We start from the raw sequence: 71,838 nt of genomic DNA on the forward strand, positions 1-71,838 counted from the left end.
TTTTTTTTCAGCCAAGCTGGGGAGTTATGGTCGAGTATACACCTGTCATGCCTGTAACCAAAAGCTCTATCTAAATGAGATTTTACAATACCATGAACCTAAACCTGGCTAGTTTATTCTTCTATGTGAAAGTATACTTTTTATAAAGTCTTAGAAAACGAGTTCAAGAATTCAACTACAGCTTTATGTCATGAAACGTCTACTAAATCTCCATTATTGTCCTCTTGTTACATTCAGACCTCACAATATTGTTCACTTCACAGTAGACAATAAGCTCTTGAGGGACAGAAGAGTATTTGTTCATCATTAGATAACACATTAGTATAGTATAGTATAGTACTGTACAGTACAGTTACCATGCTCAGTAGATACATGTTTCATTCAGGAATGAATAAACAGATATCAAGAATAGGTGATGGCTATATGAGCCCCTGCCCCAAATCAGATTTTTCTTTTCCTTGTAGGTGTACATTCTAGTAGAATTTGTGTGGTGAATGCTCTGATAAAGTACGTGTTAAAAGTCATCCTAGACGGGGGCATAGAGCTCAGCGGTAGAGAGCTGGCCTAGTACACATGACAAGAGCCTGAGTTCCATTCTTACAACTACAAAAGGAAGAAAAAGACATACACGCAACCAAGTTTCTGAAATAAAGCCTCAGCTGATTGGTGTGTGTGTGTGGGTGTGGGTAGTGGTGGTGGTGGTGGTGGTGGTGGTGGTGGTGGTGGTGGTGGTGGTGGTGGTGGTGTTTTTAATGAGTAGGAATTAGAAAAGGAAAGCTGCAGAATATGGAAAGGTCAAAGTTGGCTGAAACCAGGCTGTGAACATGGAGATGACTGAGGAAACTATGGCTCAGACACTGGGATCCTACCCCACACAACTTGCAAGCCTGTAGTGAACTTAACAAAATAAACAGTGTAATCAGGTCTGGACAGGGCTCTTGTCAGCTTTTGTATCCAGAGTGCGTTGGTGAAAGGTTGGGTATTATGAGGTACTGTTTGGAAGCGGGAAAGGTTCAGAACTGATAAGTCGGCACTGTCAATAAGCTACAGCTTACCTAGAAGCATCTGTAGTGCTGGGAGAGATGGTGCTGATCACTGGGAAAGGCAAAGTGTGGTTAGGCAAGAAAGCACACTGCAAGTATTTGCTTTAATCATTTCTACTCCCTGGATTCTGGCTTTGGATACTATGGTTGTACTTGGTTACCTAATACAACATGTTTAAATGACAAATACTGTCTCATAGTCACAATGAGCTGGAGTCCAGGTGCAGCCCAGCTTACCTGCCCCAAGCTCAAGGACTGTAATTGCAGTCATGCCGTTGAATGGAGACATCCACTTCCTCCAAGCCAAGGGTCACACAGATGTATGTAGCTGGAAGGCATACATACACACACGTATGTACATCTGTTGCTGGCAGTAAGCCATGGGCCCTTTTTGCCTGGACTGCTGTGTAGCATTGCCTAAATGTCTTCATGACACAGAAGCCTGCATACCCTAGCATTAGCAGCCCTAGAAAGGAGCAACAGGAAGTGATAGTGTCTCAGAAATTAAGCACTGACTTCTGCCATATTCTTCTGGTTAGAAACAAGTCACTAAGCCCAGTCTTGAAGAGAGGAGAGCAATATGCAAAGGCTACATAACTATTTACATAATGTTTATTAAGAAATTTCACACAGTGTGTTTTGATCATATTCATTCCCCCTTCCCCAGCTCTTTCTGGATCTACTCCATGTCCCTTCCTACTCAACTTTGGATTGTTTCTTGTTTGTTTTTGTTTATAAACACACTGACTCAAATTTGGCTGTCCAGATACTCTTAGTTACAAGCCCTACTCTGGAGCATGGTCAACTTACCAGGAGTCACACCTTAAAGAAAACTGACTCCCTCTCCCAGCGGCTATCAGTTGTCAATAGCATTATAATCGTTTTAGGGAGAGGACTCCATTCTCACCTTCCCTCTTCTCTGCTGAGATCTGTCTGACTTGAGCTTCAGACTATGACAATCACTGAAAGTCACGTGTGCATCTATCATTGTGTCTCAAAAGTGCTGTTTCCTTTCGGTTATCCACCGTTCTGGCTCTTAAAATCCTCTACCCCTTCTCCCATGAAGATCCTTGAGCCGTGTGGGGATGGGTGTGATTTAGGCATCCCGTTTAGGAACAAGCAATCCCCATTCTCTTCTTCTCTGTTTATGGCCATCTGCTACAGGAAGTGGCTTCTCTGATGAGGATCTAAAGGTGCACTGATCTATGGCTAGAGCAGAAAGCCATTATGAATCTTTTTAATACTGTGTTCCTTTAGCAGACTAATGGAGGATTCTCCTCTGGGGTCTATGACCTAGCTAGTCACAGGTTCTTGGCCCTATTAACAGTGGCAGATATGGGTTCTGTCTCACAGAGTGGGACTTAAAGCCAATGATTATTTCTATACCATTTATGCCACTATTGCACCGGTGGCCATAATGAAGCTCACAGGTCTATCTTTAAGCGGCCATACATGCCATGTTCACATTTAGGGGTGTAAAGGAGACAGTACATGGGGAAAAAAGAAACTTTTTAAAAGGAACTGTCTCAGCCCCTGGAAGGCTAAGGTTAACCTGGGCTACACGACAAGACCCTGGTTCAAAAGATGTCAGTTACTATCAACACATTAAACTGAGGTAGAAATGACTTGTACCTTAAAGACTTGAATGTAAGCTAGAAGGCATCAATACAGATTTCAGAGTCACTGGTGTATCCGTGGTGATTGAAATCAGAGCAAATGGCAAGATGGATCAGCAGAAATGAATAAGAAAAAGGCTATCAGGGGAAACTGGACATTTTGATTTGATGGCCAGAAAATGCCCAGAGAGTGGTGGGGGCAAAAAAGGACACAGGGCTAGCTAAAAAGGAGTCCCAGGTCCAAGAAAATTTAAACTTTAAAAGACTATAGTAATCATCTGCAATCCTCTGAGTAAACTAGTAATTCAAGAGTCCAGACTGATCATAAATGAGTAAACAAACAGGAGGGAGCTGTTCAGTTCTATAGAAGGCCAAACAGCAGATGGAATGATGGAGTTAGAAGAATCACCCAGTTATAACTGCTAAAGTAACAACTATTTAGCAGTCACCAGATGTTAAAGTTAAGAGTGTTTTGATGCTAAATAGGAACAATTACATAGTCTTATTTAAAGAATCACCCTGAAAATTGTTATTATTTGGTGAATATGATGTTTATTAATTTACTTAGAATTGAAGAAACATGTCAGAAACTGTCCTAAGACAAAAGGTAGCCACTAATAAGATTCAGGAATACAACAGTTAACACCAGGAGGAAGAACAGTGTCAGTAATGTGGGATCTTCACGTTCATCGTGGAGAGACACCCAGAGAACCCAAACCAGAGACAGTCTACAAAGCAAGTGGTTGGAGATTTCCAAGAATACCATCTTTTCTACGAAAGACAGAGGAAGGCTACCGAGTTGTTCCTGATTGTAGACACTAGCTAACTGACTCATGACCATGGTTTGGACTTGGTTCCTGGTCAAGTGGAGGGTATCATCAGAGCGGCATACCTTGGCACACGTGGGCTAGTGAGTACTGGTAGATGAAGGCTAATCTTGTTTTAACCTTGCAAGGCCAGAGAATGGCCATACTTGGGAAGTAAATGCCTGTGTGTATATTGATATGAGATATGATGTCTAACTTATTTACAGTTGAAAGACTTAGATGTGGAAAGGGCAGTAGGGAGCTGTGATATTGAGTACACAAGAGCAATGTATATATTTATATGTATTTCTGCAATGTCATGAATTTAGGGTTATTACAGAGTAAATCTTTTTGAAAGGTACTATTTGCATTATCATGGAATTCAGGGAAAATAAAGACTAAGTAAGAGTGTTATTAGACTCAGCCCTTCTCAGATTCCTTGATGTGAAATAGCCAGCCGTACAAGGGAGTGGTGAGAAAGGAAACCATGGAGAGTAGAAAGGCCCTGAGCAGAATGTGGAAAGGTAAGTCAGTAACCAGGAAGAGTACCTAGGGAAAGGGTATTTTGATTTTAGAATAGTGTGAACTTATATTTTTAGACACAGTTTTACAATACTAATTTAACATTAGCCTAACTCAATGGATTCAGTCAGCCTGTGCTACACAGTGGGACCCTGTCTCCAAGGAAAGAGACAGAGCAAAAGTAAAAATTCAGGTTAGAGTCAACAATTTGAAAGATAACATACTTTGAAATCTCTTGAAGACACTTTCCCAGTTGCAAAACTTGTCTGAACTTGAATACATAGCCTCTGCTTCTTCATGTAATACCACCACCAAGGGCTAAAAACTTGTCTGCAGTCCTTAGAATGCCAAGAAGGCATCTATTCCAGTCACCACTGACACAGAAGCTTCTCCAGTGACAGTGTGTGTGTGCAGACCAGCCTTTGCACAGTTCCACATCTGACATAAACTGCTGAAACAGACTTGAAGTTGTAACCTTTTTCCCATTCTGCCTATTAGCTATGATTCCAATAAACAAAGACAATGTTGTGTCCACTGCCAGTTTTACTGCCTCTGTAATTCATGAGACAATATTTACCTTTGTCTCTGAGGGTAACAGAAAGTGAGAAAGGGCTAATCAGTGGGCACAGAGTGTTTCTTGGGTAGTAGAAACAAGCCCCAAAGTGCTGCTGCCCTGCAGAGGCACAACAGGAAAATATATGGTACTATTCTATTTCAACAAGTTCAAACCAAGATCGAAACTTAAACGGAGAACGCTTAAGGAGGCAGATATGCTCACCCAATTTGAGCATTACATGATGTGTCATGATTTAAAACATGAGGTGTTTTAATTACATATGAGTTTAATGTGTCGATTAAAAACATCATTTGGGAAGCTCTGAGGAATGTATCTTCAATAGTAGAGGCTAGGATGTAAATGGATTCAGGTTAAGTGATGGCTTTAAGATCTGTTTGTTTTATTGGGCGACAGAGTTAACACTCCTGTACAACTGAGACAAATGCATTGGGACTAATGAGATGACTACATGGTTAAGAGCTCTGGCTACTCAACCAGAGACTCAGGTTCAATTTCCAGCTCTAACACGGCAGTTCACAAATGTCTTTAGCTCCAGTTCAAGGATACGGACCCGCCCCCTTCTTCTGACTTCCAAAAGCACTGTGTGTTGCATGCACACGGTACACAGCCATGCAGGCAAAACGACCTGCATAAAAATAAAAGGTTCTTTTTAAATATAGTGTGTTTTACATCTAGTTTGTATATTGTAAAATCCGTCTTTTATTATGTCTAGGGCCTCAAAATATTGCAAACACATTGACCATAGTGCAAAGTGACACAACAGAATGCATTGTGCAAGTATATCTGCCCTCTGCCCTACCACAAGTGATGAGAATTCTAACTCCCCAGTGCCTTCGCAAGCAGATGACAGTTCTTTCGTCCAGCTCCAACCTACAATCTCATTCAGTTGCACAATGAGTTAGTGGCTTCCGAGTACAGTAAGAGTGCTGAAGGAAGTTGTGAAATCACAGAGCATTAGACTTGACCGTCTTTGTGTCCCAGTGTGTGCGGGAGGGATCGAGGGAGGGGCAGGCTAATAGAGTGCTCGGTCGGTCAGTCCCTAATTCAGTTTGGCTCTTTTTAATGCTACACCCTAGTGCCTGGAAACTTTTACTCATAAGGAGCCAGCACTGTGTAACTTAGTAAGTGCCTGGGGCCAAAATGTCATTCTGTATCCAGGGGAGTGCTGAGTTTGCTGACAGGAAGGCTTCTGCCTCCTGCAGCCAATGCTACAGCTAATTCTTATCTAGCAGGCTAGGACTGTCAGCTACAACTTTGAGGAGTTAAGAAATGTGAGAGGGTAAGCTTTGAGGTAGCCAACTCTGTGTATGTGTGTGTGTGTGTGTGTGTGTGTGTGTGTGTGTGTGTGTGTGTGTGTGTGTGTGTAAAAGCCAGAGGTCAAGTGTGTGTGGTGTGGGGGTGGGTATAAAAGCCAGAGGTCAACCTTCAGTATCTTTTTTAGTTTTTCTCCACCTTGTTTTCCAGACAGGGTCTCTTTCTATGTCTGGAACTCTATGGATCAACTAGTCTAACAAGACCCAGAGATCTGTCTGTCCCTACTCCTTTAGTGCTGGGATTCCAAGTTTACCACTATGCCCAGCCTTTTTAAGTGGGTTGTAAGGAGTTGCACAGCATGAATTTTACCAAATGAGCCCTCTCCCATCCTTCCAGAGCTAGTGATTGTTGCAAGAGGGAATGGCAAAGAAGTGGTTGGGACGAGCACTGAGGTTGACTCTCAACCCTACCAATGGATATGACCCATCCCTTCTCTCTTCGAGCCTGGGTCTTCTCATCTCTAAAGTCCTCATGCATTTCAGTATATCCCACAGGCTAGTCACTTAATACTTAATTTATTGAGTAGTAACTTAATAAATAATGGATAGAAATTTTTCCTTTTAGGTGGCAAGTCACTGTAGATGTGAAATGTCAGATTGGATCGATGAGGGGTATACTACCATTGGAACTAAACTTTGAAAGGAGTTTTGGACATTTCAAGCTGGTGGATAAAGGGCAACACTGCAGAGAAACACGAACAACCATGAGCTGCTGGAATAGCAGGTCACCCAGTGGGTGAAGTCCTCTCCATTGGGGAAGGAGAGGAGGAGCCAGACTACAGGATATGCTGTGGTGGGGGGACATTGTGGGGCATTCTGCCAACATGGGGGTTAATCAAAAGCTTTTCATGGGACTTGGAGGTAGAGTAGGCAGCAAAGCTGACCTTCTCTAAAAAGATTCATTGTACAAGAGATGGGGGACAGGTTGGGAATGAAGGAAGTCTGAGGACTGTATTGGGAAGCTACCTTTTGATGTAAACCCAAGGGCACAGTGAAAACTCTTCCCCAGGCAAGCCAACCACCTATGTCTTTGGTGCCAACCAAACCTTCCATAACTATTGGAATGCACCCATGACATGGCTTGAGGTTCAGTGGTAGATGTACTAGAGATAGATAAGTAAGTCATAGTGTGGTGAGTTCTACAGCTTCCCTATGAAGACATCAGATGTCTGTGATTACTTGAGAGCATAGAGCTAAATAAAGTACAGGTTTCTTTCCACACTTTCTCTATGGAGAATTGAACTCCAAATGCATCATTTGAAGAAACTCTCACTCTGAAAAAAGACTGGTGACTTTCCAAGAAAGTCACTTAGGAAATAATAGCTCAGGGGTTGAACAGATGGCTCAGCAATTAAGAACAATTATTACTTTTTCAGAGGATCCAAGTTCGATTCCCAATACCATGTGATGGTTCACAACCATCTGTAATCCCAATTCCAGGAGATCCAACAGACATGCATGTTGTATACACACATGTACATAAGCAAGACATTCATACACACAAAAATAAATAAAAAATTTAAAAAAAACCTCATGTTTGAAAATGTATCTCAGATAAGAGAGTGCCCACCTAGCATGTAATCCTGGCTTGATTAAACATTGTGGCACATACCGATAACCCTAGCACTGAGAAGTTGAAGCAGGAGGATCAGAAGTTCAGGCTCATCCTTGGCTGTGTATTGAGCTCGGGGCTAGTCTGGATATGCGAAAGGTTTTGAACTACCCTCCTGCCTCTATTGAGACTACAAGTCTGTACCCCTATTCAGACCTTGGAGTGTTAGCTTTTAAGAGTCTTTCGTGATTGTGTCCTTACCCATAGCTATGGCACAACTGAAGAGTCCACCTCAGCCCTTGAATCTTTACCACATTATCCATCCCTCTCAACAAGTAAATTTTAAAATAGTATTGCTCTTTCTGAGTTATTTAGTGTATCAGCAAACTGTAAAAGCTTGATTGAGCTGACAGATCTCTACTTTGAACCTCATATCGAAATGATTAAATGTCTTTAAAATAAAAGCAATTCTGCTGCATGCATAAATGTCCTCAACTAAGGGCCTGGCCATGGCTTTGTATACCTTTAGCCCCAACTGGACAATTTTCTATCTTCTTGCTAATGTTTGCCCTCTTAGTCACCAGCCTTGGCTGAGAATGACCGTTAGCTTTTCCACAAAACTCTGCTCCAGTGACTAGGATTTGCTTGTGGCAAAAATACTTAAGCAGAGGAAGATAGTTTCACAATGGAGTGATTAATCATATCCCTGGTGACCAGTCTTGCCACCAGCCCTTGTTCTGGATGGGTTGTGTAAAAATAAACAGTCACACCTCTACCCGGCCACTTCCGGCCTGTCCAGAATATATGGGTGTGTATTCTATTTCCTCTTTGACTTTTAGGTTGTGCAATAACATCAAAGAACTCTGAGTAACTGAAGCATTGGTTCAGAAGGAGTGGCTCGCTTTTCTATAATGGCCAACTGTCTCTCACAGGGCTAGTCTTTTCCTCCTGTGTTCTCGGACACTTGTGTTTCTTTCCTGATGTTTGCCAACCTATAATTATTGCTTCCATGTTTCCTGTTGCCCAGCCTGTTGCCCAGTGCCTGACACTTAGTGGAGTCTAATGTTGCCCACAGTGGATGAACCCATCCTGGAAGTCAGTGGCAGTTATAACCAGATGGATCCTGGCAGCTTTGGGGGAGCACAGAGAATCAAAATGAAGAATGTTTTCATCTATTATAGGATAAGCTTTTTTTGCCTCAAATTTCATAGAAAAATATTTATAAAAATTTCTTTCCCTCTGTCCCTTCCTTCCTCTCTCCCTCCCTCTTCTCTCTCATCCTAACAGTTTTTCCAACTCTTTCCTTTTGGGCTGCATAGCCTGAGACAGGACTTGTGTCTTTGTCCCCACCCTAGTTGCTATAGCTGATGAATCATAGAAACCAGCGTCAGGAAAGACAAATGAGATCATCTGGCTAATCTCCAGATCAGGGAGTGGAGCACTGGATGAGGATGACCATGAAGAGAGAGAAAGATGCAGCTAGAGTCGAGTGAGCAGCTTGCCTTTGGCTTCTAGCACAATCCTGACTCCCACCCTCTTAGAAAGCAGTTAGGCACCCCCCACCCGCTCATGTCCTGGGAAAAGCAGATGCTGGCAAGCTGAGGGATAGTGATATCACCTGAGACCTGAGTCCAATCACCTGAGTAATAAAACTGGACTGTGACTCATTCTGTGACTGATTTAACAGTCTTAGAAACTTCGAGACTCAATCTTTGCAGAACTTTACTAACTTAGGAGTTTGTAAGGAACTTAGAGATAACCTAGGCCACAATGCATAGTTCCCAGATATTGAGAGATTAACATCGGGAAGGTAAGAAACCCCAGGTGTACCCAGGTCAGGAACACAGACCCGCCCTATTCCTCTGGGCACAGTATACGCCCTCCTGGGCTTTCCTTCACCTACCCCTTCTTCCTTTTCTTCCTTGTTCTCTCTTGGCTCTGTTTTCTGAAAAAATGGCAGAGGTGACTTTGTAACTAGCTGTCCACTCTAGATCTGACCACAGTCACTCTGCAATGAGCATCACAGAGCTGGAAAAGCCCCCCTTAGCCCACACACAGCCTGTCCTGACTTCCCTTCTGGCAGTTTCTCTGTTCGTTCACCTGTGCAGCCTTGATTTCATTTCCTGTTTCTGTTCTAACACCACCCCCCACCACCGTTAGATATTGTTAATGGATCATAGCGCCCTAGGCTTCCATCAGTGTCTGGCTGAGTTCTACCTCAGCTCCCTGCATCCTCTTACGGCCTAGTCCTTGTGCGTCAACTCTGGCCTTGTAAATAACATAATAAGACTTTACTCTTTCCTACTCTCCTTGTGCCTGTTGATGCTGATAGCCTGCGTCCCCACCGTATGTTCCTATCTCTAGCTGTCTACCCACATTCTCATCGGCATGTCACATATTATTAGAAATAAAGTGTGTCAAGAATGTTTAACAGCTCTCTGGTGTTACTTTTAATAATGCTGTGTCTGGCAGGCACAGTGGCATATGCCTTCAATCCAAGCACCTGGGAGGCAGAGGCAGGTGGATCTCTGTGAGTTCAATGCCAGCCTCAGCTACATAGTGAGTTCCCAGATAGCCAGGGCAATGTAGAGAGACTCTATCAGTGATGATGGTGGTGGTGATGATGATGATTGCGTTGTCCAGCTTCATTTGACTATAAAGAAATATTTCTTAATCACAGATACACATTTAAACACTCTAAAACATGTTGGGATCCTGTAGTCCAAAGAGTGTGAACTAAAGCATTAACTTCTTGTACACAGTCCTTGGTTTCCAATATATCGGGAATGCATTCCAGGGCTCCTCTTCCGTGGGTAACAAAATTTGAGGATGCTCAGATTTCCTTCTTTAAAATGACACAGGAGAACCATGAAGACAAGACCCAGAGACGGAGCAGCCTGGACCAAGTAAATGCAAAGTCATTGGGCAGGCATGGATGACAGATTTACATATGATTGTAGTGTGCTGTCCGATGGCTTCTCCTTTATACAGAGCACCTATCTCAACTAGCAATGGTCTGTGGTTCTCTGTTAGGAAGTCTAACTGATCAGTTAGCACTGAGCTCAGATCTTTGACCACACTAAGACACACCTAGCTTTGACCAAAGCATAGGGCCAGGTCATGCTGGTCAACTGGAGTTTAATGTCCTGCATGGCTGACGCTGTGTGATGTGCATGCAGTGTAGCCACTGTGGAAGGTGACATTCCCAGTCAGGGGTTTCTGGTTTCTGGCTGTAGACAATTGTGTGGTCACTAATGCAGCTCTAAGGCTCACCCCCAAATCTAAGGTTGGGGATCCCATTACTGATCCATAACCACATCAACCAACCTGGCAGTTCCAATGGGCAAAACAACATCAAAGGACCCAGTGATAGAAAATCTGGGGTTCGTTTCTCTGCCATATCTGATACCCATGACCGCAGAATGAGGTGGAAGGCTCTCAGTGCTGGGAAATGAATTCGAGAAACAGTAAGAATGATGTGAAGCCACTATATGATGTTGGTAGAGTCACCATTCTGCCACAGGAGCTGGGGACAGAAGCTTTTGGCATAAGCACAGTGTGTGAAGTTGTCAAAGCTGAGATCTTCCAGTCTTTGGTTCCTCAGAAACAAGGTCGCCATGGATTATGAAAACCTGGAGAAAGCCAGACAAGAGGAAATCCAAGAGGCTAGGGAACAGCCTGTGTAAAAACCGAAACCATTAGTTTTCCTTGCAGGGGCTAGCATGGACCCCATGACAGTGCCAGTTGACTAGCATCCAACTAGCCACTGCCTGTTCTGGCTCCTGCTGGAGTCACAGTCTCAGTACCATAAAAGGAGAGCCTGTCCTCCCCACCCTGCCTTACCTCAGCAGATGGTTTTGATGCTAGATTCCCTTGTTCAGTTAGTTATCTTTGTAAGATGGTGTTCTTGTGCTCCTGGGCTCCGTTCTGCTTCATCTTTGGCATTGAAGGCTGAGCAAAAACAAACTCAATAGCACTTGGACTTTATTCAATGCCATAACAGTTTGAAATGAAATGACAATAAAATTATATAAAATGACATGGTATCCGCACACTTTCCCATGTACTTTACAGATATGTGCAACCTGTAGCCCATAGAGAACTATGTGGCCCTGCCTGGAGAGCTTCCAATGTGGCCCAACATTTTCACACACTGTAGCATCCATCGTGTTGCAATGTGCAAAGGCTGGACACTCTTGCTTTTTAACCATCTTTATTGCTTATAAAATCGAATGGAAGGTGAGCGCCCTATAAGAAGTAGCCTTGGTTTGTTGTTTAGGGAATAGTGTACATGTTCAATACAGATGCGTGATCCATTTTCAAAGGTTTTCTGTGAGCAGATGTTTGAACACCTGGGTATGGAACCCATGTATGTGAAGGGTCGGTAATCTTCACTAACACAAGGGATGCTCTTTCTGGTTTGCACAGAAAATGAATCCGAGAAAGAGAAAGGCTAAGTATACTTGAAAAAAAAACTGATCTATTGATCTATTTGTTAGGCCAGTGTTTAATTATTCAAAGCACTTCCACTTAGAAAAAGATACGTGGCCTTTTCAATAAATAAATAAATAAATAAATAAATAAATGAAACCTGTTTCTGTGAATCAATGCTCACGTGTGTGTACAAGATCACTAGACCTAGACATAGCACACTGGTCACTGAGGATCTAGGTTTGAAGCTAAAGGAAAATAGGATGCTCCTTTTCTCACTCCAAGTTCCTGGGACCCACTAGAGTCCCTTTCAAGCACGTCAGCTGCTCAGCATGTGGAATTTCTTAGCCCACATTGGCCAGGGCCAGGGCTTTACAAAGAAGACCTTGCAGCTCTTAGTCTGAGAGTGAAGCCCAGCACACATGCATAGACAGCACCAGGAGATAAGATACAACACAAACAACTGTACCCCTCCCATAAATGTCATGCCACCACGTGTCCTGTTACATGTTTGTGCCCAGCACATATTTCTGTTCTTCGTAATCTCTCCATGTACACCCTGCCTTGATTGTTCAATCATAAATTACCAGTAGAGAGTCGACCTCAAGTGAGATTTGTGCCCTATACCCTCATCTTCTCAGTTCGCAGTGTTTTCTTTGTCATCAGAGACTGCTATGCTGTTCCAACCTGCCCTTTACTTATAGATGTTTTTCTTAATAATTGGGTTTTCTTCAAGTGGAGGAAAAATATTAAAAATAACTGAATGCTGATAAGATGGCTCAAGGGGTGAAGGTGCCTGCTGTGCAAGCCTGGAGATCTGAGTTTAATTCCTGAACCCCACGAGAAGATGGAAAAGGACAACTGTCGCCACACAGTTGTCCTCTGTCCACCACACATGTGGTATGCACACACATACATGTACCAAACACTCACACGCATAATAATGATATTTCTTACAAGATTTGAGCGTTCCTCCAAACCTGGCACAGTTTATCCTAATCTTAATGTCTTCGAAGGCAGCTCATCCTTACCTGGCTGTTTTCTTTTTCAGCTTTCTCTAATATTATAGAAGCAGCTATGTTAAATATTAATGCCTTAGTCGGCAAAATGCTTGCCTAGTATGTATGAAGCCTGGATTCCCCTCACTGCATAAAACTAGGAGACGGGGCATGTCCCTGTAATGCCAGCATTTGGGAGGTAGAGATCGGAGTTCTAAACTAGCTCGGTACACATAAGATGCTACTCAAAATGTTAATAAGTGATGGTTGAAAAGATGTCTCTGTGGTTTAGAGCACAGAGTGCTCTTCCCAAGGACTCTAGTTTGCTTCTCAGCACCTACATGGTGGCTCACAACCAGCTCTAACTCCAGTTCCAGGGGATACAATGCCTTCTTCTCCCTTTTGTAGGCTGTACATGAATGTGGTGTACAGACATACGTGCAGGCAAACATTTATACACATATTAATACATGAATACATTTTAATGTTTTTAAAAACAATGTGTTTAAAAGGTGATCATTCTTTTGATGTGCACTTTCTAAAAGGTAACCATTACTAATTTGGTCTCTATTCTCCTGTGTATTTACATATGCCAGTGTATGCATGTACATACCTACACACATACATGTATTTACATTTAAAGTCTAACATGGATATACTCAAGTTACTGATATCGTATTCTGCTTAGCTTTTATTTTTAAAACTCCAGCTAACAGGATGTGGTATTTAAATTTTATATTCAAAACTTTCAAAATACCTCAGGTAGCTTTCAATAAAGTTGACAGTAAAAATGATATTTTCTGTATGTTTCTTTTTAAAAGATTCATGTGTACAACTCTGTGTGGGGGTATATGCACTATGAGTGAAGTCCCCACAAATCTAGCAGAAAGCATCAGACACCTCTGGAGATGGAGTTAAAGGCAGTTGTGAGCTCTTCTACCTGGGTGCTCAGGGTCATCCTCAGGTCTTCTGCTAGAGTAGTACGTTTCTAACCACTGAGCCACCTCTCCAGGCCCTCACTAACATACTTTAAGTTATGAAAAATATTGCTTTTTTAATAGATATAAGAGCATAACTAACACGTCCTGTCTGCAGAATTATGGTTTTATTTCTTGATGACAGATATTTAGCTACTAAATATCTGTATGCAAACACAAAGACAAAATAATGTGCAGAGTTATGTTGAAAATGCTGGTTGAAAAAAAGATAGCAACTGATAGGATCTGAGATGTTCACCCTTTGCCTTACCGATCTGATCTGCGAAGAGGCAGCTAGCTCAATGATAGGAAACTCGTCCCACACTTGCAAGGCCCTGGGTTCAATTCCCAACACCGCTCATTCCCTCAATTGCAGGGAAATGCACTAAGAACTAAGCTGCTGGGGGCTGAGGAGTGGCTCAGTAGTTAGGAACACTCATCGGCTGTTCTTTCAGAGAACTCAGACTTCCTAGTGTCTCCAGTTGGCCATCCAATTCCAGAGGATCTAACACTCCCTTCTGGCTTTCATGGACGACTGGTATGAATGTGGTACACAGATATATATGCAGGCAAAACACCCATACATATAAAATAAAAATTAGAAAGAGAGAGAGAAAGAACTAAGTTGTTTTTAGCTTAGGAAGCATCCCTGTGAGTTGGCCTAAGAATGATTAACGTAGCACAGGAAAGAGACTCATGCACAGGTTCAGCCTGAGTCCTGGCACAATCCCTAGAGTAAAGGGGAAAGATGTCAGAAATGTGGGGCATTTGATCGCGTTGTCATAGATGTCTGGTGATGTAGCTCAGCAGATACAGTGCTTGCCCAGTGTGCACAAGGCCCTCGCTTCAACCCTGCCACTGTAAAAATGCAGAAGTGATAACGTAAGCCTATAAACCCAGCAGTGGATACTGGAGGATCAGAGGTCCAGCTCATACTAGGCTACACTATGAATTCAAGAGCAGCCAGGGATACATGAGACCCTGCTTCAAAAACAAACAATATCCAAACCAAACAAACTCAAAAAAAAAAAAAACAAACAAAACAAAAAAAACCCTGACATGCCTTTTAGCAAGATCATTCTGGCTGCTTTGTAATGGATCAGTGGGGAGGGAAGGGGCCTGTGATGTTTGAGAACAGCACTGGTGTCCTGCAGATGCTTCTCGCAGATCCTTCTGAACATATCTCAAAACAAAGGGGTTTGTCCAGGTGGCAGCCTCTGTGTGACTGAGGTCATGACACAAGTTTAACAAAATCTGCCTGAGGTCTTATTATGAGTTCAGAGTTGCCAGAGCTCAAGAGACTTAGAAGCTCATAAAATGTCCACTGTCCTCAAGACCTGCAGGGAACCAGAGTTAGTCCTGCTGAGGAGAAAACTGGCTTTTCAGAGGCTAACCTGGCCACAGAGCTTCCCTGACATTTTTACAAAGTGTTGCTGTTAGGTTGGAATGAGAGCTTTCCCTGTATGTGTGAGTGTGTATATACATGCATATGTGTGTGTGTGAGTGTGTGTGTGTGTGTGTGAGTGTGTGTGTGTGTGTGTGTGTGCGTATGGGCATATGTATGTGTGTGTGAGTATATGTGCATGTGTGAGTTGTGTATGTATGTGTGTGAGTGTGTGTATGTGTGTGAGTGTGTGTATGTGTGTGTGAGTGTGTGTGTGAGTGTATGTGTGAGTATGTATGTGTGTATATGTGTGAGTTATATATGTATGTGTGTGAGTGTGTGTATGTATGTGTGTGAGTGTGTGTATGTAAGAGTGCATATGTGAATGAGTGTGTATATGTGAGTGTATTGAGTGTGTGTGACTGTGTGTGTAATGTATAAATGTGTGTGTATGTGTGTGCATGAGTGTGTGTGAGTATGTATAGGTTTGTGCATGAATGTGTGTGCATAAAGATGAGAGAACAGCCTCTATTGCAGTTCCTCGGGCATTCTTTTGAAACAGGATCGCTCAGTGGTCAGCAACTGGCCAAGTAGGGTAGGCTGGCTGGCCAGAGAGCCTCAAAGACCCGCTCTAACTCCCAACTCCCTGATGCTGCGATTATAAGGGCACACCACAGTCAACTATTTTTTTTTAACTTGTTATTGATTCTTTGTGAATTTCACATCATGCACTCCAACCCCACTCGTCTCCTCGTCCCTTTGTACCTGTCCTCTACCCTTGCAACCTCCTCTGCAAAAGAAGACAAAAAATAAACTTAAAGAAGAAAAATAAAAAACTTCACCATGGGAACTGCAGTGTGTCATGGTGTATCACACAGTCTAGATGCCCTCTAGGCCAAACAGCACTCTTTGCAATGTTCATTACAGTGAGTCATTGGGCTGGCTTGAGGCCTCTGGCTCCTGCTACACTATCAATACTGGATCCTCACCAGGACTCCTCTCAGATATCCTGTAGTTGCCCTGGTCTCAGAGGGCCTTGAATCTGTAGGACAGGCCCTAGATGAGGTAGATGTTGGGGTGGACCAACTCAAAGCCCTAGATCTGGGCTTGGGACCAACTCAACTAACATAGTCAGCTTTCAATATCGATTCTGGAGATCGAACTCTGGTCTTCATGCTTTTCGTGGCAAGCACTTTACCTCCTCCCACCCCCACCCCCACCCATATGCCTTTTTTTTTTGTAGACTTTTATAAACTATCTAGTTAGGGTATTCAGTATAATCCAATCATTGCTAGCATTGGTTAATTTGATTTCCAAACAATCCCAACTGTGTATCAAGTGAGAGTACCCTCGGATTGGCTTTTGAAATAATGTGTGTCAGATGAGCTTACAGACAGAACCAATGAGATCTCCTGATGAAAGGTGGGATGCCAAGAAGATAGGCCAAGAAGAAAGACCTGATATTTAGCAGGAGGTAGATGAGGCCCGGCCACATACAGCTCTCGTTACATCCAGCTTTTCCAGATGTCCAAGATAAGCCCAAAATTCTTTGGATGGTTGGTGACTTTTATATGTTTCACATGATGTCAATTAAATGCTATTTCCGCTACTGGACCGCCCACCCTCCCACACACAAGCAAGATATGGGGCCTGTGGGGCTGGGTGGAGAAATAACCCAGGGAGGCAGGCTGCTGCTTGCTAGCAGATGTGTGCACCTATGTCTTATGCTTCAAGGTATTCACACCCAGTAGTAAGATAAACAAGGTTTCTGTCTTTAAAGATGTCCACATTGAAGAGCTATGAATGTAAATCAGACATTGTATCAAAAGGTATATGTCATTTTCTATTTGTCACTCTGCTGGGGCCAACTTCACAGCTAACTGTCTGTGTGACAGTGGGCACTATACCTAGTATCTCTTCCTCTAACTGTCATCCTTTGGTTCCTAGGAGTGAATTGAGACCAGAGTGGAAAGTATAAACAGATGTTGAAGACAGAAGGGACCAGGGCTGGGAAGATAGTTAATCTGGATATGATCCTGTGGCCCAAGATCTCGTAGCATAAGAACTTGAGTTCTGTTCCCAGTTTAGGTAGGATTATTGGCCAACCAATCTTGCCTAAACTGTGAGCTCCGGGCCAAAGAGATACCTTGTCTCAAATAACGAGGTGGGCCAAGGTGGATATTCTGGAGGAACAGCATCCCAGAATCTGACAGTTCCTTGCGGTTGTGAACCACGAGCACACACAACGAGATAGGAAAGACTTGTGATGGGAAAACCCTTAAGAACCTGGAGAAAAGAGAGGTGGACTGTGCAAGGAGTGAGTTTAAGGACCTAGTGTGACCAGGCAGTGGTGGTGGTGCACTTTAATCCCAGCATTGGGGAGGCAGAGGCAGTCAGATCTTGGAGTTTGAGACCAGCCTAGTTTCCGAACAACCAGGTCTACACAGAAAAACCCGGTCTCGAAAAAGAAAACAAAAACCCAAAAACTAGTGTGAAAGGTATTTCCAGCTCTCATGCTAGCTTGAAGTTTAACGCGGTGTGATCGGTCATACACGAACACGATTCACCACTGCATTGTTCCTGTGTCTCCATTGGAAAAGCAGGCTAGGAAAGAAACAATACAACCCAGAGAAACAATTGGTCAAGGAACGAGGGGAAAACCCTCAATAACTTATAATCAGGAAAGACAGTAGGACCTGGGGTATAGGGAGCACTGAAGCACTGTTATTTGGGGGAGAGACCTTCCGGCCTCACCTCTAGGTCTCCCTAACTGGTTGGAGGCCCCCCTGCTTTGGTTTCCAAGGCAGAGTAGACTGTGTGGGGCAGGACTAAGTTAAGCGAGCAGCCCTCCCCACGCTCCTCCAGCTTGTGACCAGAGGTTAAGCTAATATGTTTGCAGACGGTCATGGAGAGCTGGGTGCCAACAGCCGAGCTCAGAGGAATCCAAATATATGCTCCTTGAAACAATTCTACCCTCCATTACCTCGCCGCCTAGAAGCCTAAAAGCAAAAGAAGTGAATTGGGCAAGCCAGGCAGCTGAAATCTTAATAACCCAGAGCCAGCCTGAGCACTGGGACCCATACCCTAGGAGTAAGGGGACTGGGGGGTTGGGGTGTGTGTGGAATGCTTGTAGGGCCTGGGGAAGTGGTGGAGCTGTCACGTAGGGCAGGACTGGGCTTGGGCCGCGTTCCAAGTTGGGTGAGTCACCCAGCAGGGTGGGAACAGGCCGGGGAGGGAGGGGAGGCGGGGCGGCCTCGCGCAGGGAGGATGGGGCGGATATAAAAGCCCCACCCAGCCCAGTCGGGCCGCTCGGCTTCTAGGGAGGCTCTCTGCAATAGGTGCCCGGCCCAGGTAAGCCGGGCGCGGCCCGGATGCCCGCTATGGCCTCGGGGTTGCGGTTCTGAACGGGGAGTGGGCAGGCTCCAGCGATGCGGACCCCGGGAGGCTCGGAGAGGGACCGGCCCCTTCAGCTGATCTGCGGGCCCAGCAACAGAGTTGCAAAGTGTCCCGCGAGTGACAGTGCTCTTTGCATGCCACTCTCCTGAGTGTTCGGGGCGCAGGGGGTGTGGGGGGAGTGCTTCCCTTTGAGGTTTCCTCGGAAGCGGGGAGACCCTATGTGGAGCGGGGAGCCGAGGGGAGCTGCATTCCAGACGTGCTAGATGCCAGTGGAGGGGACTGGGTGTGGCCGCTGGGGAGCCTCCAGCCCAGCAGTGAGAAGTCGTGGACTTTCCTCCTCCCGCCTTCCGCACTGCGTTCTCTCACTCTGGACCGTAACTTGTGCAATTTCAGGTGAATTTCCTTACAACTGAGAGACGTGCATATGTGAAGTCGGAGCGGGGTGCCTGGGGGAGGCCCGGGGGGCACCAGAATCTCAAGTCTTAAGTACTGGTGTCCTTCTTTACTCATAAAACAATCTCAGCTCAGTCTTTGTCATGAACTCTAGATTGTCTGTTAGGTCAGCGACTTCAGATTTCATTCCTGCTGGGGAGTTTGCGGCTCGCTAGAATGTGTGCAGAAGGAAGTGTCCCCGGGTGGTTGTAGGGGACGTTGCTTTGACTGCGCCGCCGCCTCCGCCGAAGCCACCATGAGTCAGTTGATAGGGTCTATAGAAAAGGGCGTGGTTCCTGGGCGGCAGGTTCTAAAGCTGCCATGGAGGGCTGTGGTTCGAGAAGTTTCTTTATCTATGAAAGTGGTTTCCGAACTCTGTTGTTCTTAGCGCCACTCACATTGAGTTATTGAAGGTTTTTCGAAAACGGGTTCATTCAAAAATAGGCAAGTAAAGCACACTGAACACAGTGGCATACAAATGTAAAAACAGAACAAAGCCAACAAAAATAACTGTTACTTGAGAGACAGCGGTAATCTCAACACTCAGAAGTCTAAGGCAGCAAGATACCTTTTGAATCCAGCCTGAGCTACATAGTAAGTGAGATCTCTGTCTCAAACAAACAAACAAACAAACAAACAAACAAAACCTGATGATCATGATTAAACTTATTGATAGAGTACCATAGTAGGTCGAACTTCATTCCCAGAACTGGAAAGAGCTAGTCATTTGTGTAGTAGTATGCCATATTTAACTCCAGCCCTTAAGAGTAACCATCGACTCTTGGAATTCAAGGTCCTTAGCCTGAAACACTCAGGAGTATAATTAGATGGGTCTGCAAGTTGGACTTGGAAGCCACTCCCTGCCCCACCCCAACAAAGCTATAGAAGGTGTTTGGAATCCCAAGCTAGCACCGGAAAAAAAATCGCATCGTAGCTTAGTGCCAAAAGGCAGTGGAGCGGAATGCAAACTGGGAGGGTGAGGGGTGATGTGGGGCTAAGGTTTTTTCCCCCTTAGTTTTAAAGATAGTCTTGATCAAATTATGTCATTTGGAAACCCTTCTCCCATTTCTGTTTCCTGAGTTCCTTCCACGTCTTGCAGCCCGCGCCCCTTGACCTGTTAGGTTGGCTTTGGAGACTTGCAGTCCCGCCCACTTCCTGCTGGGTTCAGAGTGTGAAGCACTCAGTCTGTGGATCTGAGTCAGGGAACTTGGAGATGGCTGAGGAGACCTGAGCAGAGCCCTCCTCTTCCGCTCTCCAAAGTACACAGCTGATCTTAAGTCCAAGGGTTTCTCCAGAGGCCCATCACCTCCGCTGCAGCAGGGGAAACCTAGGTGCGTCTCTCTGTTGAGGGTTTCCTGTTTGGTGTGCTAGCAGTTCAGGAAGTTTGACTAACTAGCCATCAGCACTTGAGGCTTTTACGGAGCGCTTGGCCTGATGCCTCGATGTTTCACATCCTGCGTCTTTGAGCTATTAAAGTTTCCTATTGATTGGCATTAGGCAGGCAGATTTGGTCATTGGCTTCCTGGCTAATTTCGGATTTAAGTAGTTTTCCAGGCACTCTTCTAAATTGCTATTGATCTTTGAGGACGGTGGTTTCTCCCTGCACCTTTGGGCCTAGATTAATGTGTGTGAGCATTTATGGGAATTTGTGCTCTAACTCTTGGCTTGTTTCATCAAGCGAAGGTGGTTGCGTTACAAAAGGAGTGCCAGGCACTATTCTCTGCTTTAAACATCAATCGTTATAAAAACGATCTCGCAGGTATCTACTGTGCCCTAACCACGGTTAATGGTACTGAGAATACAACAGTGGACTGGACACACAAACACATGAATATGCATACAATATGTGCATGCACACACTCACACAAACACACTCACATATCCTTACTTTTCAGATTTTGAACCTATGGGGGGGGATAACTGAATTGATTGGGCAGATAGCAATTTGATTTGACATTTTATGTTTTCTGCAAATTAGTATTCACTCCCAAACCTAACTGGGTCTCCTTTCCTGGCTTCTACCCAGTTGTTTAATAGAACTGGACTTGGACCTGAGCTTATCCCCAAACGAGTGTATAGAGTCCCGGGATTTACCCTATCCACCCTATCCTTTGGAATCAACTGGAGACTTGAGTAGAAGTTGGCTGTTCTCTTTTTCTTCACCTACAAATAATTCCCCGGGCCACACCCTCCTCTAGCTGTGGGCCACGAGAGAGGAAATTCCAGGCCTTAACAGAAATTCTTTCCACCCATTCAGTCTGGCGTGTTTTCCCTTTTGTTACCAGAGGCAGTGCCCATCCGTGTTGTTGAGGGGACTTGTGATTCTGGGTGGGTCCACTAATATGATCTCCAGATGTTCCCATGAGGGCGCACACTGAAGTTTATAAGTGATCTGAGCTCAGATCTTCCTAGGGTAGCCATCTGCAGCACCCCAGCAGTCTAGTTCTCATCCCAGACTTGATGTGGACACATTGAGCACAGGAATGACATGGAACCATTTGTGTGTGCCCTTTGTCTCCTGGCCACACCCAGAGGACACTCACAGCTCAGAGGCGTCACAAGGCCACATGTGTCTCCCTCCTCTCTTCTGCTACCTCTTTGTTGTCTGACTCTCTGCTTGCTCCGGTGGATGCCGTGGTTCCCATGCTGCCCTGAGGCAGAGCAAGGGCCATCTCATCCAGATACTGTGGAGACAGGGCTTGGTACAAGTTGCTTATGCAAATGGGAAGAGGCTCCCCTGAGATGAGCGGTCAGGCTGTATGAAGATGTTCAGAGGCTGGGAATGGGGGCTCCCAGGTCTGAATGGCCTGGATATTAAACATGCAGTCCTAGGCAGAGAAAGGAAATTGAAAACAGAGACTATTTTGGACACGACAAAGTAGACCTAAAACAGGAAGACCCAGTGTGTGAACCACCTACTATATGCCAGGCACCGTCAGACCTCTGAGTCAGGAGAAGAGTGAGTCGCAAGCCTTATGACTGGACGGTGTGGAAGGTGTCCTCCAAACACTCTGGCCTGAGAGGAGATCTGGGCGAGGTGACATCATTATGATTGTCTATGGCTTAAATTCTCACCTAAATGCCCACTGATCAAGATGGAGTGCTTCTGGTAGAGGGGCAGATAGTACTGAGCATGCCCAGAGGAGAGTTAGTGACCTAGCCTGACTTACGTGGAGGGGGCATGTACATGTGTGCATGTGTGTCCCTGTGCAAAGATTGCATTGAGAGATCGATAGTGTCGCTGAGTGGTTAGAATACTTGCCTGAAAGTCCTGGATTCTGTCCCCAGCACCACATTAAAGTGGGAGGCAGGGAGTTCAAGCTCATCCTCGGCTACTTAATGAGTTTGAAGCCAGCCTGTGCTACAGAAGAGACCTTGCTAAAGAGAGAGGGGGGAGGAGGGAGAGAAGAAACCACAGCCTTAGAGAGAGAGAAGGAGGTTCAGGGTGTGGTGGATTATTTTGAACTTGGACTCTTCTCTGGCAGCTGAGCCCTGTTGGAAGCCTAATATGTGGACCATAAGACACTGAAATTGAATTATAGATGCACGGGCTTCGTTTCCCAACCCTGAACGTGTTTTTTCCTCGATGGTCTTTTTCCACCCACTCCAACTCTATCAGCTCCCAAGGCAACGCGGCACTACGTGTAGCTAACACACAAATATTGATTCAGATCCGGCAGCCAGAGGGACAGTAAGTGCCATAGAGGCCTCTTCTGAGTCCGATCAAGGCCGTGGGCAGAATTCCAGGAATCCTGGGGCTTAACTTGGCCCTGTGACTCAAGCACTAATCAGAACCATAAAACTAAGGGGGAAAGTATGTGCTTTCAAGAAGGTTCTGTTAACCAAAGATGATTTAACGGGGTGAAGGGTGGGGTACAGTGGGAACTCCCTCTCTCATCCTTCACGTATTTTTTTTTTTAAATCCTAGTGTGGGTTGTACACTTCAGTATCCAGGGCCTACAGTAAGGGTTGTGGCGGGGAAACCCAGCCCTCCACATATCCACCCCCACCCGTTTTGACTAAAATTCTGGTTTGAGGTCATTCCACTCCATGATTGATTCATCATGGTGGTTGCTAGGCATCTGTTTTGGGGTAACCTAACAACAGACATGTCTTTTAAACTACTCTCCAAGTGGGTGTGTCTCTGAAACTGCCAGGTTGGATTTTCTACAAACCAGCCCTGTCAAGCTCTTGGGTTGTTTTTTTTTTTCTTTCTTTTTTTAATTTATATCTAGGCTTCCTGGAACTAGCACTTTTTAACTCAGCGAATCCTTATTTTTACTGTTTCCAGCGTTACATGTGAGAGTCTTCCTCTCAGGCTTCTTGAAAAACGTTTGCTTGGCTTTCCTTTTGCAGGAGAGAGGTTTAAAAAAGAACTTCATTTGTACTTTTTGATCATTGTTGTAACTACTTTTTTTTTTGAACAAAACAATAAAATGTAAAAAGATCTAGATCTTAGGTTTTTTAAAAGACAAACCTATAAAATATTAAAACAGATTGTCTGTCCCATGCAAATGACTGACTGACCTTGTAACAGCTCCACAGAGTGTGTTACTGCCAAGCTTTGCCCCCTGAGAGCCTTGAGCCATCAGGTTAAGTCTCATTTATTAATATTTTCAAGGCCACAGGAGACACTCTGTTCCCTTCATTTAGGGAGGTGCTGAGGCAGCCCTGTTTTCCCAGCAGTGGGGGTTGGGCAGAGCCACTCCAGATTGGCTTGGAGGGGTGTGTAGCTCTCAGTCTGCCCGGACTTGGCTGGTTTATTTTCTTAAACGAAAACACCTGCCTGAGAAAGAGCCCTTTTCACGGGGTGGCCAAGTCCCAGCCCGCCCTGGGAGCCAAGGTCCTGTCTTAGCTTAGCGTTCTCATCAACAGATGGCTCACCAGATAGCTCTTTCTTTCTGGTATGCAGGTTGAAACTAGTTGGTCAGCTGGGTGAGGTTGAGGTGCTGAGAAGAGAGATGCAGTTCTGGGGAGCAGATTGCCAGAAGGGGAGGGTGGCTGCGTCTGCAACTAAGGCTCCCTGAGGTTTACATTTTGGAGGAGCTAGGAGTTAAGTGTAGGGAGGGTCCTCTCATGTGGAATATCGACTTCTTTTCTTTTTTTTAAGACAGGGTCTCAGGTAGCTCAGGTTAGCCTCAAACTCAATATGGACCCAAGGATGAACTTCCCATCCTCCCAGCTCCAGCTGCTAAGAGATGAGATTCCAGGTGTGGATCTTGACGCCTGGCTTTTGTAGCTCTCTTTAAGTCTCGGGTTTGGGTGATTGGGTAAATAAATAACAATTGGTACTGAGTCTAGTCACTTTGGCCCTCCCACCTTCTACCCTTCTGTTAACCAAACTTAACTTTGCACCATTCATTCAGGACCTTGGGTTTGGGGTCACCCCATGGACATGGCTTCCTAACACACTTGCCCCCTTGTTTTCCTGAGATACAATATATATGCTGAGTATGTATTCCTCCACAGGGCCCTGCTGTCCCCATGCCCAATGACAACGCCCTCTGGCTAGTGATTCACCCCTCTCAGCCTGTACATAGCAGCCTCACCATTAGGCCCTCTACTTCCTAGATCTTTGTGAAGTTAAAGCTCCATTGAAGAGCTAGTGGGGGCTACAGGGCAAAGGCAGAGGATTCAAAGGTCCCTGCTCTTCTGCGGATCACAGCTAGTCTCTTAAGGGTCTCTCCTACCAGTGGTTTATTCCTAACTTTTCTGGTTCTTGTGACTAAATACTACTTGAAGGAGGAGGGGCTTATTCCCACTCACAGTAGAAGTAGATACACTAACAGCTGGGAAGGCACGAAGGCAGGAGCTTGAGGAGGCCACTGGTCACCTTGCGTGTGCAGGCTGAAAGGAGAGAGAGATGAATGCTGGTCCTTTGGGTACTGTCTTCGGGTTTTGTTTGTTTGTTTGTTTTTTTGTGTAGTCCATGACAGAAGCTCATGACATAGTACCATTCCCATTTAAGATGGGTCTTCCCATTCTAATGACCCTACTCTAGGAAATCCCTCCTAGAAACATCCAGAGGTAATCTACTCAAGTTCAACAGCGGACATTTTCCATGATGGGTGGGAAGGTGAGGTTGAGAATTCTCCATCTCTTTAGTGCCGTGTCAGTGCATGTTTATCCCGAGTTTGTGGTTGACCTGACCATAACCTAGACACTTTACTGGCACTGCAAAGGCCTTCTCTGACCTCGTGAGTTGCAGTACACTGACCCCAGTCTCAATAATCAAACTAAAGTTTTAACAACCATAGTGAGAAGCAAAGCCCACTGTTCCTTCTAGCAACTCTCCCTTCTGAGAAACTGCACAGCCTGCAGATGAAGTGAAGGGGCAAAGGCCGTATTTTATTTCTAAGCTAAAATAGGGTTGCCATTAAACTTGCATGAGATAGGAAATATTTATGGGTATAGGCACTTACATATTGCTTGTCAGTCTCTGTGACTTTAGGGTTGTTATAATATTTTTGGATTTTTTTTTTTTTTTGGTGCAGAATGGTTGTGATATAAATGTGACATTTTTTTTTTCTTTTTTTTCGGAGCTGGGGACCGAACCCAGGGCCTTGCGCTCGCTAGGCAAGCGCTCTACCGCTGAGCTAAATCCCCAACCCTTAAATGTGACATGTTTAAAAACTTCCCTTAAGGTCATGTTTGGAGGCTGGAGAGACGGCTTAATAGTAAAGAATACTTAATACGCAATGAGGACCAAACTTCAAATCTCAGCACAAAGGGGCTCTCTCATTTAGCTGGACTAGTGAGCCATCTTCCTCTAGAGATCTCCTGTCCTTGCCTCTGGAACACTGGGATCACAGGTGGACTGTCCTATCCACCTGGGTTGTAGGTGGTTGCTAGGGATCTGAACTCTGGGCCTTAGACCTGTGTGGTCAGTACTTTATCCACTGAACATCTCTCCAGCCCCAGGACACCCTGTAGTAAAGGGGAGTGGACAGGGGTGGGCGTGACAGGAGCCGGAGAGAAAGCAAACCAATTTGCTACAGGCAAAGCCAAGGCAAGCAACACTTTTTGGAGTACTGAATCTTTCAGGGGAATGGCTAGAGAGAGGTGCAGCTGGCTCCCGGTGCTGATCTCAGGAGGCATCTCTGCTGGAGTTAGAGGAAGCATCGGCCTTGATTTCTAACTATCTGACGAGATCAGATGGGGGAGGTTGAGTTGGCAGCAGCAGGGAGAAGCAACTTGATGAGAGAACGGACGATTATAAAGGCTGACACAGAGAGCAAGATTCGTGGGGCTTCCTCTCAAGGAGTCGGGTTGTGGGGGAAGAATTAACAGGAATGGAGAGTGCAAAGTATTACATCAGATCTGCAGGGCACTTGGGGGAGGGCTCCATGTGGGCAGCCATCCGAGGAGCAGCACTCAGAGCTGGGCAGACAGTTTGGAAGAACGATTCAATGGAAACTCGCTGTGCTGTGTAGCTGAAATCGCCTGGACAGCTGAGGTGGAGGAGGCCCCTCACTCATGCAAGGGTGGTCTGCTAAGGAAGCTGTTAATTAGTCGGTATAGGTGTTGGAAAGGCTTTGGGGCTGAGGTTGGACTGTGGCTTTCTGGAATTCTGAGCTTCCTTTTTGTCAGGTGTAAAAGGCTTCAGAGGAAGGAGAGAGAAAGGAGAGAGGAAGTACATCTTGGCCACAAATAAAGGTTAATTTTTCTCTCCCCACCTCACACAGCCTAGAATTCGCTTGGTTCAGAACGCCCCTATAAGCTGGCAAATGCTAGGTCATATATTGTCTTCAAAGCAGTTTTAAGAAAACATTTAAGCAAAGCAAGTTCCCTGAACCAGAATAGAGAGCTTATAATTCCCACAAGTACCAAGGCAACTGCTGGTGCCAACACTGTTGGCAACCTTTCGGTGACGTGGCTGTTTCTTTTTGGGGGGTGATTATGCAGAATGACTCGTCTTAGTAGTAATCAATTTCGGTGGTAGGGGCTGGGCATGTGGGGCTATCAGTCCCAAGAACTTCCTCTACAAATAGGGAAAGGCCTTTCGTCAGTACGGCAGTCCCGACTGATAAAATGTATTCAGTGGACGATGACGACATTGCAATCATTCTAAATCTTAACTGCGAGATCAGCCCAATATGAGATGTGGTCATATCAGAAAGTTGGTCTGTTTGCACTAAGAACAGTTTAATAACCTCTTTATGTGTGTATTTGTGCATGTGCATTTTGTGTGCCCGGATGCACTTGTGTGTGGAGGCCAGAGGTCACCATCAAGAGTCATTTCTCCTCAGGCGGAATCCACCTTGCTTTTTGAGCCAAGAACTCTCATCTCTCTTTGGCTTGAGCTTTGAAGTTGGGCTGACTGGCCATGGAGCTCTAGAGATCCACCCATCTTCCAGAGCTTCAAGATTCCTGGATTTTTTCATATGGGTTCTGGGGATCAAACTAAGGTCTTGTGCTTATTAGGTGAGCGTGCTATGGATGAACCCATGGCCTAACCCCTGAATCTTTTCAGTATCACTGGAAGAAATGGTTGTGTGGCTAATATTAATAGGTTCTGTTTGGGATCAGGCCAACATGGAGCCACTGCTGTGCCCAGTTCTTGCCTTTCTTACAATATGAAGTCACTTGGGAGCGACACGCAAGTCATGGCAGTTTCAATGTGCATTATCGCTTTTGATGGAAGAACACGTTCTCTGTTTGAATGAGTGGTGTTTACCACAGGAAGCTTTTAGGTTTTGCATTCGCAGACCAGAATCTGCCAGGTCCTGTTTAACCAGAGCAAGAGACAGACCAGCTTAGTAATCCATCCCCAACCTAAGGCACCCGTCTCTAAGCTTTAATTTCCTCAATAGTAAGATAGAGAATTGCCTGCTTGAAAAAAGTACTTGCTTTAACAGCCTCAGATGCAATGGTCCAAGAAGACATTAGTGTGATGAATTGCCGTGCTTCAGGGGAAAGAAGGCTTTTTCTTTTTTTAATAAAAAAAAAAAAACCTTTGTGTTATCTTTTTTTCAGCTTTTTTTTCAAAATGTCTACTGTCCACGAAATCCTGTGCAAGCTCAGCTTGGAGGGTGATGTAAGTATCTAATCTCTCACTTTGTGTGATTTTGCAAATTGGACATCTGTTGAACTGTGTTACGATCTCGCTGTATACACAAAGAAAGTGGGGCCATAATTCAGCCATTATTAGGTGTCTCCCAGCGCCTGGGCCCCTCATTGCTTTAACTGTTCCTAGCAGTTTCATTTGAAATAAATGTCATGGTGCTAAAACCTTTTTTGGCATTGAATGCGACTTGGACAGCGTCTTTGCAAGGAAATGGCTGGAACTGTGTTTTGCTGGGCTTACTACATGAGTGGTAATTTTGCTTTGGTGACGTGCTAGTTTTTTGTTTTTGTTTTTGTTTTTGTTTTTGTTTTTGTTTTTTTTGGTTCTTTTTTTCGGAGCTGGGGACCGAACTGAGGGCCTTGCGCTTCCTAGGCAAGCGCTCTACCACTGAACTAAATCCCCAACCCCGACGTGCTAGTTTTTAAAGTCAACCCTTGAGGTTTTATTTATCATAAGCTTCAACCATGTCAAAAAGCAATTCTCATGTCTTTTTCTTAGACTATCTGCAATATTCTTCTAGGCAAATGGTTTATTATTATTATTATTATTATTATTATTATTATTATTATTATTATTATTATCTCACTGAGTTCAGTCAGTGCTACTCATATGTTCCTGGGTCATCGTCTATTGGACTACGGAAACTACCCTGGCCACATCCCCAAGGAAAAGCGACTCTCTCTCAAAGCAACCATCAACTACGATAGTTCATTAGAGTGGGCCTCAGAAGCCTCAGCTTTTCTGTTTTTAACCTAGCACCTGGGAAATCTTTTTTCCAAAATAAACCAGAATGTATATTTTTAGTAGAAATGAATTATGTAATTAATCATAGGGCTTTGTTGTTTGATCTGGTTTTTCTTTTGTCTGTCGGGGAATCTCAGGATTAAAATTTGTCTTTTGTAGAACCACTCAAAAGACAGGTGACAACTTGGGTCTTATGTACAAGATCCTCTGTGTCGTCTGTGGCACCTGCTCTCATAATGTGCAAATGAATGGGCCTGTTCAAACACAGACTGTGTGGACTAGTAAGGCCTTTGTTGTTCCCTCATTTAAATCTTTCCTCTTCTTGGAACATGGCCTGCTGTTAGGGCCTAGACAAGTCTTGCTGTTATGTAATTTGTTTCTCCAGTGGATTTTATGCAATGCTTTTGATAATGAGATTGCTCTTGGTATCAAGTTTCATGAGAGGTGACTATGGCTATGGCCAGGCTGGTAGTGTACATGCATAGCTTGTGTGAAGCCATAGGCTCCATCCACACCACTGTATAAATCAGGAGTGGTAGCACACATCTAGAATCTCAGCTTTTGGGACATGGAGGCAGGAGGATTAAAAATTCTAAGTCATTCTTGGCTATCTAGCAAGTTTGAGATTAGCTTGGACTATATGAAGCCCTTTTTAAAAAGTTTTGTGAGAGAGCTCTTCAGTCATCACTGGAAGTTACTCTGCCCTAGAAACATGTGTTTCCCTCTGTGGAGAGATGGGACTAACCCAGCTAAAGTATAAAAATGTCCTGTATTGCCCAATATTTTAAGGGAAGAATCACTTTTACCTAATAACTTAACTTCAGACAGGTGAGTTTTAAAGACATTTGGCTATTCATTTCTTTATGCTTCTAGAGCTACCACACAGCCACACACGCCTTTCTCCCACTCAGTGATATGGCGACAGCACAGCCTCTGAGCAGTGAAGCCAAGTGGTGCACAGCCAGCTGCCTGCCCTTGTCAGTAACAATGCCCTTGTTACTGGTGGCCCTGTTAAGAACAAGAACATTTTCAGAAAGCACTTTGCTTGAAATGTCTTTCACGTCATCATCTTCTCAGAGCATTCCCCTGCCTGAGCCACTGGTGTCCAACCCATAGGCCACATGCCCAGGAGAGCTATGGAGAGGACCAACCACAAAAATGGAAACTTACTTAAAATACTAGGAGACATTATTTTTTTTAACTCAATTACCTCAGTTTTTGTTTGTTTGTTTGTTTGGTTGGTTGGTTTGGTTTTTTTTTTAGCATGAGCTGTTGGTGTTCTGGGTCACTTAGGACAATTGATCAACTGATCAATTGAAGGAAAGAGAGCCAGTGCAGTACGGATTTAGGCCTCTTAGCAGCAGGGGATCAGCCTCTAAAGGACTGAGCCCCCCACCCCCGGCAGCTTCCTAGAAACTCTTTTTATTGTTACCCAAAAACGGCACCTTTAGCAAATCAGTTTCTGAATACCAAAACTTATCTAATCTAGAGGCTGTCTGGAAAGACCTATCACCAAATAATCCTTGGCCATGAGGAGACGTCCTCTTTGACAGGCTTGCCTCAAAGGCTCTGAGAATCCTTCAAAAGAATAACCTCATAAAATCCCAGACAACAATCACTGGCTCCTTCAAAGCCTCGGTGCCATCACTCCAGATTCCTGCCATGTGCAATGGTTTGCTAAAATCCTGCTACAGTGAATTGTAGATAGTAATGTTATGCTGTGGGGCTGGGCATGGTGTCTAGAAGTGGTGAAATGAGGCCAGGGCCAACTTTGCTAATGCATTTGTGTTGTTTCAGAACACAATATGAACCAGATTTACCATTTGGCCCCAGTTAGCAGGTGTCTGAGGCTGAATTTAAAGAGTTTCAGCTAATCCCAAGGGACGCCTGGGAGTGTACGTCCTCGGTTGCTTCCATGTGTCATTTCATCACCAAGAACCCAATGGTGTGGGTGCTGGGCTGGCTCGGAGGTCCCTGCTGTCAGCTGACTGTTTATAAGAGCTGCTCTGATCATCACGTGGCAGCATCACTTGTTGTGCGTACCAGGCATTGGAGCGTTAAAGGATGAAGAGCCACTGTGTAGGGGATTCATCAGCGTTGGCTGCTTCAGGACCACCCATCAGTCAAAGCCATATCACACAAACTCACTATCTGCCCTTCCTTTGGGGGCAAGTTATCTATGCAGGAACATTTCAAAGGAGGGGGGGGGATGTCAAATGAGTAGAAGAGAGGTGAGCCATTAGCTTGGGGAGTGGGCAGAGATTCCCATCTATCAGCCCAGGAAAGTGGTCATCTCCGACAGGCTTCCAAAAAGGAAGGACTATTTATAAGACAATAAGGAAAATGCCAGCAGGGCAGTAGGCAGGGGGCATCCTGGAGAGGGCAGAGGGAAGCACTGAGGTAGAACAGAGAGGAAGAGGAACTTGTCACAGTAAGGAGGATGTGGCAGGCACCTTGGAGTCACAAGGTACTCACAGCACAGTGCTGAGGACGTCCATCCCTTCCACAGCTCCGAGAGCACGAGGATGAGCACTGCTTGTCTGTTGGTTTTTATTTAGGGGTCAGGGCCTCATGTATCCCAGGCTAACCTGAAACTTGCCATGGAGCCAAGAATAACTTTGAACTTCTGATTCATCTGCTTCTACTCCCCAGTGCTGGAACTACCATTCCCTGTTCATACACTGCTGGGAGTCAAACTCATGCAGTTGGCACACACGCTCTGCCCACATCCCCACTTCCTCATTCACTGTTTAAAGAGCGGGGATCTGGGCAGCACAGGCCTGTAGTGAACACTCGGCAGTACCCACTCATCTTTCAGGCATTTCCACAGTTTTAACTAAGTTCAAATTCTTGCTAGACCACTTTCTTTCTCTTCAGAAACTTGAATAGATTCTTGTCTCAGACCTCCAGCTTAGTGCTCTCTGCTCTGAAGTGCCCACTGCATATAAGACACAGGGTAGAGGCACAGCATGCTCTAAGCTGGTGGAGCCTTTGAAGGACAACTCTTGTAGAAACAAAGTTTTTTCTTCGTTCTCTATTGTTCTTCTTGTTCTTGTTCTTCTTCCTTCCTCCTCCTCCTCCTCTTCTCCCCCCTCCTCCTCCTTCTTTTGGATATAGTCTCATGCAGCCCAGGCTGGCCTCAAACTCATAATGTGGCACAGGATGCCTTTGAACTTCTGATCCTCCTGTCTCTACCTCCAGAGTGTTAGGATTATAGGTGTGGGCTACCGAGCCCAGTTTATGTGGTGCCAGGAGATGGGAGTCAGGGCTTAGTTATGCTATGCAAGCATTCCGGCTACTGAGCTGCATTCCCAGTATCAAAATGAGCCTTCTTATATATATATTTAAAAAAGAGAACTGGTGTGTGATGGTCTGTTGACACCTCTTTACTTAGCATGAAAGAGGGTAGAATTATGAAGAGGAATGGGAGTACAGAATCGGGTTTCAGACATGTTCTCTCAATGAGAGGGTGCGCAGGGTGTTATTTGATTGTATTTGTGTTCTTGTCTCAGCATTCTACACCCCCAAGTGCCTATGGGTCGGTCAAACCCTACACCAACTTCGACGCTGAGAGGGATGCTTTGAACATTGAAACAGCAATCAAGACCAAAGGTAGGCCATGCGCCTTGTCAAGGCTTCTCCTTGTCAGGGTGGCCTTAAACTCATAATGTAGCCCAGTCCCAACCACCTGTGATTCCAGATCCAGAGTATTTTCAGACACCACAGTCTGTGTGTGTGTGTGTGTGTGTGTGTGTGTGTGTGTGTGCGTGCGTGTGCGTGCGTGTGTATGTGTCTCACACACACACACAGAGAAATAAATATCTGAAATAATTGCTACTTTAAAATATACACCCACAATCCCCACAACCCCACACACATACACTCTACATATGATCTACTTTCTTTAAACATTTCCTCTTTCACAACTGGGCACGCCTAGATTCTGTGGTTTCTCCACATGCCTTTGCAGAAAATACCCTGCAAGTCATTTGACAAAGATGGTGTCTTTTACAAGCTTAGCACAAAGGGTGCTTTTTATCCCTGCGTGAGAAAGCACTTAGCTTACTGGGATGTAAAGATTGCACAGATGAACTCTGGCCACAGAGTTCACACATTAATAAAAATACTTCCGGGTCCTCCCTGAGTCAGCAGAAAAACACTGTTGTTCCACAAGCCAAGAAAATCCTGAGGGCTAAGCCGTGTGCCCCACATTTCTGTGTGGGCAGGAGTGGCTGACATCACCACCATCATCATCTTGGTTGTCTTCACCAATATTTATTAAGTGCTCTTCACGAGCAGCCACTGCATTGAGCGGTTCTGACGCTTCCTGCTTAGCTGACCTGCAGACTGATTTCGGATGGCATGTTGTGTCATTCCCAATTTACATATGACACAACTGAGGGCTAGCTAGTTAACATGCTTCATGTCCGTTGGCCTTGGTTCATACTTGGAGTTGGACATAGTTCTGCGATACAGCAACCCAGCTGTTAGAATTAGATTCATTCCTTTGTCTTGAAAGCTAGTGCACAGCCTGATCCTGCTGCCATCGGATATCCACCACAGTTGTGGTCCAGCATTAGTGCGGGCATCTGTGTCCTTTTCTTTTCATCCCACCCAAACCCCACCATCTAATGCTCCATGTTGGCATTTACTTTTTGTGCCTGGCAGTTTTAGGGAGGAACAGTTTTCTCTTGCTCTTTACAATAAAAGATTTAACATGTACTGTTTTACAGATATTTATCTATTCATATCGATAGTTTAATATGCTCATTTTAACATTTATTCACCTTAAGCTTGTCGGTTCTGCAGAAAAAAATGACAAATAAAATAGGGTATATCATATGTTATTATGACAGTTACAATTTTTTACTCGAAAATGAAAAAATATCAAGGGCATTGGTAATTGAATTATGAAAATATGAATTATTGATTCTTGTGCTTTCAATATATATTCTGTTTCTTTGTCTGCCAAATTGTCCCTGATGGTTATGTATTGCCTTTCTAGACAGGGAGGGCAAGTTCATTAAAAACATGCCCCTGGGGGCTGGAGAGAGTGGTTACGAGCACTGACTGCTCTTCTAGAGGTCCTGAGTTCAAGTCCCAGCACCCACATGGTGGCTCACACCCATCTGTAATGGGATCCGATGCCCTCTTCTGGTGTGTCTGTGACAGCTACAGTGCACTTACGTACATAAAATAAATAAATAATTCTTTTTAAAAATGCATACCCCTGATATTTCAGATAAGTAGCACCACTTAGGTAATGAGCTGACAGGAATCTTGAGTGACTGAGGCACTCCCAAGCACCTTCACCCCAGGTCAGGAGCTGGCTTTATCTTGACATCAAAGGAAACTGGTAAACCCTGAGTGTCCACAGAAACATCAACCAAGGCCTGAAGGATGGCAGCCTGTTCCCTGTGACCTTGCATCTGAGGCAGAGGAGATGGGCTGGGCTCTAGCAGGCTAGTCAGAGTGAGGAAGGCAGGAGCTGGGAGCCCGCTGCCTGCAACTGAATAATTGCTGTGGAATCTGTGCACTGGGTGTGAGAGGAAGCTTGACTCCAGGACAGTTCCCCAGAGGGGCAGAGTGGGCAGAGAGCTGGCACTGCCTGGCAGCACCTCTCCAATCCTTCTCCCAGCACCTGTGAGAGCTTGCCTTTGAGCATCATGGTGATTCTCTCTGAAACCGGGCTTCCCTGCCTCTTCGTCTTCCGTCTCCATCTCCTGGTCCGTGCGGTTCCCTAAGCCAGTGGTTCTCAACCTGTAAGAGGGGTCCCATATCAGATATCCGAGTATCAGATATTTACATTATAATTCATAACGGTAGCAAATTACAGTTATAAAGCAGCAATGAGATAATTCTGTTGGCTGGGGGTCCCCAGCCTGTGTTAAAGGGCTGCAGTATCAGTAAGGTTGAGGACCACTGCTAAGCAGACGGTGCCTCTGCCTTTGCTATTCCGTGGGTGTGTGATTTTTTTTTTTTATCCCTGAGTCCCTAACCGTTGCCAAGTATAGCTCTATTCTAACACCCTCCTTTCCCTCCCCCTAGTCATGGTCTTGCAGTGTGGCTCAGGCTAGCCCAAGTTTCTGATCGCCTTCCCCCTGTCTCCCCACGACTCCCTGTGTCTACAGCTGTGTAGGGCCTATCACTTCCGTGCCTCCTGGGTTCCCACTTCATGCCTCCGTTCTAGTTCTTGTCACACTTCATACTTGCTAACCTCTAGATCTGTCTCTTCTTATGTGGCTTTTATTTCTTAACCTTTTATGAATGCCCAGGACCATGAGATCATGTGAGGAGATAGAAAGCCCACATAGTATTCAGAAGTAGTCCAGATGTTAGAGCACAGAGGGAGTACAGAAGCACTTCTGGGACAGGGAGCAAAGGTTCGTTACAGAGTCTGGGTGTTGCCAGAAAAGTGAATAGTCCCTGTGAGCCTTGCTTCACTTTCGCCAGCTGAATTGAGTTCACGCTTGTGAGCCAACTTTGTTTCTAGTCGGAGGGATAGTGAACATGTCTCCTTGCATCACCTAAACCCAGTGCATGGTTGCTTTGTGTTTACTCTCTGGCCCGAGGTGGACCGTGCAATACCTTACGTTAATTTATGCTGAGTTAGAAGCTGAGTTAAGTCACGCAAAAGTAGTAATATTGCTTAATTAACAAGAGGTTTCTGAGACGTGATCCATAGGAGTCTCTGGGTCTAGATTGGCCTTGGGTTAAATATATACTGTGGAGTGTTCAACACAGCTGGGGATGGTTTACCATATGGGTCCAAATAACTAGAAAGGAAAGTCAGCTAAATTAGAAAAGGATGAATCTCAACTCCATGAAATAGATGGTAATTAGCAACGGCACGGCCCTGGAGTTAGTGCTGGTGCCAGTGAATCTGAGCAACTCTGGCGTCTGCAGAGGGGAGGGCTGGTTGCTCTATTATTGCCAGTTTTGATTTGAGCAGTATTTGTGTTCTCCGGAAGGGCGAGCCCCCCCGCCCCCCTCCTCTTCCTGAGCAAGCCCAACTACAGAAGCGAGCTTCTGCACTTCTTTTCTCTTACATTTTAAAATAGAACCACCTAAGATTTCCAGCAACGCTGCAAAACCGCCCCCCTGTGCACCAGAGAAGTGAGCCAAGACAAGGCATTTTGGTTTCGTTTGCACACCTGCAGGTGAATGCAAGCAGTCGTGAGCAGCAATTAAGGGGATACATTCTCTTGAGAGTCCCAGGAGGCACACTGGCTGGGGAGCAGAACCTCTTTCTTGTAAGATTTGGGTGGCAGGAAAAGAAAACCCTGCCTCTGTGGGGCACACCCCATGAAAAAGTCCTTCGTAACTCATTGGCCCAGGGCCATCTTGTTCTGCTAGAAGGGACACTGTCCACTCTTTCCTTTGCAGAGGCCTCTCTCTCTTGAGGTTCAGGGTCACTGCGAACCAGCCCTCGTCTGACAGCTGTTCTCAGAGTCAGACCCTGGTGATCCTCTAGCAGCTGCTTTAAGTCCTGAGCACAGCTTTCCTGTCTAAGAACATTGTCTGCATAGCTGTGTAGGAACCAGGTGTAAAGCACAGGGGAAGGAGTCCCCAGGGCCCCTTCATTCTGGCTTCATTGGCTGCCCCTCCTCAGCCCTTTCTTCTTTCTACCGAGGAGATCCAAAAACCAGTTTCACCCATGAACTTTGGAAGAAACCAGATTCTTATTGGCATCTGCCCTGTGAGCTGAGTGAAGGGCGAGCCTGTGGGTTTCTGTTGCAACTGTTCAGCTTTTCCTCCTTTCCTGTTCCCTGGGGCAGATGCAGTGAGTACCAGGGCACAGAAAGGTGCCCATACTCCACACGCGTGACTCCGTCTATGACTAGATTTACTTCGTTGTGCTTTCCTACAGGTTCTATATGGGAATTTACAAACCTACCAGATTATTCTCGGAGAATTAGAAGGGCTTTTTTTTTTTTTTTTTAGTCAGGGTCTCTCGTATTGCAGAACTTGCTATGTACCCAAGGATGACTTTAAATTTCCCATCCTTTGGCTTCCACCTCCCAACTGCTTGGATTACAGGGATGCACCATGACGCCCAGCTTATGTGGGGCTAGGTTCCAAACTCAGGCCTTCTTGCATACGAGACAACCATTCTCCCTACTGAGCTATTTCTCCAAGCCTGGGTTTCTAGATTACTAATGCATTCTTCCTTGCTGATAACAAAGAAAACCTTAGGCCTTATATCTTATCTAAGAAATTTAGCTGACGTGACATCAGAACAGAATGGGAATAGAAGTTTGATCTCTGGATTAAAATGCCTTCTTGGGACTTAGCTGAGCTAGGCTGTCTTGAACTGGGTCCCTGTCCCTCAACCGTACCACACCCGTCAGAGGCCAGATGCTCCTCAGCCCCTACTCTGTGTACACAATTTCTGTCACATCAGCTCTCTGGGAGCTTCCATAGTTTACCTTGAAACGGTACTGTTAATCTCATGAAAGCTGTGAGCAAACATGGCCTGGTCTCCTCTTTACCCGGTGTTTTCATAGGCTAATAGTTGACCAAGGGCTGGGTCTAGGGCTGAGAAGCCGAGGGAGGGGCTTACCACCTATCATTCAGTCAGCCTGATTTTATGTCCTAGCAAAATGAGTCTTACAATGGTTCCTGTTTTATAGCTGGGAAAGCCATGTGCAGGGAGAAAAGCAGGGTGCCCCAAGGTCATACAGTCTCAGGTACCTTCCAGAATATCACCTCCTGTGTGTACGCAGAGACCTCCTGCATTGGTCGATTTCTCGTCCCTGGGTCAAAATGCTAAACACAAGCAGTTTAAGGGGGAGAGCGTTTGTTTTGGCTCACAGTCGGCGAGCATAGTACATCATGGTGGTGAAGCCATGACGGCAGGAATGTGAAGCAGCCACAGCACAGAGGTGAAGACTGGTGCTCACCTCACTTTCTCCAGGGTGTGTAGTCCTGGAACCCCGCCCCACAGGGATGGTGCTGCCCACACTCACAATGGGTTTTTCCACTTCAGTCCTCCTTACCTAGATAACCCCTCACGGTCATGCCTAGAAGTTTGTCTCCTAGGTGATTTTAGATCCTGCCAAGTCAGGAATAATAACTATCCCAGTAACCCTGGTTCCTTGGCCCAGTGCTCTCGGGCACCACCACAGACCCTGTTGTGAAGACAGATGGTTTCTTCTAAGCCAAAGATATCCAGATATCCAGCAACCCGAGCTGTAGTCCCATCCCCGCCCCACCCAACTAGATAAGGCAATTTTCCTTTTCTCTCCAACCAGACAGCTCCCGCCCAGGCCTCTTGAGCCCTCACCAACAGACGAAATCCACTCTCTGTGCAGTCAGTGCGTCTCTGGTGTTGTGAGTCAGCATCCTGTCCCAAGTGGTTCTTGGCTCCTTGCCGCAGGACAGCGGAGACAGGGATTTTCCAAGGGATGCAGGAATCCAGAGCAGGCTAAGGGTTTTTACCCGCAGAGAGGAGGAGAGCAGGGCGGGCTCTGTGGGTTTGGATTCAAAGCTCGAAACTGATGCTCGAAAGATACAGTGAAAACCCAGTCCCCCAAAGTCACCACCGGAGCCCAGCTGTCAATCCAAAGACTGTCCTCAGGTCGACTGCTGCTTAGAGCAGTGGCTTGAGTCTGTGTGATAAGTTTTTACGAAGCTCACCTAAGTGGGGCTATGGATTTGAGGCCACCTAGGTGAAACCCTGTTGCAAAAGCAAAAACCAAAAACTGAAAAATCAAAGAAAACAAACCAAAAAAAAAAAAAAAAAGAATAAGTAGACATCAGATTATACTGAGCGCTTTGGTTTACAACCCATGCTTTTTCTGTTTGTATGTTGAGCATTCTCCCCAAATCAGTGAACACTTCCGTGCTCTATTTAAAATGACCATATACACAGTATAGTATCCCATCGTGTGGACAAAAGGCGTTTTATCGCCCTCTATTGGACATACAAGGGCGACGTCAGCATCCACAGACCTGACCCAGGGTTTAGCAATAGGGTTTCTGTGTTTACACTGGCTACTCTAAAATCTAAGCTGAAGCTGTAGACATCTGTTAGCATATCAATATCAATACGTTCATTGGTGTAACCTCACTTGGAAATGAGCACATACACACTTTAAACCATCTTCCTTTTTATACCCAGAAATTCTACCTTTCTAATGCACGTGAAGCATCAGGATGCTTCCCCTGTCCAACTGTTCACTGTTTTGCTCCCAAACAGCATAGCTCTGGGCTCCAAGTGCTTTGGGAAGCCTCTGACTTTCTGTAAGACAAGATAGGTGCAGTCTGTAAGTGACCTTGTGTGCTTAGAAACTTGGGAAATTACCCCCAACTCCAGCCATGGAAAAGACTTTTCTTCTTATTAAACAAAGTTCATAGTCAGGCAGCGGAAAGCTCTCTTGCTGCCCAAATCCTCAAATCTGAGCTTTCACGAGTTAAATGACGTGTGAGGAATATTTCTGATACAAAATTGGAAACTTTCAGATACCATGGACCTTGCTTATCTTTGTAAATACACATGTTCCAATTAAAATGGGGACTGAAACATTTGGGTGGCACTTCGAAACTCCCAATTTAGATTTAATTTAGATTAAAACACTTATTCTTTTTTAATACAGTTGTAAAATTGATTATTAAAGTCACCTATTGAAGATTGAAAGCGCAGGATGTGTACTTTTCCTTGTGAGACAATCTCGTCTTCAATAAGTGTGGTTCTATTAATCAATTAGCTATTAAAATATAACTGCCATATTAAACCTGACTCATTTGTCATGACAGCTGGTATAATTATAAAAATTATACCTAGCCACTTATACAGTAATAATCTTGCAATAAATATAAATAATTGTCTCTATTAATTCATTTTGGAGTCTGTCTCTTAATTCTCCAGTTAAGTGGCAATTTGGGGACCTTCATTTAAAATCCCCCTAAATCTTTGTTGTTCCTTCCGTCTGACTGCCAGGGTCCCACACATTTACCTCCCACTGTTGATTTTGGAAATCGATTCATGGATAAAATAGCTTTTGAAGTGCAAATATTTAAAGGGTTGAGGCCCAAGGTCCAAGGCTTTCTGGGGAAGAAGGTAATGAAGGCGTCTGGGTATGGTCAGGAAGAGGGATGAGCCAGTCACGACATTCTAGCGTTGGGTTTGGAAGAGAGTATATGGATTCCACTGTGTGAAAGTCGCCTAAAGTGTGTGGTGGGGTAACTCTTCACGACTTGATTCCCCACAGGCGTGGACGAGGTCACCATTGTCAACATTCTGACTAACCGCAGCAATGCACAGAGGCAGGACATTGCCTTCGCCTACCAGAGGAGGACCAAAAAGGTACTGGAACCTTAGGGTGGAGGGCAAGCGTTGCTGAGTCAGTGTCCTCAGATATCGCCTGTTCTGTTCCTAATGAGTGAGTGTGTGTGTGTGTGTGTGTGTGTCTGTGTGTGTTCGTGCGTGTGTCTGTGTGTCTGTGTGTGTGTGCATGTGTGTGTGTCTGTGTGTCTGCGTGTGTGTCTGTGTGTATGTGTGTGTGCGTGTGTGTGTGAGTGCATGTGTGTGTGCGTGCATGTGCGTGTGTCTGTGTGTATGTGTTTATGTGTGTGTGTGTGAGTGTGCATGTGTGTGCGCATGTGTGTGTATGTGTGTGTGTCTGTGTGTATGTGTGTGTGTGTTTGTGTGTGTCCCTTGTTTGTGTTGCCCTGCATACCGTAGGGTGGCAGGCAGATGATTCTAAAGCGTCCAGATGATTCTCCTGTCCTCACTTTCTGTCACAGAAAAGCTAGGGATACAGATGTGTCCTGCCACATCTGGCTTTTTCACATCTAGCACCATTACCTGCTACGCCATTCCCCAACCCCACCCCTGTCCAACATTACTTTTCCTTTTTGTGAATTGTGGCTCTTCTTTAACTAAAAAGATCCTTCTAGAACCCTTGGAGGTCCAAGGTTCCCCTTTGTGAGGTTGCTACTTACATAGGTATACATGTGGGAGCTGGAACATCCTGGAGCACGTGAGGGAGCACGTGAGGGAGACATACTGGAATAGACCACAAGAAGAGCAGTAATGGTCCCACTAGTTACCTGCTGACTCTGTGTCGGACACTGTGCTTAGGTGGCAACTCCCTCTCATGGCTCCTCAGGCTTCTTCGTCAGATGTTGTGAACTTAATTTTAGGATGGTTTCTTCCACTGGGCGTGAATCCCAACATGTGCTTCTGATTCACACTGAGGGGCTGGGGAGACAGCTTGGTTGGTAAAGTGCTTGTCACACAAGCATGAGAATCTGAGTTCAATCCCCAGCATCCATGTTATAAGAGCTAAATTCACTGGCTTACCATTGGAACCCCAGTGCTGGGGACTGTAGGCAAGATTCTGGGGGCTCCCTGGGCAGTCAGTCTAGCTGATTCAGAGAGCTCTGAGTTCCATGAGAGACCCTGTCTCAAATATTAGATTATTAGATGGAGCTCAAGTGAGGAAAGAAACAAATCAACTTCTGACCTCCACATGTAAACATGCACGTGCACATGAACGCATGCGCGCGCGCGCACACACATACACACACACACACACACACATACACACGGCTGAAGTGCTATGTTCCAGCCCACTATCTTCAGTATACTTCCCTTCTGCTATTTAAGGAGTTTTGAATGTGTGTTTTCTTTGCTCATCCACCAGTGGCTAAAGCTAAGGCTAAGTTCATCTGAGTTTCTCACACAGCATTAAGAAATTTTATTTTTAAAGATGTGCTACTTAATTTTTAACTTTTTGCTGTTAAAAGCTTTTGATTTATATTTGGACAGTGCCATAAGAGTAGCCTCACGCAGCTCCCATCTGACTTGAGGCTTTCACTTCCAGCCACAGTAGAGGTGATCTGAAAGAATACTGGGAGACACTGTATGTTCCAGGAGTTGACATGACCACCAGGTCCTGGGAGTTGCAGGTCAAGCCTGGCTGCGGCTCCATCCTCCGAGCTCTGAAGCTGTTGGAAAGGATAGAAGTAGGAAAGCAGCTAGCTTCCTTCATCCCACACACGTTACAGTTCTCCTTTCACTAAACACGGTGTATTAATCTTCTGCAGTGAGGCACAGAAGGGAGGGCTTTATGTCCCTAGCTTTCCCAGAGGATCTGAGACCCAAGAGAGCCAAGTTCCTGTTGGAACAGGAGATCCACTATTCTGGACTGTAGGAAATAACTGCTCATTCAGTGTGGTCTTGGAACTGTGTGTGCACACAGAGCTTGATCTCCACAGATCCTTCATAGCCTGTTAGATTAAACATATTATCAGAATCATGAGAAGGGTCAGCAAATACACAGGCATTACCAAGTGTTAAGGACAGACGACTGCCCTGATGAGTCTTGATGGCCCGGAGTGATTATCTATCACAGGAAGATGCCACAACTGCTTGAGGTAGTTTATTGTTTGTCAAGGTACAGTCTAGAGCAGTGGCTCTCAATCTGTGGGTCATGATCTCTTTCAGGGGTCACCTAAGACCATCGGAAAACAGACATTTACATTATGATTCATAGCAGTAGCAAAATTACAGTTGTGGAGTAGCAACAAAAATACTTTTGTGGCTTGGGATCACCACGGCATTTCTGACATGAAGAACTCCATTAAAGGGTTGCAGCATCAGGAAGGTTGAGAACCACTGGTCTAGAGGCACAGAGGGACCCTGCCCAGGCGGTGAGCTGCAGACCCTGGCACAGGTAGTACAAACAGACCACAGAGAGGAAGTTTGGATTTTGCGTTTTGCATATTTAAAAAAGTCCTAGACATGAGGTTTCTCTGTACAGAGAAAATCATTCTTTTATTAATCCCTTCTGGGATTTTTATGTGTGCTGAGTCCTATGTTGGACATTCTGATCAACACAGGTCAAAGTGGAAAAATCCAGTAGGTGCCCAGATGTCCACTGAGGTTAGAGCTGAGATGGCGGTAGGGAAGTGTCAAGGATAGACTAAGTTGGGAATCACTTAACCTCAGGGTTCTAATTTAGAAAGCTGATGTTCTAATTGGTATGTGTTATTTTAGAAAGACCCTCCTACCTCCCATGCATGTTTAGGGCATCAGAAGCCAGAGGAAGAAGGTGAATGGGCTGGTCCCAAAGCTTCCTCAGAGCCGCATCAGGTCTGATGTTCTTGACACATGGTGTTCTAGAAGACTGTCTCTGAAGCAGGCTGTATATCACGTGGATCCTCAGAGATTGCTGACCAGACAGCGTACATGGCCAAGTTTCAGGCCAATGAGAGACCTTATCTCAAACAGAAAGTGGAGGACACCTGAGGAATGGCACCTAAGCTTGTCCTGTGACCTTTACATACGTGTGCACCTTCTCTCTCTCTCTCTCTCTCTCTCTCTCTCTCTCTCTCTCTCTCTCTCCACATGAAAACAAATGCAATTCAGTTCAGTGCAGCTGCGTCCTAGTCCTTTCCCATGGTTGGTGAGAGTCCAGTCCCCAAGGAAGTATCTTTAAGAGTCACCCTGAATTAGGGACATCTGTCTATATTTGTGAGTGCTGCCTCAGATCTCTGCCTTTATTAAAATAGTGTGCTCATGATGATAGTGGCATCCCTAAGAAATACCATTCAACAGGAAGGCGAGAGGGGACTCTGCGGGGCTGGCGTTCACATCACATTCATTACCACCCTGACTTGGAGGCGGAGGTGGATCAGTGAGGTTCAGTGTTTTACACAGGGAAGGTTCAGCGCCACCTCCCAGCCCTGCTAGGACATCCCACAAATGCCTTCCCTTGGACCTCAGCAGACCTGGGGGACTCTGCTGGCCTTTCTACCTCACTTCTTTTCAGCTTGACCTTGGAAAGTCTCTCCGTCTCCGTGAGACCTTGCTCTCAGCTCTCCTCTCCGGAGCTGTCAGCTCCATTGGTTTCTGTGATCAGCCTGGATGTGAATGGGTCTCGTTATCATTCGGTTTCTGCACTCCGGGTCTGATGAAGAGAATGTCGAGGAGGAAGTCCTCCCCAGACCACAGGATGGTCAAAGACTCACAGCCTGCTTTTTAGATAAAGCCATCGTTTTTCTGTCTTGCTGGCTCTAGAGTGGATGCTGGTTCCAAGTGACTCTTAGACATCTCCCTTTTGCAGGAACTGCCATCGGCGATGAAGTCGGCCTTGTCTGGTCACCTGGAGACCGTGATGTTAGGCCTGTTGAAGACACCTGCTCAGTACGATGCCTCTGAGCTCAAAGCCTCCATGAAGGTAAACACGTGGGGTGCCACCTGTCAACCTGCCCATTAGTGTCTGAATCACAGCCTTTTGAGTGTAACTGGGTGATTGTCAGTCATGTTGGATTCTTATTTGAAGTCATTTCCCCTCCAATGCTATAAGTTGTCAGGATTTGAACCAAAAATATTTCAATCTTTCTCGCTCTCTCTTTTTTTTAACGACTGCAAAGAAATTTCCTGATGCTGAGAAGTCAGTTAGCAGCTGCTCAGACTTGGCACCTGGGCGATTGGAATGCCTTTTGGGAAAACTGCTTCCTTGATTACAGATTGCATTTCCTCTTTAAGGAGGATGTACATGGTATTAAGGAGAAAGTGAAACAGCCTTTGTTCAGGAAGCTTGCAGATTCCGCCCATGCCCTCCTGGCTGCTGCTTCCTCTCACTTTCCCCCCGCCCCCCACCCATTGCTGCAGTAGCCGACATTTACATTTGGTCCAGAACCCAGCAATGCAGTGCAGGTGAGGTTGGCAATGGCACCTGGATCCAATGGGAAGTTTCTGCAGGACATAATATTGTTACCCAAGTTTTGATTTTGCAAAGTTACTTCGAACGTGGGATTTGAGGCTAAATAAGTACATTCTAGTTTAGAAACGCCCTTGGAGTTTGCGCTCACCTAAGCCACACAATATTACTTGAATATAAGAGATGTACAAATGTCTGACACAACGGAGCGCAGGGCCCCTTTCCTGCGTGCTTGTGACGTGTTGGATAATCCGAGGCTGCCCTCTGCCGGTCCATCTTGGTAAGGCATCTTCAATGAGGGGAGGCTGTGTGTGTCACCCTGTTGGGTTGTCATCGTTTCTGGAGAACAGGCTGGAGAACACACTGGGAACGAGGGCCCGTCACACATACAGTATCACCAGAACCCTGGACTTGATGGCTCAGAGCCATTGTAGGGTTTTTTAAATCCCACCCCTTTCCCTCTCATTCATCAGCATAGCTCGAGTGGCACCCTAGGCTGTACTACAGAGGAGATGCCATGAGAAGAGTGCCATACACGCCAGGCTCGGGTGCATGCTAATAACCCCAGCACTCCAGGGTGAAGGCAGAGAAATCAGATGATCCTTGGCTATATTGGGAGTTTAAGGCCAGGCTAGGATACATGAGACCTTGTCTAGAAAGGAAGGAAGGAAGAAGGAAGGACAGAAGGAAGGAAGGAAGGAAGGAAGGAAGGAAGGAAGAAAGGAAGGGAGGGAGGGAGGAAGGGAGGAAGGGAGGGAGGAAGGGAGGAAGGGAGGAAGGGAGGAAGGGAGGGAGGAAGGAAGGGAGGGAGGGAGGAAGGGAGGAAGGGAGGAAGGGAGGGAGGGAGGGAGGGAGGGAAGAAGGAAGGGAGGGAGGAAGGGAGGGAGGGAGGAAGGGAGGAAGGGAGGAAGGGAGGGAGGGAGGGAGGCAGGAAGGGAGGAAGGGAGGAAGGGAGGAAGGGAGGGAAAGTGTAGTTCCATGCCCACAACAGCTTTGAATGGTAGCATTCCTGAGATTGCCAAGTCTTTGAGCCATTAGGGTCATGTGTAAGCCAATCTTTCCCCAGGTTTCTTTAACTATCAACACTTGGATCAGTTCATCTTATTTTTGTCAAGAATCCACTTAGTTGGGATTCATGTGATTTTACTGGTATCTATGGTCAGGTATTATTGACTTAAAGCAGACCTGTGGAAGCTGTCAGTCATTCCACTAATCCAAGTAGCTGGAGCCAATGAAAGGTGCTTTAACTGAACCATCTTTGACCCGACGCCAGCTCTTCCATTAGCTATCACGGTCGAGTGACCCTTCTGCGAAGCACACAGATCTTCAAGTGACATTTACTAAAATGATGCTTTCAAAAAAAAAAAAAAAAAGAAAGAAAGAAAACCCGTTTTCACGTCGGGCAATACTAGTGGCAGTGTTTTGCCACATGCCACAGGAGAGGTTGGTCCTGTGATAAGAATTATGCGTAAGCTGTGGAAAGCTTGGGCTAAGTTTCAGAAATTGCCAAGGTCACCTTTGTAAGCGTAGATAAAACCCTATTAGAACTGTGGGTAATGGAAGGGGAGATACTACGCCCAGCTCACTTTCCCTCGGTGTCAGGACCCGACATTTCTCCCGGCACACAAGTTAGACTTCATTTCTGTCATCTTTGAAAATACTGCATCTCCCTGGAAATAAAGACACTCCGTGGCCATCTCAGCACGTCCCTTCAGAGATTCAGAGCTGCGTGGACCTTTCAATAAAAAGGGAAGAACTTGGGGGTTTCCCTGGAACCTGTGGAAAACCATGATTAAAATCCGGGGGAGAAGAGTCGAAGATTAGATTAAGATTAAGATTTGAAATTAACTATTAACCCCGGGGCATAGCTTAGATTATAGAAGACACATTTTAAAGGGGCGTACACTCTCTAATAAGTTTAATTAACAGCCAGCACACTTTCCTGGGGATAAGTACCTTTCTTATTGTATTCGCACCTTATAATTGATTTACATTTTAAACAGTTGTAATTCTGCTTAGTTCAAAGTGGCACCTCTATCTTCGTGAAGACATGTGCTAGAAGACCCTGGTTATTAAGTCTTGACTTTGATCAGGAAGCCAGCTTTGAAATCCATGTTTCATTGAGTCCTTTCAAGCTCTCCAGCGCGCTCAGAAGTGTATATATTAAATTCAAACATCCCACTCATTAAACTCTCATATCCTAATAAAGTGCAGCTTCTCGGCTTAATTGTCACCGTTGTTATTTCCTCTTCCTAAATACCCAAAAAGTGCAGAGTAATCAAGCAAAAGTGGGAGTAACAGGAGGCATTTTTTTTCTTAAAACATTAAGCCATTTTTGCATTTCAAAGAAGAGAGGCGAATTTTTATCTTAACTAGCACCTTTCTGCTAAGTAGATGTTCTAATCTGTGGCAGCTGCCGACAGTGGCCACACGGCATTTCTCGTTCAATGGAGACAACCATTTCCTGGTTATTAAAAATAGTGGGTGGCCGTGATAGAAACAAATAGCAAGCCGGAGTCCCACGGCCTCCTCCTGCACCGAGGGAATACGCTAAGGCTGTCCCTTCTCATTCATTTTTAAAAAACACAGTAGAACATAGATATGCTGCTTACACCATCTTGGGATCTGGTGATGTGACAGAAAAAAAGAAAAAAAGCAGCTTTATCAAGTGCTTGAGGAGCAGAGCACAGACTGCTCAGGAGGGATGTCCCTAATGGAGCCATCTGTTTTCGGGTTATGGGACGGAGTCTGAGAAGTGGGCTGAGGTGAGGAAGGCTGCTCATGCCTGAGCTTCTTGCTTCACAGGGCCTGGGGACTGATGAGGACTCCCTCATCGAGATCATCTGCTCAAGAACCAACCAGGAGCTGCAGGAGATTAACCGAGTGTATAAGGAAAGTGAGTAGCCTGTTTCTGAGCTCCACCCTCTCAGCCCGGGGCAGGCCTGCGTGCTTGCACGCATGCTTTCCTTCCTGAATATGAAGATAAGGGTCAACCTCAGGTGTTGTTCCCAGGAGCCATCCACCTTTCATTTTGACAAGTTTCTCACTAAACCTGGAGTTTACCAACTAGTCCAGACCAGCTAGCCGATGAACCCAGGGATGCCCCTGCCTCTGCCTCCCCAGCACTTGGATTTCAAGCGCACACTTAGCACATTAGGCACAGTAATGGAGGTCAGAGGACAGCCCCCAAGACTGCTGATTCTAGCCTTCTACTGTGAGGGGTCTGGTGGCTAGAACTTGGGTCACCAGATGTAGCTGTAAGCGCTTTTATTTACTGAGCCTTCCTACCAGCTCGAGGAACAATGTTTTAGTTAGGAATGAGTTTGCTGATTAAAGGGAGCCTGAGGACTCCTGGGTTTGACTTAGGCGTATTTGTCTGTGAGAACTGACAGTCACCCTAGCTTTGATCTCACGGGAGTAGAGACTTCTTTCTCGCTTGGGGACTCAGGCACAGGGCTATTTCCAAACTAACACAACAATGCTTGCTCTTTGAAGCTTGGTAGGCGACAGAGGAGGGTTGTAGTGGGTGCTTGGGTGTGCCAGCGGGAGACATCCAGCCTGATATGTTGTTTTCTCAGTGTACAAGACCGATCTGGAGAAGGACATCATCTCTGACACATCTGGAGAATTCCGAAAGCTGTTGGTCGCCCTTGCAAAGGTCTCTCTCCCTCCCTCCCTCCCTCCCTCCCCGTGCTTCCTTCCACGGCAGGCACAGCTACTTCTATACTGGGGGAGGGAATTAACTAAATCCTCGTGCCTGCTCAGAAATTCTGCTACATTCCCGTCGCTGCAGAGCTGTCATATTTGTTAATGGGATTTCTTATCCCTCGGAACCGTGTGGACAACTGGACGCCGGGGCCAGGGGAGGGGTAGGCAGCTCCCAAGCTCTGGCCTGGATTTCTGTGCTAACCTGCACTGAGTGACTTAAGGAAGGTCACTTTGCCTCTATTTGTGGCCACACCGGACCTGTTAAAGTGACCTCACTCCTTTTACCTTTCACCCCTTGTGTGCATGCACAGACCTTGCCTTCCATGTCCTTTGGCATATGTGCAGGTCTTCGTTGGCATTTTGCTAACGTTACCGCATTAACGTGGATGTAAGGCACGTTTCCTTTCTGGCCCACCTGCACCTGAACTCCTGTCTGTCAAGGGAAGGGAATTCTCTCAGGGAGCCCTGTGGCAAATGACTCAGGAGTGTGTTGCAGCCTGGCCCACTCATGACAGTCTCCACAATGTCCACAATGACTTGTCTCCATGACAGTGACAGTGACGAGTCTGTGACTCTCCTGTATTCATTTGACCCCATCCGGGCACTGCAGATTCAGGGTCTTTTTAGAATCCACTTGCATCTTGCTTCCTTGGCCAAAACCCATAGCCACTGCACCCTTCCAGAAAGTCCCACTGACTTCACCCCTGTGACCCTTCCTCTTCATCACTGTAATTCTGTCCTTCTGCTCTGTGATGGCTCGGGGTGGTGTATCACTCACCTGTAAGCCTGTTCTACTTCTGCCTGTGTGTGCAGAGTGCCCCCGCCCGCCCTGCTGGCCCCTGAGGGTTCAGCTCCGGCCCTATCCCAGCCCTCCTGGGCTCAGCTAACTAACTGTTTACTACACTAGCCTTTCCCTTCATTTGCATACTGTATCCTGGTGGCCCCCTTGCCATGTGTTTCACCGTTATACACAGTTTAAGGGAAGAGACTTAAATGGGCTCAGCTTCTCTGGGGCAAGTCAGGGAATTCGGTAAGATGCTTACTGGGGCTTGGGTCCCCAGGGTTGGCCCACAATGATCAGACATGGTGTAGCCACTTCCCTCCCTGACCATCTCTCTCTCCTTGTGAAAAACTGGCCGTAGTATCTGCTCAGGAATGAGGCTATGATTCACCTGGGTTAGAGAGGAAACACCTCCAGCTTTAGAATGCACTAAGAGCTAGGTCTGAGGGTCCTTCTTGTTTTTCCCCTACAGGGTAAACGGGCAGAGGATGGTTCTGTTATTGACTACGAGCTGATTGACCAGGATGCCCGGGTAAGTTCCAAGCTTCTTGGCTGAGTTTTACGTGGCGTGTGTATCTGGAGGGGGTTGTATCCCACACAACCATTTACTTATATACAACGAATGACCTCAAGCTAACATTTGTTATCTCTCGGATTCTCCAGGTCAGGGATGGAGACTGGATTGACCAGATAATTCTGGCTCAAGGCCTCTCATGTGGTTGTAGATAAGATGTTGGCTAGGGCTATAATTACTGAGCGCATGACCAGGTCAAAGGGAATCTTCCCTACATGGCTCATGTGTGACTTACTTTTGGCAAGAGATGTTAGCATACCTCCACACAGGCCTCCACAGACTGCTTGAATGTCCCCAACAACATTGCCCCTGGCTTCCCTAGAGTGAGTGACCCAAGAGGGATCCAGAAACCCTCATGCTCTCATGACTCAGTCGCAAGTGTCATACACTCTTGTCATACTCTGACCATTAGAAGTGAGTCCATGAGTCCAGCCCACAGCTGTGGGAGGGGTAAAACTAAGTAATGTCCTTTCCAAGGGAGAAATGGGCCTTTTAAAGCCTCAGCCCATCTGAACATAGAGCTTTGTCTCCAGGAACCATGTTTGTAATGCTGGGGTTAATTATCAGATCTGTACCCAGGTCCCATTGGCTCATTCAGGCTTTGATTGCATAGAAGTGCTAGGTCCTGACCTTAAACTCTTAGGGAAGCTGGAGCAGATGGGGTAGGCACACCAGGAGAGGAAGGCTCCCTGCTCCACTCAGTGAGGACAGAGGAAGATGACAGGGGCCTGTGACCTCCTCATAAAGCTATTTTAGATAACTGCGAACGAGGCGTGCCTCACTCAAAGGGGTCGGCGGCTCTGTTATCTCAAAGCAAGTCATAAGAGCGGCAGACAAAATCATGTGCCTCTGTTTTAAAATCTTATATAGTCTGGGGAGTGCATCGAGTGTAAGAGAAAGGCTTTTTAATAAATGCTAGAAGTGGGCTTTGTGGCCTAGGGAGATAGCTTAGTGTGGCCCCGGGAAGCCAAAAGTTTGAGCACACCTGCTCTATGTGGTACACGATGGGTCCCAGCTGCAGCACAGGCCTGTGCGCTCACATGTTTCTGGGAACGGGCTTTTGAGTAACGCCTGCTAGGGGGTTGTGTGGTTAACTTCTCCTGGTTGGTTGCATCTCTCACAGGAGCTCTATGATGCTGGGGTGAAGAGGAAAGGAACCGATGTCCCCAAGTGGATCAGCATCATGACTGAGCGCAGTGTGTGCCACCTCCAGAAAGGTGGGTGCTGTGCCAGCGGGGTCTCAGTGCCTGGAGGCTCTCAGGTGGCAAAGGCTGCAGTGAGGTGCAGAGCTCCCAGAGCAAGGCTCGTTCTCCACTCACTCTTTCAGTTTCCTTTATCAAACCATTTGGCCTCCTTTCTCACTGTGGACCCTCCGTCCCCAAATGTGTTCAATATTTGATATGTTAGCTTGTTTCACTGTGTGTGTGTGTGTGTGTGTGCGCGCGCGTGTGCGCGCGCGTGCGTGTGCGCGCATGTTCATATGAGTGCACATGTGTTTGGAGTGCATGTGGGAGCCAAGGTTAACCTTCGGTGTCGTACCTTTGAAACCATTGACCCCGGGTGGTTGTTTTGGTTTTTAGACTCATTGGCCTTGAGTTCAAACACTAGGCTAGGCAGCCTGGACAGACAGCTGCCACCCATCTGCCTCAGCCTTCTCAGCACTGGGATTACAAGCACACACCATCATGCTTGGCTTGTTTGTTTTTGTTTGTTTTGAAACATGGGTTTTGGGTTTGGGGGGCTAAACACGGACCTCAGGCCGTTTCCATGGCCCTTCCTAATTCCCCTCCTTACCTGAGGATCCTTTGCTCTCGCCATGATTATTGAAGTTCAGGACATGACCCCTGGCTCTATCCTGTTTCCCATGACATCCACGTAGATGGAGTCCAGTCAGGGCACAGAGGGATGGTTAAACTCTGTGGCCTAGGCAGAGCCATTAAGGATAGGAGCTAGACCTGGGTCATCTGGCAAGACAGGTACAAATCATCTCTAGTCCACCAAGGTGACCTCCAGCCCCTAAATGACTGCCAGCCCCTGGGATGCGTGGGGATCACCTTTAGGTGTTGGGTTCTTGTTTTCGTTGCTGCTGCTGCTGTCTGGTTGTATAGGCTGTCCGTGCGGCTCCGACCGGCACTTCTGACATCATTTGTCCTTCTCTTAGTGTTCGAAAGGTACAAGAGCTACAGTCCTTATGACATGCTGGAGAGCATCAGGAAAGAGGTCAAAGGAGACCTGGAGAACGCCTTCCTGAACCTGGGTGAGCAAGGGTGGCCTTTCCTTGCCGGCAGAGAGGGCAGAGACAGGAGTGAATGGCTATGTGTTTCCTTCAATGGGGACTTGGGAGGTGTGGTGACTTTCTGCAAGTCTCGGAGAGCTTTAGGATTGTCTGCAGATTTAAAGACATGAAACAGGCTTAAGTTGCCAGGAAGGACTAAGTTGCTGGAGAAGAGAGGGCTATAATGGGGACACTCATATATACACTGGGGCATCACTGACCTCTGCATCTCATGATTGAAGAGACCACAGTGGGTAGAACCTACTGGTTCACGAGATTCTGAGTTTTCCTTGGTCTTCTACATCCTGGATCCATGGGGCAGGCCCATTCTGGTCAGTGTCTTAGGGCCAGGGCATCATCTTCCTTCATGCATGGCAGGAAAGCAGCCTCACCCCTGACCTGTGTCTCCTTTCCACAGTTCAGTGCATTCAGAACAAGCCCCTGTACTTTGCTGACCGGCTGTATGACTCCATGAAGGTAAGGGCTGCTGGTCCAGATGTTCCATTTCCACTAGGCTCCTCCTCTGTCTTGGCTCAAACTGAATCTTCTTGACTAGTGTTTAGAACAGTGGCTCTCAACCTTCCTGACGCTGTGGCCCTTTAATACAGTTCCTCATGTTGTGGTGACCCCCAACCGTAAGATTATTTTGTTGCTACTTCAGAACTGGACTTTTGCAACTGTGATGAATTGTAATATAAATAAATGACATACAGGATATCTGGTATGCTACCCCAAAGGGGTTGAGCCCCACAGGTTGATAACCACTGGTTTAGAGGATGGGTTCCCGCTAGCTGGCTGAGATTGGATTTGACGGGCGAGAAAGCACCACTCCGTCTTCTCTCGGCTGGTTAAATATGTATGATGCATCTTCAGAATAAGATGTCACTGGTGGGAAAGGGTTAGGTGACAGCGGCGTCTGATTCCTGCTGGGGGTTTCAGTGATGGCTTCCTACTATTCCGAGGATAAAAACAAACAGGATGGGAGTGACCATCAGCGGGTACTATATGACAGCTTTTCAGTTCCCTCCCCTGGAGACCATGCAGGGCTCCCATTTTTATCTTCTTGATAAAGAAGGAAGGCAGAGCTCCTGGAGCCAAGGCCAGCTTGCTGTCACATAGCAGGTGCACAGCTGGGGGCTCTTCCTGCCTGAACCGCCCCAGACCAGCCTGTTTCTTGTTCTTGTCCTGTCAGGACTGTTCTACTTTCCAGGCCCTTGCTTTCCTCTCTGGAGCACCTCCCTTGTCCATGCCCCTCTGTCTGCTCTCCCTGGACTCCTTGTCACAGATAATTTCCCTGGAGCAGGCTATTCCATGTGTTCACCAAGAGTCATAAGAGCAGTATGCTGGCCCATCCTCTCCGCATCCCTGTGTTGCGTATGCAGACTTGCAGGCTGACAGTCAGAAGCACAGAGCTGGCTGGAGAGGTGGCTCAGCAGTTCAGAGCACACACTGCTCCCACAGAGGCTCCTTTCCTTCCCAGCATCTACTTTGAATCATTCATAGGCTCCCGAAACTCCAGCTACAGGGAATCTGATGCCCTCTTCTGGCCTCTGTGTGCAACTGCATGCACACCTACGGGCTCCCCTATACACATACTTAGAAATTTTAAAAATAAACCTTTTAAAAACTCAGATGTGCTTAGAAATCTAAGGCACTCATCTTCGTTAAGGAAACAGACCCAGTATTGCATTTTTAAGTCTTGTAAGATAACAGCATCGAGACTCACATATGTGGGGCTGGAAAGACAGCGCAGGCATTAGGGAAGCTTGCTGCTTTTGTAGAGATCCTGGGTTTGGCTCCCAGCTCCAGGTTGGACAGCTCACAAACAACCATCTGAAACTTCAGCTTCAGGGGATCTGACACTCTTTTCTGGCCTCCAGAGGGCTCCCCTACACACACACACACACACACACACACACACACACACACACACACACACACTTTAAAAAGCAGAATCAATCTTTTTAAAAAAAAAAAACCCACACACATATAAGAAGCAGAAAAATGTGGAGGATGCTTTTTTAATGATAACGGTGTCAAGGAACTTAACTTTTATCATCAATCTAACTTACAGGGCAAGGGGACTCGAGACAAGGTCCTGATTAGAATCATGGTCTCTCGCAGTGAAGTGGACATGTTGAAAATCAGATCTGAATTCAAGAGGAAATATGGCAAATCCCTGTACTACTTCATCCAGGTAAAGGCTGTGGCACTGAGCTGGCTCTGCCAGGCATGGTGTGTGTGTGTGTGTGTGTGTGTGTGTGTGTGCGTGCACGCATATGCATCTGTATTGCATGTGTCTGTATACATGTGTGTGCATGTGCATGTGTGTGTGCATGTGCATATGCATCTGCATTGCATGTGTGTGTGTCTTCAGTTCACTAGTTATTTTCACGCATCCTTAAAATCCACAAAAACTTCAAGAGAGAGGGCAGGGAGGTTCCACCCTGTCCTGTGCAGAAGGGTACAGGTGCAGGAGAAACTCGGGTGTGCTACAGAGCCCCCTGCAGGACTGCAGTGTGGGATTCATTCTCTGCCCTCGCAGTCATGGTAGGAAGAAGTACCATTTCCTACTGTGTTTCAGAGGGCCAGGGCCTCGGTCCACTGTACAGACCTGCAAATCCCCAGGGCACACCAAGGCTATGGCTGGCTCCTGTGGAGTCTATTCTGTTTGTTTTCTTGACTCTACAATTGTTTTTCTTCTTTCTGGCCACTGTAGCAAGACACTAAGGGTGACTACCAGAAGGCGCTGCTGTACCTGTGTGGTGGGGACGACTGAAGGGCTTGGCATGGTGGATTGCCCAGAAGTGGCCCTACCTGTGCCCCAACCTAATGTTCTAGAGAATCAGCCTGCCACTAATGGACCCCTGAACTCCTCCCTGTGAAGATGACGACAGAGCTGCCGACCCATCCCCCATCTTAGCTGCCTTTGCCTGGCTTTCCCCTCATTCTCTCCTTTATGCCAAAGAAATGAACATTCCAGGGAGTTGGACGTACCGTCTGTGACATGAGACACTTCCTCATATGTGTCGTGAATAAACCATTTTTACTTTAGAAACAAGAGTGTAGTGTCATTGCCCTTGCTTTCAAGCCGTTGTTCAGAAAGCAGGCACGCTCGGGATTTGATGTTCATTCAGGGAGGTTGCCCCTAGAGGGACAAAGTTCTAGAACTGAGCTCTTGTTCTATTCACGCAGATGAACACCAACAACACACTGAAGAAATGATTGCATCCAGTCTAACTTGGTGAACAAATGAACTTACTTAGAGTCACTTAAGAGAAACTGGCTGGAGGGTTACTCAAAGAAGCATGGGAAACTTCACCACTGTAGAAAATGTCCCTGTCCCTCCCACCAACAAGTACTTGTCTTATGCATCCTCAAGTGGGGGTAGTGGGGGACAATAAACTTCTTCCCACACTCATGAAGTAACCCAGTAAGGATGTGTACACCCTGGGGGAGGAGCCTCACAAGCCCCTCCCTGCTTCATGGGGGACTGTGACTGAGTGGGTATCACAGCTACTGAGATTTGAAGTGGGCAAGGTCCCACCATGTCTGGGAGACAGGGTCCTAGAACACACATGTACACAGTTCTAGCACCACAAGAAAGAAAACAATTCACTGCTTCAGTCACTCTATATTTCTTAAGTTTGGTACCCACTTCTGGTGGGAAAAGAATGCCTGCAAGCTAAGGGAAGTTTCTTTTGGATCATTCCACATGCCTATAGTGAGAGGGCCAGGGGGCAAGGTCCTAAGAACTCCTTTGCAGGTAGTAGATGAAAGGGACTATCTGTGGTGGTCACAATCTGGGGAGAAGTCTGAAGTAGGATGGGGTATTTTATGTTTTCTTTGGTTGCTGTGGTGGGTTTAAAGGTTTGGTTTTTGCTACCTTTGAAAGACTTATTTTTATTATTATTTTTAATTACGTGTGTGGGCATGTGTGTATGTGAGCATGAGTGCAGGTACCTGAAATGACCACAAGAGGGCATCAGATTCCCCCTGGACTGGACTTAAAGGCAGTTGTGAGAGATGCTCACATGCAGGCACTAGAAACTAGAAACTCCAGTCCCTTTTATTTATTTCTTTGCTTATTTATGTATTTTATAGGGTCTCGGGTAGTCCAGGTAGCCTTATGTAGCCTTATGTGGCCTCAAACTCATTACATAGCTGGGGGTGACTTTCTCCCTCCAATTCCCAAGTGTTGGAATTACAGGCATGTGCCACTATGGCTGGAGATTAAACCCAGGGCTTCAGACATGCTAGCGGGAACTCTACTACTACCTGAATCCCCAGCCTGGATTCTGTAGCCAATTTTGCAAATGTCTCTGGAAGTCATTAGACTTATAAAAAAATTGCATCCAATCCCAACCTCGAGAGCCTGCCTGCCAGTGAGTCGGTCTACAGCAAGCATTCTCAGATAGCAGGGCTAGGCTACCCAGAGTGGATTGGGAACACGGGGAGGAAGGAAACTTCTCTATGAAAAGGACTGAGGTAGATGAGAGCAAGGAGGAAACATTTGTTGTGGACCCTAAAGCCTTTGGTTAGTCTTAACATCTGGGAGGAGGCCGCCATAGAGATCCCTGTGGTTCATCCATTGAAAGCCATTCATAGTTGGTTAAAGGTTCAACCACAGCCTAATAGATCGTCCATTTCTGCTGCCACTTGACAAAGTCAATGACCAAGTGACCAGGTGACAGGAGAGCAGGCTTTATTCAATTGGCCAAAGAATGGAAGGAAGGGAGATTCAGGCACAGCAGACTCAGCTCCAGGAGGAAGGCGGTACAGAGGCAGGGGGATAATGAATGTTCATGCCTGCCTTCCCTGGTATGAAGGGGCAGGGTCCTTTAGATTCTAGAGAGCAGCTCTCAACCTGTAGGTCCAGACCTCTTTGGGGGGGGATTGTATCAAATGACCCTTTCACAGGGATTGTATATCAGATATCTGTATATTAGATGTTTACGTTACGATTCATAACAGTGGCAAAATTACCATTATGAAGTAGCAACAAAATAATTTTCTGGCTTGCAGACACCACAACATGAAGAACTACATTTGAGAGTCACAGCATAGGAAGGTTGAGAACCACTGGTCTGGAGGGGCAGAACTGAAGGAATGAATTTATATAAAAAAATGAGTAAAGGTTTATTAAAACAGCTTACACGATGGGGTCAAAAGAGTCCAACAATGGCTGTCTCACACCTGAAAGATCCAAAACTTGGTAGTTGTTCAATCGACATGACTGGATGACTCAGTAGCCCCCATATGGCACTAAAGGTCTGGAGGGTTCCTAGAGAGATACTGGTCATTAGTTGGAAGTTTGGAAAAACTGTCAGGGACCACCACCACCATCACCACCAGCAGCACTGGGGTAAACTAACTCTACAAAGGCCAGCAAAAAACTGGTAACCTTCCTTTTCCCAGATCCTTTTGGGTCCGGGCTGCTACGGGAAGGTGCTGCCCACATCTGGACCTTCTCACATCCATTAAAGCAATCAAGAGAATCCTCCACAGATTCCAACATGTCAACCTGATACAGACGGCTCCTAAATTGATACCCCGCTCAGCTGAGACTTAGGGGCAAGTTGACATTTAAACCATCAAACTCCTATACTGGGGTCAAGCCCAGAGCTTCATGCATGCTAAGCTAACACTCTAACACTGAACCACTGAGCCGCCTACCCACCACTGAGTCCTCAGTGTCCCTGTCATGGCTTTGAGCTTTCATTCACGGAGGCTTGTAGGTGTCTACAGTCCAGAGGTCAAGAGAAGACAGACAGGTGCAAAGACAGATGTCAAAAGTACTTTCTTCGTGTCCCTGTGACCTATGGGACTTGTGCAGGCCACAGTGAGAGTCCTTGGAAAGTAACCTAGGTACTTGTCATAGCTAGCCCTACATTGATAGATTTCTAAAATTTAGTTTTAAGCTTTATACACGTATACATTTTATTTTGAACATATTCCTTCTCATACTTCCTCCTGCCTTCTATTGATTCCCCTTACCTCCTAAAAAGTGTTACATCCACTTTAGTTTAATACACAAACACACACACACACACACACACACACACACACACACACACTTTCTATGTGTGTGAAGGTATAAAAATCTAGGAGTCACAAATGAGAGAAAACCATCGATGTTTGAGTGAAAAAATAGGACATTTGTCTTTTCCTGCAACTGGCTAGGTTCATGCTTGCGCTCACTTTCCTGCTAATGACCTGACTTTTGCTTTTTATGACTCAAAAAACAAAACAAAACAAAACAAACCCAGGTCACTGTGTCTGTAAACCACACTCCCTTATCCATTCCCCAATTGCTGGGCACCTATGCTATTTTCATACATGCCTCAGTGACTAGTGCTGATGTGTAAGTGTCTCTGGACAACATTGACTTGAAGTCTTTGGGGTGAATACCCAGGAGGGGCATACCTGGAGTATTGTTAATATTTATCAGGAGCTTCCTTATTGTCTTTCATGATAACTCTGGACTAGTTTACAATCCTACCAGCCCAGATAAGTGATTTTGGAGTGAACCAAGAGCAAATAAAGTGTGTTTATTTAGACTTGGCCTTGACAACACAGTTGTAATACAATGGGGATTCAGTGTGACCTCGCTCCTCTGTCTGGCCAGCCAGTGGCCTTCCGTAGGGTCCCCGGTCTCTGGCATGTCCTTGCATGAATGGGCTGTGTGAGATAAGCATGTGTGTTTTTATATCATCGCCTGTGTTCACACATGTGACTACGCTGGGTGTAGGCTGCTGGCCCCAGGTCCTGTGGACAGCAGCTTATTTCGGTACTGTCCCCAAGCAGAAGGAGGGTCCCCTCCCAAGTCCCCCACTATACTCTCCTATCAGGGGACACCTGTCTGCCAAAGCTTGAGCTCAACAGTCTGCAATTCTCTCACAGAATGTGTGAGAGTTGAGCCCGGGACAGACGTGGGAGTCTGGAAACACGGAAATTCAAACGCAGTTGAAGTGATGGCGGCAGCAGCAGCATGTTGAGCAAGCTGAGGGTGACTGTGAGCTGACTGCCTTGCCATGATGACCCTCAGGCAAACTGGAGATGGAAGTTCAGATGGAGTGTGGCCCTGGGTCATGTGCGGCCCATAATGCACCATAATGCTACTAAGATATCTTACCAATAACGGGTTGCACAAACCTAGGCTGTTTGATCAAATAATCTCCCAGCACATTAGGATCAGTGCTCCGAATCCCCAAATCCACTTAACCGTGAGCTTGGGGGCAGAGTTCAAGGAAATGCATAAGAAGTGGGACCTCTCTCTTTAACCCCGAATTACTGTGTTGAACTGTGAGTTGAGAGGGCTGGGCAGAGGCTGCCAGGGCAGTGTTTCTGCTCAAGTGTGCAGCTTGCTCCACTCTCCACAGGAAACGAGCCTCAGGGCACAGGGTGGAGGAGGGTTAGGCCAGCGGATGAAGACAAGGATGAGACAAGGCCTGACTTGGAGGGACCGGACCCTCCCACAGGTGGAAGGGAAACTCCGAAAGGTAAGCTAACGAGGAAGGGCTCTTGAAAACTGGTCAAAACCAGCTTGATGCCTTGTGAGCTGTGGTTGTCCAGTGTCTTTCAAAATCTAAAGGTTGCTGGAGCTCCATCTCAATGACTTCCAGATTCCCCATTCTCTTCAGTCACTGTATCCAAAGCCTCCCTTAAAGCAAAGGTCGCCGTCTGGAGACTGGCACACTCACAAACAATTTCACTCTGCAAAGAGACAGAGGAAGATGTCAGGCAGGTTTTATATTTTGTCAGCTGATCACAACAGAAAGTTTAATTTTATCCTTCGAGACATAAAGGCCGTGGATGTGCCATTAGCCATGGAATGTGTTGCACTCTGACCATGCACAGGAGTTTTTCCCCTGACCTGTGTGTGGGTCAGGGCGGTCATGTGGCACAACTTCACATGCTTTGCATGTTGAAATCCATTTACATGCATCCACTTCACCCATGTGTGTAGTTGTGTACAAGCTGAATGTCCAGACATAACGGGTCTATACTGTACCTCAAAGGGCATGTATGAAATGGGTTTGTTATTGTTGTTTGTTCTTGTTTTTGTTTTGTTTTGGGTTTTTTTGGAAGTAGGCTTCCATATTAAGAAGCAAGAAACAAAAACAATGGATGGGTCCCTAGCATGCATGAAGCCCCAAGCTTGAACCCTAGAACTTCGAACACTGGGCATGGTGGTACACATCTATTATGCCAGCACTTACAAGGTGGGAACAGGAGGATTGGAAGTTCAAGATTATCCTCAGCTCGATGGAGACTGAGGCAAGCCTTGGCTAAACATGAAATAAAATAATTAGACAACTAAAAAGCAAGGGGGACATCTTAACTGGAAGCTGAGGGGAGGACCCCAAAGGTCCCACAATCCCCTTGGCTTGATCACTGGACAATGGACAAATGACGATGTGTCAGAATCTTCCTCAGAAGATGAAGTTCCCAGCGTGCAAATTACTAGTAGCGAGCGCTAACGCAGGGAAACCAGGCTCACAAAGTAGCTAGTTACATTTAGCAAGAAAAATGATTCGAGGACAAAAATCCTTTAGATCAATCTTGTGCCTCCCAAGGATGCCAGCGTCTAGGCTTTTCCTCAGGATTTGGTAAGCAGCTTGTGTCTTTTGCCTCCTTTTTCTATCAATGATCGAAATGAAAACTCTGGTGCTAGGGAGAAATGGGGGTGGGGTGGGGGGGTAGACAGACTGAAGGGGAGGAGAGGGACAGGGAAAGAAGAAAGGGAGACATTTGCAACATCTCCTAGCAATGAGGCAGAACATGCTACAGTCATCACGTCCTAGCTGTTCATTCTATTTATTGAGAAAAGCTCGAGGCCTGATTTCTTCAACCCCCGTATGTTTGAGCAAGCAAAGTTTATAGAGATGACTTATCTCATTATGTTAGAAGGGTGACTTGCTATCTCAGCATCTATAAGCCATCTGAACCGACGTTGCCGAGTGAAGAAAGGCTTTTGTAAATATATGTGAAAGATGCCGTCTCGTTGGGCGTTAAGTTGGAGGTGCCCAGGAAGAAAACATATTACATTTGTGCATTCAATTAGCTTGATTGTGGCTGGAATTCTGATCTCGGAAGGCAGCATTTCTGTAGAAAGACTGAAGCATCCTCTATGTCAGCAGGTTTCCTGTGAGAGAGAAGCGCACTCGCCCCCTGTAATGCTCTCTTTTGCATTCGTGCTGGTCCCAGCCATGCGTTCCTAATCAGAAAGCTTAGCCTAGTTCTTCACACTAGAGTGAGAGGGGTGGGTGAGCCAGCAGTCACTTTGTATAGGCATCCTAATGGTGGTGCGCATGGGTGGGGAGAGCCTTCTGCTGTGTTCAGTTCTGAGCAAAAGTAGGGCATCGTCAAGGGTGGATGTGAGTCCTCTCATCCTACTTCCTCGGATGCTGTCCTTCTGGGGTCATCAGAAGATGCTGTTTAAGCCTTGGATGCCTGGCATGGTGGCACACATCTGGAATATCAGCACTCAGGATAGTTAGGCAGAAGCATCATTTCTCTCTCTCTCTCTCTCTCTCTCTCTCTCTCTCTCTCTCTCTCTCTCTCTCTCTCTCGTTCCAGGGCCAGACTGTACTACAGTAAGACTCAAACACCAACAAGAAGGGGAGAAGCTTGGCTTATGACCCTGGGGTAGATCACTTGCCTAAGGTTTGTAAGGACCTAGGTTTGACCCCTGGTTCTGAAGCAAAGAACAATTACCAACACCACTATTATCTGCCTTCGGTTTGGTTTGGCTGGATGGCCTGTTCTAGTTTCATTGGTATTGCTGTCATAAAATACCCAGACAAAAAGCAACTAAGGGATGAAAGGGTTTTATTTAACCATATATTTCCAGGTTATAGGCCAACATGGTTGGGAAATCAAGTCAGGAACTTCAGAAAGGTAATCATATCATGTCCAGTTAAGAGCAGAGAGCAATGTATGTACCCACACTTGCTTGGTTGCTCATTCTCTGCTTGCTTTCTCTACCTTTATGCTCTTCTGAAGCCATCTGCCTAGGGAATGATGCTGCCCAGAGTGGGTTGGGTCTTCCCGAGTTGATTAATGTAGTTTAGCCTATCCCCGACGGGCATACCCACAGACCCCTGTATATATCTCTTACTGGGACTCTCTTCTCCAGACGATCCTAGGGCGTATGAATTGATGATTAAAATTAACTATCACACAGTCTGAACACCTTTCCTGGAGGTATGTTTACATGTTTGGCCTGCTTTTGAAACTTGGAGTGAAAGCACTGTCTCTTTAATTAATGAGATGTGAAGAAATTGAGGAAGGGTGTAGTACAAGAAGGCTTTCTTGTACTTCTGAAACCACGGTGAAGTAATTTACTTGGTATAGCCACTTCAGTCACTGCTATGACGAGTACCTCATAAGTTAAGAGAAGAGGGCTTGTGGGATGTCATGGTGGCAGGAGTGTGGGGCAGCTGGCAACATTGTGTATGCCATCAGGAGAGAGAGAGAGAGAGAGAGAGAGAGAGAGAGAGAGAGAGAGAGAGAGAGAGAGAGAGACTGAGAGAGAGACAGAGAGAGAGGCAGAGAGAGAGCATATGGCTGCCGGTACTCGGTTCACTTTCTCCTCTGTATTCAGTAGAATATTCCAGCCTAAGGAATGTCACCACCCATATTTTAGAGTGCTACCTACTTCAGTGAACTTAATCTAGATTATCCCTGGCAGACATGCCCAAAGGCATGTTTACGTAGCAATTTTAAATTAACTTGTTAACAGCAAAAATCACTGGGCTTGGGAGATGAGTCAGGGTTTGTTAAAAGCATCGTAGAGGCCTGGGGTTTGACTCCCAGCATTCATATAATACTCCAGTACTAGGGGCTTTCACACCCTCTTCTGGACTCCTCAGGTACCAACACACAGCCACAACACACAAATATACATGCAAATTTACATACCAAGACATACACACATGCAAACACACAGCAGCACATACATTTTCACACACTAACATACATATACCCACACAGGAAAACACCCCTCACGTGCACTTATGCAAACCCACACACTAGCACACACATGCATACAAACCCACATCAGAATGCACATGCTCACACACAGACAAATACATACACATACAAACACACATTCACACAACATGCAGACACAATCACACACACTCACATGCACATGCCCACTCACACATGCAAATATACATACACACGCAAACACACCCACTCACTCTTTCACAGACACACTCACATACATGCACATACATTCACACTCACACATATACAATCTCTTGCATACACCTAATTTTGTCCCAGGCTTGAAACCCCTTCCCAGCACCACGGGTCCTTTACCAGAACTTCGGGGTGCCAGGCAGGAACAGGCACCCACTTTGGGAGGAGGAGCGGTTTATTATAACTGTGAGGTCAAGTACAGAGGCACAAGAAACATCCCTACAGTTTGCAATTCCATTTGTTCTGAGACTGGGAAAATCCCTTCTTGGAGAAAGAAAGTGGAGTTTACAATAAGGCAGAGCGCCACCTTGTGGAGAAGTGAAGAATGGCAACAACCTCAGCGGACTTGAGGGTGGCTGATGTTGGGATTTTAAAAAAATCTACAGCAAAGTCTGTGGACTCTTCTTTAGTGACTAAAAGTTATTCCTAATAACTCTGAGGTCAGTCTCTGAGGTGTGCTGTGGTTCTAAGGGAAAGCTTCCTATTCTCAGGTCTTTACACTCTGTATTTCTTACAGTTTTTGTTGTGAGCCTAGACTTATAATGACTGAGCCGTCTCTTCAGCCCCAGATTCTGTAATTCTATCAGAACTGTGGCTGGCATGAATAGGCATGGGATAAGAGTTCCAGAAAATTTCAGAGAGGATGTCCTATTTCTAGTGTTGCAATGGAGGGTTCTCTAAAAGCTGCCCCTCTTTAAAAAATCGGTTATTATTATAAAGAACGAGACAGTCTGTAAGGTATTTGTTGTACTTCTTGAGGATCTGAGTTCACTCCTCTGAATCCACGTCCATTAAAATAAAAGTGTGTGTGTGGTGCACACACTTGTAATCTCAGTGATGGGGAGATGGAGACCGGCAGAGACAGCAGATCTGTGGGGCTTGAGGGTCTGCCAGCTGATGTAACCAGTGAGCTTTAGGTCAAGGAGAGACTGCCTCAAAAAGCAAGGAGACAGGGCCCTCTGAGGAATGCCACTGAAGGTCACCCTCAACATCCCATACACATGCAGGGACCCACATGGGCAAGCTCATGTTCATGTGCACACACAGATACACAGACAGACACACACGCATGCTCACACACAGACACACAGAGAAACAAAGAGACAGAGACACAGAGACACAGAGAGACCAATAAGTAAGAAAGAAGCCAGCGGCAGGCAGAAGTTTCAGTGGAAACAAAGGGTCTCAGCCCCACTGTGAGCTGCGCTCTGTGGAAACCGGATGCTTTTCTGGCTCCAGGTTTAGTTCCAGGTTCGTGGCTCTTTATCCTGACCACGGATAAGCTTTGCCCACTTTGGGCACTTTTGGTTTTGCTGTTTGTATTTCTTCTTTTTTCTTTGATACAGATTCTCACCAATTTTCCCATTTCTCCAGTTTAGCCCCCAAAGTGCTTGGGGTTACGGTCATGCCTCATGTGATGAACCGTATTTTTTAATAAAAAAAATAAATCACACTTATTGTGGGTGTGTATGTGTGAGCCACAGTGAATATGTGTGTGGTGGGGAGGGGACAACCTACAGGAGTCAGATCTTCCGCCATGTGGATCACAGGGTAGCAAGTGTCTTTACCCTCTAACCCACCTCACTGGACCTCAGCTGTTTTTGTTTTGTTTTTAAATCTGTAAAATGGCAAGTTTGAATGCTATAGTTTCAAGCTTTCTCAAGATCTACAATTTCATGTGTCTAGGAGGAGTCCTGGGGTTAGGAGGGTAGCTCAGTGGGTGCATTGTCTACTTGGCAGACACCCAACCTTGGGCTCACCACCCAGCACCACTAGGTATATGAACCAGGCCTGTGATCTCAGCACTCAGGAGATGGGGCAGAGAGATCAGAAGTTCAAGGCCATCCTTGGTTACTTACTGAGTTTGGGGATAATCTAAGCTACTTCGAGACTCTGCCTCAAGATAAAAGGGCCCCATTTATCAATTCCTATTTTTATATTATTATTGAGTTTTGAATTTCTCATATGAATAAAACATATTGTTGCACTTTAAATGTTGAAATTAGTAATTCAAATTGTATAAAATTAAAGCTATGTAGTGACTGCATGGCTCATTTTGTTATCTCAAAGAAAAAATTCTATGAATGGTAATCATGGTGATTTCAAATTGTATTCATTTCTTTAAAAGAATTTTTACATTTATTTTATGTGCATTGGTGTTTCGCCTGCAGGTACATCTGTGTGAGAGTGTGAGTTGCAGGCAGTTCTGAGCTGTCACGTGGGTCCTGGGAATTGAACCCAGGTCCTCTGGAAAAGCAGCTGGTGCTCTTAACCGCTGAGCCATCTCTCCAGCCCTCAAAATACATTAATTTCTCAGCCCAGGTTTCCTGGTAAAGTGCAACAATCTTCCCCAAATAACCTTAGTCTTAGTGAACACTGAAGCATAAAAATGCTTTCTGATTTTACTTAGAATATTATGTTTTACATAGTTAACGTTATGTTTTACATAGTCAGCATTATGTTTTGCATTCTCTAACATAACTCCTTTTTCTTTTTCTTTTTTTTTTCTTTTCTTTGGAGCTGAGGACCGAACCCAGGGCCTTGCGCTTTCTAGGCAAGCGCTCTACCACTGAGCTAAATCCCCAACCCTCATAACTCCTTTAATATCTTTTCTCTTGCTGGAATTCTCATGTCCCAGTGTAAAAGGGAGGATCTCAAAGAAAAGCCACATTTCACCCAAGGACAGCAGCCACTGAGAATGTATCCAACAGACACCCATCTTCACAGCATGCTGGGAGCCTCAGGAGGGATGCTGACCGAGTTTGCCCTGCGCGACACTGTCATCCTCGTTCTACCTGAATCCCTCCACTGGCATCTGACAGCGGTGTTAAGTCAGGGAATAGGAGGCATCTCCCTTGTGACTTTCTGATGGACACTTGGGCATAGGTGCAGACTTTCTCTGTTTTCAACACACTCTCTGCTCGGTGGTAATTTTTTATGTACATTTTAAGCATTCACATACATTTAAAAACTCTTACTCATTTCTTTGTCTCAGTGAAATACATTTTACAGTGCTTTTCCAGTTAGGACGAGCCCAATGGCTTGATCATTGTGGGGGTAACCAACTGCTTTCTGATCGGATTTGAGGCTCTCTTCAAAGGAGATTCATGCCTTGTACTGTGAACCTGGTCAAGAGCCTGCAGCTGGGGAAGTCATAAGTCTAAGTGGGGAACATAATACTGTTGTTTGAAAAATAGATGCAATGTCAACGTCTCCTCTAAATATTTATATCTATACCCACAGATCAATGCTGCTCTGAAAATAAATAAATACATAAATAAATAAAATAATCATAAAAAAAAATTAGGCCAGAAGATGCATTGGCGAAGCCTGGTCAGAAGATGGCGCTCCAACAAAGCGTCTCAACTCAAAAATCTTCATTGAACATTGTGGTTTCTATCATTTCTGTCTGGTTGTATAACGAACAAATCTCACGTCACAAATATTGTTTCAAATTAAAACCATATGATTTTTTAAAAGCTTAGGAGGTTTGTCGGTGAGCCCTGCCTGCAAGTCACACCACTTTGATGAGCTGAGAGAACTTTGTAACTCCTCCGCCAGTTTCAGAACAGGGCAAGCACTTTGCACACCTCTCTTGCTTTAACCGCAAAACAAAACAATACGAACTCGAAGCACATTAAGAGAAATTCCGTTTTCAAAGAAGATGTGAACTGTCTCTTTAAAAACGTTAAGAACTATGAGAAAAATATTTTAAAAACAAAACCAAACCTTGCTATCTAATCTGGAGAGGACTATGGCGAAAAATACTGTCCTAGCTTTTAGGGATATGGATAATTGAAAAAGAAAGGACCCCAAGCTATCTGCTGGAATCTGGAGCAAAGACCCACACCTCCAGATTGTATATCCTGATGGCTCTTGTGAGCACAACCGTGGAGAATAAACACTCTTTACCTCTAAACAGTTTTTATTGATAATAAAGTAATTAGAATAATTTATGTGCCCTGGTGCTCTTCGGACCACGGCTTTGCTTAAAGGAGGTTAAGTCCGTTATTGACCAGTATCAAGAGGGTCTCCCCTCCCACCTTCTCCAGTGACATGTTTATGCCCAGCTGGCACTTCTAAATATTTAATAGAGAGGAAGAGATTCCGTTTAATTAGGCAGAGTGGCTTGTTTAGTGCAGGTTACTCATGTATCGGGCATAATGAAGAACGGAAAACACCCATTGAGCCACCTTTGAAGTCCCGGCTCCTTTAGGGACCATTGTGAACCCGGCTTAATGGTGACTGTTGCTCCCATCCTGGGACTTGCTAATTCCGAGAGCTAAATCTAGGTGAAGTAACCGCACAGGGCACATACCCTGTCCCTGTTCAAAGGACGCTTTCTCCTCCCCAGTCAAAGCTCCTCCATCCTATGTCTGATTGGGTGTTGAGATGGGGTTACAGAAAATTCAGTTTTTAATAATATCCTTTCTCATTTTCTTCCAATTTTATCTTCATGTATTCTGCATGCGGGGTGTGTGTGTGTGTGTGTGTGTGTGTGCGTGTGTGTGTGTGTGTGTGTGCGTGCGTGTGTGTGTGTGTGCGCGCGCGCGCGAATCAGGTAACGGACATGTGTTACTGACATGTGCTACTGTCATAGTGTTTCATATTCATAATCCCTTCTGGAAATGAGAAATTAATTTTTTTCTTTAACTCCGACCTCGGGTAAAAATACCAAATATTTGTGTGCCTCGGATGTACAGCAAAAAGGCCACCTAAATTAATGAGGTTTCTCGAACGGGTGCTCAGAAATGAATTACACAGCTTAAGGAGTCGGAGAGATTGCTCGTGATTCTTGAGGCAATCTGCACGGTCCTGCGGAATGAGAGACGGGGTTTTGTATTATCACTGTGGGATTAGTTCTCAGTTCCTGAAAGCAGGTCTATTTATGGGTATCTAAGACGGAGTTAAACTCGGCAAAGGTTATTATGTGGTTTTTTTGAACCGGCTCTGCTGAAGGTCTATTTTCTGTCACCTTTTAAAGTTTCCCTTGGAGCTGGCCTTGCAATCTGCATCTGGAGTGAGTCCGGGAAGCTTGGATAACAATCTAATCCCCGTGGAGGCTCTTTGAGCAGAGGGAGGAGGAAGAATGAGATGCTGGTACGGATCGGGTATCCATCTTGATGTGCTCTAAGCAGACAGACCGCAGCGAAGCTCCTCGCAGGCCTTCCCTACCCTCCTCAGAGTCCGGCAGCAACTCAGTAATGCAAAGTGCGGCAGACATCGGAATGAAGCCACCCCTAATAGGATACACTAAAATGTTTGTGGAGAGAACAAGTGTTTGTTCTTCTGCAGGGAGAGAGGACGGGTTGAGTATAAAACGCGTAGAGAAGGCAGGAAAAGGAACCCTTGCATTTCGCTTGGCTCGCGGGCTGCGTTCGGGGCTCTGGAACATTCTAGGGGCTGCGAATTCATTTTCTTTTCCACTGGGTGCTTGCCTAATTTATTTTCATAAGGTAACTTGGCGCCCCTCCTGCGGAGCCAGCGTTATGTAGTTGAAATCTTAAGATCAAACAGCACCTAATAAGAGGGGATTTGTTCTCGTATTGATCAGCAAGCTTCGTCGTGATGATGGGGAATTGGGTGAGCTGATCCTCAGAGAAACGAGTCTTAGTTGGGGTTCCTCGAAACTGTAGGGCAAAGGATGGTAAACAGCTCAAAACGTAAGGGGCACAGGGACACACAGGATGGAAGGGGTTTGCAGAATATTCAGAATGAACGTTGGGAGCAGAAGGTGAGGCTGGCGGGATGTCAGCCGGATAAAGGTGTCTGCTGCCAAGGCTGACGACTTGAGCTCTATCCTCAGGACCCGCATAGTGGAGAAGAGAACAGACTCCCACAACTGATACGTTGTCCCTCCAAACACAAACACCATGGCAACAGGCACAGCCCTCTCATATATTTAAAAAAAAAAAAATCAAAGCGGAAGATGCAAGCCGGTTCATTGTGGTTTGTTTTTCTTTAGGTTCTGGCAAGTTTGATGGGAGTTGATCCCAATTTTGTGGAAGCTTCTGGAAAGAAGGGAGAAACATTCATTATCAGGGAATAGAAAAGTGAATCAGTGTGACACTATTTTTTAAAATTTTTTTTTAAGGAATCAAAGCTTGGTGAGTGTTTCAAACATGCTAAAGGAAGTTGAAATGGGAAGAAAAACATTTTTAAAGAGGGAACCTAGGTGGAACCGAGTTCCATTTGGGTGGGGAGAACATCCTGTCCCGGTGGGGGATGAGATGGGATTCTTTTTTATTGCACTTCACCGATGGGGAGATGGAGGTCCTGTTGCAGTTCAGAGAATTATTATATAAGACAACACAAGAAATAGGTATGGGGAATTTCATTTTGATTCTGCAGGGGACCTGTCTGGAGGTGGCTGCCAGGGAAAATGGAGGCCTCTCTGGGGGACTTAGAGAAGCCAGTGAGAAGACCATCAAAATCCTCCAGCCACATCTACAGGTCAGCAGCATCTGGAACTTCTTAGACAGAGCATCTTGGTCCAGCACAGAGCTGCTGGACTTGGATTGCATTTTGGTACAACCCGTGAGTGAGTTCTATGCACAGTAGAGAGCAGAGAGCACCAGAGTCCCAGACTCTGTCAGTGTCCTAAGGAAAGTGGCTGCTGCAGAAAATGGCCTGTTTAGCTAACAGTGCATCACTCACCAGTCTTATTGCTGTAACAAGATACAAGTAACTCAAGGAGGGAGGGAGGAAGAGAGGGAGGAAGAGAGGGAGAGAAGAAGGAAGGGTGGGAGGGAGGCCTTACTTCTGCTCACAGTTTGAAGGTTTAGTCCATCGTGGCCTCAGGAATATGAAGTGGCTGGCCACGTTACGTCTGAGGTCAGGAAGAGAGAGACGAGCTCTGCGGTTCACTCACTTTCTCCTTCCATGCAGTCCGGGACCCAGATCATGGGATGGTGCGGCCAACAGTTAAAGTGAGTCTTTCCTCCTCAGTCTAGAACCTCCCACACACACAGGCCCGGAGGTGTGTCTCCTAGGTGAGCCTAGATCCTGTCAAGTTGACAATTTTAAGTGCCAAGCACACAGAAGAAAACCTAGCGTCATGAAGTGAGGGGGAGAATGATGGCATTTCATGACTCAGCCTCTCTGAAAGGCAACCTGAGAGTAGGTGTCAAGCCTTAGACTGCAGAGTTGTCTGGTCTCCTATCTCCACCCCCAGGAAGACACTCCAAATAATTAGTGTCTTAGTCAGGGTTCTCTAGAGTCACAGAACTTACGGGTAGTCTCTAGATAGTAAGAGAATTGGTTGATGACTTATAGTCTGTGGTCCAACTCCCCAACAATGATCAGTAGCAGCTGTGAATGGAAGTCCAAGGATCTAGTAGTGGCTCAGTCCCACAAGGCAGTCAGGCAGGCAAAAAAAAAAAAAAAAAAAAAAAAAAGAAAAAAAAAAAAAAGAGACTCTTCTTCCAATGTCCTTATGTAAATCTCCAGCAGAAGGTGTGTCCCAGATTAAAGGTGTGTACCATGCCTGGGTCTTGGCCTTGAACTCAGAGATCTCCTTGCCTTAAGTTCCTGGAATTCATAGCCACTTTATCTCAAGATCTCCATACCAAGATCCGGTCAGAAACTTGTATCTTCCAGCCTCAAGATCTGGATCACAGGTGAGCCTTCCAATCTGGATTGTAGTTCATTCCAGATAGAGTCAAGTTGACAGCCAGGAATAGCCACTTCAACTAGTGATCAAAGTTGTGAATAAAGACATCGCAGTGTTTATGATCACTACCATCACTGGAATAGGGCAGAGAGATTCAATCATGGAGGGTGGCTCTTAAAGGAATTATGGTATTGTGGTGATTTGAGTATGCTTGGCCCATGGGAGATGGCACTTTTAGGAGGTGGTCTTGTTGGAGGAAGTGTGCCACTGTGTAGGTGGGCTTGAGATAAATATTAACAGTTTTTAATTTCACTTCATAGATGGAGAAGTCCTGTTGCAACTCAGGACTGTTGAGTTATTATATAAGACAACACAAGGACTGGGTAGGGGAATTTCATTTTGATTTTGTTGGAGACCTGTCCAGAGGTGGCTGCCAGGGAAAATGGAGGCCTCTCTGGGGGACTGAGAGGAGCCACTTTGTGGGCAATACTAATACACGTATGCCACACACATGCAAAAATATGCATAACCACCAACACACACATGAAAAACGGGAAGAAAGTTAGGCTCTATAAATCAGTGCTATAGGTTGAATATGTCTTCCAGAAATTCATATGTTAGACATTTGACCCTTAAACTCCTTTGTTAAAGTGTTTGGAAGTAGGGGTCAGGCTTTAGGAAGTAGGTTTAGGTATTGCCGTGAGGTCAGGGTCACTATGATAGTATTTATGGCTTTGCGAAAAGAGATCAGAGACAGCACACTGGTGTCTCATGGGTGACATTTCTCCACCGTGAAGCCAGAATGCTCTCACCAAACACCAGGACCACATTCTTGGTCTTTCCAACCTCTAGTACAGTGGACCCCTTAATACAGTTGTTCCTCATGTTGTGGTGACCCCAACCATAAGATTATCTTTGTTGCTACTTCGTAACTGTAATTTTGCTACTGTTATGAGTCATAATGTAAATATCAGATATGCTAATGGTCTTAGTGAGCCCTGTGAAAGATCTTTTGACCCCCATAGGGGTCAGGACCCACAGGTTGAGAACCAGTGCATTAGACCCATAAACCTCTACCCTCTACTTGATACACGACCCAGAATTGTATATTCTGTTATAGCTACAGAAAGTAAACTGAAAATTGA

General features: G+C 45.8%; 1 protein-coding gene across 2 annotated transcripts; it reads left to right on the forward strand.

Annotated features, from left to right (window-relative positions):
• The first annotated feature begins 18,541 nt into the window (after positions 1-18,541).
• Positions 18,542-54,928, forward strand: Anxa2 (annexin A2). 2 transcript variants are annotated; one of them, NM_019905.1, is made up of 13 exons: positions 18,542-18,570; positions 28,024-28,084; positions 32,371-32,470; positions 40,072-40,166; positions 43,933-44,046; positions 47,338-47,428; positions 48,111-48,190; positions 49,494-49,553; positions 50,719-50,812; positions 51,757-51,852; positions 52,289-52,347; positions 53,945-54,067; positions 54,590-54,924. In NM_019905.1, exons 2-13 carry the CDS (start codon positions 28,037-28,039, stop codon positions 54,647-54,649), a joined length of 1,020 nt encoding a protein of 339 aa, NP_063970.1. In that variant the 5' UTR covers positions 18,542-18,570; positions 28,024-28,036; the 3' UTR covers positions 54,650-54,924. The 2 variants fall into 2 exon arrangements, with proteins under 2 accessions (NP_063970.1, XP_038937949.1); XM_039082021.2 differs by lacking the exon at positions 18,542-18,570 and adding an exon at positions 18,846-19,008 and having other exon boundaries at positions 54,590-54,928.
• The last annotated feature ends 16,910 nt before the right edge of the window (positions 54,929-71,838 follow it).

Source organism: Rattus norvegicus, chromosome 8 (genome assembly GCF_036323735.1).
Source record: "Rattus norvegicus strain BN/NHsdMcwi chromosome 8, GRCr8, whole genome shotgun sequence".
NCBI lineage: Eukaryota > Metazoa > Chordata > Mammalia > Rodentia > Muridae > Rattus > Rattus norvegicus.

Excerpts from the sequence above, each read along its gene's own strand:
- Anxa2 (NM_019905.1), top strand. The coding sequence starts at position 28,037 with ATGTCTACTGTCCACGAAATCCTGTGCAAGCTCAGCTTGGAGGGTGAT. Across the intron at positions 40,167-43,932 it reads ACCAGAGGAGGACCAAAAAG|GAACTGCCATCGGCGATGAA; the intron begins GTACTGGAACCT and ends TCCCTTTTGCAG. Across the intron at positions 52,348-53,944 it reads GGCTGTATGACTCCATGAAG|GGCAAGGGGACTCGAGACAA; the intron begins GTAAGGGCTGCT and ends TCTAACTTACAG.